Here is a 72089-nt window from a genome sequence, read left to right on the forward strand (position 1 = left end):
CCGAACCAGTATAAACCCCGTGTCTTTATGTGTTGTGAGTTCATCGAGTTCGTCCGCCAGATCTTAGCGAGCTAGAGCGTAGATCGGTAGGAGGGAGAGACTTCGCGCGCACCCCAGTGTTCGAACCTTAAGGGTTTGCCGGAACCCCACATCTGACATTTGGCGCGCCAGGTAGGGGTGCGCCGGGGCTTCTCTCCACCAACCAGCGCCCCGCACCCCGCACTACGCTCCCATGGCAGGTGCCCCGCCACCAACCTCTGCGGCCAGCACCAGCAGTAGGGAGTCTGGGTACCAAGCCCTAGCCCCTGCTCTACGACAAGTGCAGTGGCCGGCCAAGTTCAGGCCAGAGATGCTGCCGCGTTACAATGGCGCGGCAGACTCGGCGCTGTTCCTGCTAGCATACGAGGAGGCCGTCCTCGAAGCCGGAGGCGACGACAAGATCATGGCAAACTTGTTCCCCCTGGCGCTCGCCGGCGAGCCTCGCGCCTGGCTGCTCAACCTCCCGGGATCCACGGTGACGTCCTAGGGGGAACTCCGCGACCTCTTCACTGCGCGTTACGCGGCGCTGGCACACCACGCAGTCGCGGCACTTCTGGGTGGCTCCCAAGCACCTCCTTCAGATCGCCACGTCAAGCCTTTCTTCCGTCAGATCGGGGCAGCCTGCAAGCGCTCGGGGGCTCCCCCGGGTTGGGCTGTGCCGGAGGCCGACCTCACCTTCGACTCAGAAGACCACCCCGGCTCCACCGCCGACTCCGGGATGCTCCCGATGCTCTGCATGCCCACCATCTGCAATGTGGTCGTCACCAAGATCCTCATCAACGGCGGCGCCGGCCTCAACTTGCTCTCCGTGGAAGCCTTCAGCCTTCTTCATGTGCCGCTCGAACGGCTCGGCCTCAGCAAGCCCTTCACAGGAGTGGTGGTGGAGCTGCTCACCCTCTGGGGCAGATCCGCCTCCCTGTCACCTTTGGCACGCGAGACAACTATCGCACCGAGCTGGTGGACTTTGACATCGCCTGCATTGGTCTCCCATACAACGCCATCCTCGGGTACCCGGCTCTCGCTCAGTTCCTGGCGGCGACTCGCCCAGCCTACAACCTCATGAAGATGCCAGGGAGCAAGGGCGTCCTCACCATCAAGGGGGACACTAAGGAGGCCGTGAAGGCGCTCAGGCTCGCCTTCAAGACCGGGGCAGTGGCACAGCCAGCCGGTGTCGGTGCGCCCGAGGCCAAGGAGACTGTGCCCACCAAGAAGAGGCAGCTGCTCACCCAAGACAAGGCGGAGACCAAGCAGGTGCCGGTCAACGAGGACAGGTCTTCAGGAGCCACCTTCACCATAGGAACTGGCCTTGGCCCGAGACAAGAAGAAGCTCTAGTGAGGTTTTTGCGCGCGAACAAGGAGATATTCGCGTGGGAGCCCAATCAGCTGGTAGGGGTCCCGAGAGAGGTAATCCAGCATCATCTAAGGGTATGCCCCAACGTACGCCCCGTGAAGCAATGAGCGAGATGGCAGTCTACTGAGAAGCAGGCATTCATTGTCCAAGAGACACGCAGACTGGAGGCGGCAGGTACCATCCGAGAAGTTCGATACCCTGAATGGCTGGCGAATCCCGTCGTAGTACCGAAGAAAGGTGGGAAGTAACGGATGTGCGTCGACTTCACCAACCTCAACAAAGCCTGCCCCAAGATCCATTCCCCCTTCCGCGCATCGATCAAATCATTGACTCCACTGCCGAGTGCGATTTGTTATGTTTCCTGGATGCGTTCTCTGGATACCATCATATCAAGATGGCGGTGGAAGATGTGGAGAAGACGGCCTTCTTGACACCATGTGGGGTGTACTGCTACACCTGCATGCCTTTCGGCCTTCGCAACGCGGGCGCAACCTTTCAGCGGCTGATGCACATCGCCTTGGGGCGGCAGCTCGACAGGAACACAGAGGCCTACGTTGATGACATAGTGGTCAAATCTCGCGAGGCGAGGACGTTGATTCAAGACTTGGAAGAGACCTTTGAGAGTTTGCGCCGGGTGAACTTGAGGCTTAACCCGGAGAAGTGCGTGTTTGGCGTCCCCTCTGGCAAGCTGCTGGGGTTTCTCGTATCCCACAGAGGGATTGAGGCGAACCCAGAGAAGATCAAGGCCATCGAAGACATGAGCCCACCACAGACCCTCAAGGAGATGCAAAAGCTGGCAGGACGAGTGACCGCGTTAGGGCGTTTCATCTCTAAGCTAGGCGAGCGCGCCTTACCCTTCTTTAAGCTCATGAAGAAGAAAGGCCCCTTCGAGTGGACCCCGGAGGCCGATCGGGCCTTCCAAGACCTCAAGAAATACCTCACCAGCCTCCCAGTGATGGTGGCGCCATGGCCTCTCGAGCCTCTGATACTCTACCTCGCCGCCACCCCGTACTCCGCCGGTTCGAGAGGAGCGCAGAGACAAAGGTGTGCTGCGCCAAGCCAGAGCTGATGTAGCGCAGGGTCAGGAAGGCACACCAGAGCCATCAGTGGCGGAAGCTCAAGCTCGGTAGGGCAGCGTCGCGGAAACTCCTGAGGATGGTCAAGTCTCAGGAAACCCTCCACCTCAGAATGCGCCAAAATCTCCGCAAGACCTAAGCCTCAACAGTGTGCCAGCCCTCGTCGAGCACCCGGTATACCTTGTCAGCACCGTACTGCGAGACACAAGGGCACGCTACCCCATGCTGCAAAAGCTCCTGCTCGCACTCTTGATGGCCTCGCGCAAGCTGCGACACTACTTCCAGGGGCACCCCATCAAGGTCGTCTCATCTTACCCATTGGAGAGGGTACTCAGGAGCCCAAACTCGGCCGGAAGGGTCGCTGAATGGAACATCGAGCTGCAAGCATTCCAGCTGGAGTTCAGCACCACCAGGGTCATCAAGGGAGCCGCGCTCGCCGATTTTGTGGCAGAATGGACAGATGCCCAGGCTCTTCAGGAAGGAGAAGACCGGTCCACCTCCCCAGGAAGTGAGACACCAGACGGATGGGTCATGTATTTTGATGGCGCCTTTGCGCACCAGGGCGCGGGGGCTGGAGCAGTGCTTATCGCGCCCACTCAGGACAAGCTTTACTACGCCGTGCAAATCTGCTTCCAGCGTGGCGAGAAGGTCTCCAACAATATCGCAGAATATGAAGGCCTCATAGACGGCCTGAAGGCTGCGATGGCTCTGGGGGTGAGGCGCCTTACCGTCAAGGGCGACTCCCAGCTCCTCGTCAACTTCTCCAACAAAGTGTACGAACCAAAGGACGAGCACATGGAGGCCTACCTTGCAGAGGTGCGCAAGATGGAAAAGCAGTTCTCAGGCTTGGAGCTGCAGCACGTGCCCCGGGGCACCAACAAGGAAGCCGACGACATCGCCAAGAGAGCATCCAAGCGGCAACCGCAAAAGCCCGGCGTCTTCAAAGAGCGGCCCTTCAAGCCGTCAGCTACGCCACCTCTCTCAAGCACGACTCAGCCTCGGGAGGAGCTCCCACAGCCCCCGGCCACGGGAGCACCAGTTTGCGGCCCAACCTCAGGAGCTCGGCTACTCTTCGCACTCGAGCCCCAGGAGGAGTGCTGGACCAAGGAGTTTAAGGAGTACCTGATGCATGGGACACTGCCGGAGAAGGAAGAGGACGAGGAGTGCGTGGCCCGACAGGCCATGGCATACTGCATTCAAGACGGCGAGTTGTACAGGAAACGGCCGAACGATGTCACCCTGCGCTGCATCTCCAGCGATCAAGGGAGGGAGTTGTTGATTGACATACATGGCGGGGACTGTGGACATCACTCATCAGCGCGGACCCTCGTCGGCATGGCCTTCCGCAGCGGATTCTATTGGCCCACATCACTCAACGATGCAGCCGAGCTGGTGAAGTCCTGTGAAGCTTGCCAATTCCACGCCAAACAAATCCATCAGCCTGCTCAGAGCCTCCAAACCATCCCGCTCACATGGTCGTTCATGTTCTGGGGGCTAGACATCCTAGGCCCGTTCCCATGAGTGCCAGGGGGCTACCGTTATCTCTACATTGCCATCGACATGTTCACCAAGTGGGCGGAAGAGGAAGCCGTTCGAACCATTCCAGCCGGCTCTGCTGTCAAGTTCATCAAGGGCCTCGTGAGCCGCTTCGGGGTCCTCAACCGTATCATCACAGATAACGGCTTGCAGTTTACTAGTAATCTCTTTAAAACCTACTATGCTAACCTTGGAACGCAGATCTGCTACGCTTCAGTGGCTCACCCCAGGAGCAATGGTCAGGCTGAGCGCGCCAACGCTGAGGTCCTGAGGGGCCTCAAGACCAGGACCTTCAAGAAGAACCTGGAGGCCTACGGCAGGGGTTGGCATGACGAGCTCCAGTCCGTGTTGTGGTCCATCCGCACCACCGCTACCAAGCCAACGGGCGATACTCCGTTCTTCCTCGTCTACAGAGCTGAAGCAGTCCTCCCTCACAAGGTCAAGCATCGCTCCGCGCGGGTTCTGGCGTTCGACAAAACGCAGCAGGACGCCATGCGGGGGATGGATCTCATGCTGGGGGAGGAACGTCGACCGAAGCTGCATTAAGGGCGGCAAGGTACCAGCAAGCGCTGCGGCGTTACCACTGCCGCAACATTCGCTCCAGGACGCTCAAGACGGGTGACTTGGTCCTGAGGTGGGTCCTCTCCAGGGAAGGGTTGCACAAGCTTTCACCCATGTGGGAGGGCCCGTTCAGGGTCGTCCACATCTCCAGGCCCGGCGTCGTGCCCCTGGAGACGCAAGAAGGGACACCTATCCAAAACGCCTGGAACATCCAGCTCCTCCGGAAGTTCTACCCATGAAGCAAGGCTCAGAGCCTGTGAAGAAAGGCCCAGAGCCTGTGAAGAAGGCCCGGTGCATGTGAAGAATCGCCACCCGTGACACTCTCACGTAATAATGAGTTGGGGTTGTACACGCCCCGGAGTCTCAGGAGCGCCGGCCTCAGGCCCTGGGGCTCCCTCCCACGCCTAGTGGACAGCATTTAGCTCCGCGCTGGTGAGAAGACTTGAAGACTAGATTAGGTGCCGGACGTGGCTTTTCATTTGCTTTCCGTAGTTGGCTCGCTTCTCCTTAATCAAGTTTGCCTTTTGTGTTCCTTGCTGATTTAGTTCCTTCGCCTTTTACCGCGTTTTTTGGCTCTGGTTTGCTCATGATCTCTCTCTCGCATACCTCGCGAGGGGGCTAGGCAGGTGCCCTCGCGAGCATTTTTTCTCTCTGCCTTCTCACGAGTCACCCTCGTTCGAGCCTGAAAGCTAGAACATCTCTCCTAATCCGTGCCCCTCGGGTACCGCGATGCAAAGCGCCAAGTCAAGGTTTGGGTGAACGGCAAATCCCCTAGCGCACCCGCTAACAATTTTTTTGCAGTTTCTGAGCAAACGCAGGCACCTCATGAAGGAAAGGGCATCCCAAATGCACCAGGCAGGCATCTCGTGAAGGAAAGGGCGTCCCAAACGCACCAGGTTAAGTTATCTTTGCGCAAAATAACAACATGGCATGGGAATAACATGCACATTGCATTAACCAAGAACCACAGTTCGATATACGCCCCTCTAGGCCCATACTGGTTTCATTTTCTGATGCGGGAAAAAGGAAAAAAGCGAAACAAAGTGGCGTTTCAGCAATCCGCGGAGGCAGGCCCTTGGCGATGCCCCGAGCCTAGCCAGACCCCTCCTCGTGCTTCACGAAGGCGTGACGGTGAGATGACCCGCTGCCTCCTTCGAAGCGGGTGCAGTGGCGCGGCGGCTGGTTGTAGCCACCGCTGCTGGAGCTGTCACCAAAGGAAGTGCCGCCGTAGCTGTAAGAGACGCGGTCGCCGCCGAGGGCAGGCTCGCCCTCATCCTTGTCGCGACCGTCGCCAAGGCCGAGCACCTCCTCACCGTCGTTCGTCTTGGGGCAGCACCCGGCACGGCGACCATCTTCCCCGAACATCCTCACGTAGAGGGTCGACCCACCGTCATACCTGAAGTGGAGCGTGCACCGCCTGCCCAGGCCGCGCGCACGGGCGAACATCTGCCAGCCGCGGGCCAGGGCTATGTTGCCTGTGGAGGAAGTCTCGACCGCGACCCAGGAGGCCTTGCTGCAGCAACCATTCGTCTGCAACCAGAGCCCGCCTGGACTAGGGGCCGACAGTTCATCGACAAAGAAGCGCGGAAGCTGGAGCCAGTTGCCGGCCGGGTTCTCCGACCAAACAACGAACTCCGGCGACACCTCTGCTGAATGGAAGCGTGGGCGGGGAGGCCGCGCCACCATAGCGCGCCTCCCCTCGTCAGCTGGACCGCCATGGTTGGGACGGTCCCCTCCGCGTGCCGCGGCGCCACCTCGATGGTGGGCCACAGTGGGGGTCGCAGCGTGCTTGCGCGCACGGCCGCGACCATGCTTGGGCGTCGGGGAACCGGGGCCCTCGCGAGGGGCCTTCCCCTTCTCGGCGGCAGAGAACTTCCTTCGTGGCGCCATCGGAGGTGCTGTAAGCAATGAAGCAAAGAAGAAGCGAGCAAGCGAGGAAGAGATGGGCAATGGGGGCTCCGGCCCCTCCCCATTTATAGCAAGAGAAGTCCAACTGGCGTCTCCCACGATCGCAGGTAATAATGGTTTCCCTTGCATGTCGCAGGGACTTGTCAAGTCATGCAGTCGTCGAGGCAGCGTGGGGAAGCGGAGACGCCCACGTCCAATCAACTGCCATGCGTCAACCGAGGCCGCAAGCTTTTGGGGCCCGCAGTGTTCCAAACTTGACCCTTGGCTTCGCCGCGAAGCCAAGCCCGCGTGCACCTTGGGCCCGGGGGCTACTGTCGGCGTTCTGGGAACGGGGGCCCCCAGACCTGCCTGCCTGCGGCCCACGGCGTGGCTGAGCCAGCAGGACGAACGGCCCATCTTCGTCAACAAGGCACCCAAGACCCTCGCGAGGGTCCAAGCCTCGTGAGGCGGACGACGCAAGACCTCCTCTGGAGTTGCCGAGCCAGGCAGGCTCACGAGGAGCGGAGATATCAAGGCAGGGCAAAACCTCACGAGGCTCTCGTGACGTGAGCCATGACGATCAACACCAGGCGGACGCCAGCGCGCACAACGTCCTTGTTTCCTCTTTGGTGTAAGGGAGGCAAGCCCAGCCGTGGGGTACCGAGGCCTCAGGCAAAGGTTGCCATTTTGGTGCAACAAGACCAAGACCATGGACTGCAAGACGGAGGTCATCGTGGAGCCCAAGACGGCGTCACCCCAGAGCTTTTCGCAGGCGAAGACCACTTTTGTCAGGATAGCTTGTACTAGCTGCCCCCTTCGAATTAGCCCGCCATTGTTGGCTCCCTTCCCGCTCAATATTTGGGAAGAGGACCAGGGCCTCTATAAATAGGACTAGACACCATAGCAGGGGGGGCTCATCAGACCTAGAGGGACACACAAGTCCGAAAGCACAAGAACACCTCAACCTCAGGAGGTTGTTCTTCCCCTTGTACTATTCATCATCAGCCCAAGAGGCAATCCACCACCACCACACTGGAGTAGGGTATTACACCACAACGGTGGGCCGAACCAGTATAAACCCCGTGTCTTTATGTGTTGTGAGTTCGTCGAGTTCGTCCGCCAGATCTTAGCGAGCTAGAGCGTAGATCGGTAGGAGGGAGAGACTTTGCGCGCACCCCAGTGTTCGAACCTTAAGGGTTTGCCGGAACCCCACATTCGACAAAAGCGCATGAAGAAACTCCATGTTGATGGGCTTTTGGAATCACTTGATTATGAATCACTTGATGCTTGTGAACCATGCCTCATGGGCAAGATGACTAAGACTCCATTCTCCAGAACAATGGAGCGAGCAACTGACTTATTGGAAATAATACATACTGATGTACGCGGTCCGATGAGTGTTGAGGCTCGCGGCGGGTATCGTTATTTTCTGACCTTCACAGATGATTTGAGCAGATATGGATATATCTACTTGATGAAACATAAGTCTGAAACATTTGAAAATTTTAGGGAATTTCAGATTGAAGTGGAAAATCATCGTAACAAGAAAATAAAGTTTCTATGATCTGATCGTGGAGGTGAATATTTGAGTTATGTGTTTGGTCTTCATTTGAAACAATGTGGTTTAGTTTCACAACTCACGCCACCTGGAACACCGCGGCGTAATGGTGTGTCCGAATGTCGTAACCGTATTTTATTAGATATGGTGCGATCTACGATGTCTCTTACTGATTTACCGCTATCGTTTTGGGGTTATGCTTTAGAGACAGTTGCATTCACGTTAAATAGGGCACCATCTAAATCCATTGAGACAACACCATATGAACTATGGTTTTGCAAGAAACCTAAGCTGTCGTTTCTTAAAGTTTGGGGCTGCGATGCTTCAACCTGATAAACTCGAACCCAAATCGGAGAAATGTGTCTTCATAGGATACCCAAAGGAAATTGTTGGGTACACCTTCTATCACAGATCCGAAGGAAAGATATTCGTTGCTAAGGATGGATCCTTTCTAGAGAAGGAGTTTCTCTCGAAAGAAGTGAGTGGGAGGAAAGTAGAACTTGATGAGTTAATTGTACCTTCTCCCTTATCGGAAAGTAGTTCATCACAGAAATCAGTTCCAGTGATTCCTACACCAATCAGTGTGGAAGTTAATGATGATGATCATGAAACTTCTGATCAAGTTATTACTGAACCTCGTAGGTCAATCAGAGTATGATCCACACCAGAGTGGTACGGTAATCCTGTTCTGGAGGTCATCTTACTTGACCATGACGAACCTACGAACTATGAGGAAGACATGATGAGCCCAGATTCCGCAAAATGGCTTGAGGCCATGAAATCTGAGATGGGATCCATGTATGAGAACAAAGTGTGGACTTTGGTTGACTTGCCCGATGATCGGCAAGCAATAGAGAATAAATGGATCTTCAAGAAGAAGACTGACGCTGACGATAATGTTACTGTCTACAAAGCTCGACTTGTTGCGAAAGGTTTTCGACAAGTTCAAGGAGTTGACTACGATGAGACCTTTTCACCCGTAGCGATGCTTAAGTCTGTCCGAATCATGTTAGCAATTGCCGCATTTTATGATTATGAAATTTGGCAAATGGATGTCAAAATTGCATTCCTTAATGGATATTTAAAAAAAGTTGTATATGATGCAACTAGAAGGTTTTGTCAATCCAAAAGGTGCAAACAAAGTGTGCAAGCTCCAGCGATCCATTTCTGGACTGGTGCAAACCTCTCGGAGTTGGAATATACGCTTTGATAGTGTGATCAAAGCATATGGTTTTATACAGACTTTTGGAGAAGCATGTATTTACAAGAAAGTGAGTGGGAGCTCTGTAGCATTTCTAATATTATATGTGGATGACATATTATTGATTGGAAATAATATAGAATTTCTGGATAGCATAAAAGGATACTTGAATAAGAATTTTTCAATGAAAGACCTCGGTGAAGCTGCTTATATATTGGGCATCAAGATCTATAGAGATAGATCAAGACGCTTAATTGGACTTTCACAAAGCACATACCTTGATAAATTTTTGAAGAAGTTCAAAATGGATCAGTCAAAGAAAGGGTTCTTGCCTGTGTTGCAAGGTGTGAAGTTGAGTCAGACTCACTGCCCGACCACTTCAGAAGATAGAGAGAAAATGAAGGTGATTCCCTATGCCTCAGCCATAGGTTCTATCATGTATGCAATGCTGTGTACCAGACATGATGTGTGCCTTACTATAAGTTGAGCAGGGAGGTACCAAAGTAATTCAGGAGTGGATCACTCGACATCGGTCAAGAACATCCTAAAATACCTGAAAAGGACTAAGGATATGTTTCTCGTTTATGGAGATGACAAAGAGCTCGTCGTAAATGGTTACGTCGATGCAAGCTTTGACACTGATCCGGATGACTCCAAGTCATAAACCAGATACGTATTTATATTGAATGGTGAAGCTCTCAGTTGGTGCAGTTCCAAGTAGAGCGTCGTGACACGATGTACGTGTGAAGCAGAGTACATAGCTGTTTCGAAAACAGCAAATGAAGGAGTCTGGATGAAGGAGTTCATATCCGATCTAGATGTAATACCTAGTGCATCGGGTCCAATGAAAATCTTTTGTGACAATACTAGAGCAATTTCCTTGGCGAAGGAATTCAGATTTCACAAGAGAACCAAACACATCAAGAGACGCTTCAATTCCATCCGCGATCAAGTCAAGGAGGGAGACATAGAGATTTGCAAGATACATACGGATCTGAATGTTGCCGACCCGTTGACTAAGCCTCTCTCACGAGCAAAACATGATCAGCACCAAGACTCCATGGGTGTTAGAATCATTACTATGTAATCTAGATTATTGACTCTAGTGCAAGTGGGAGACTGAAGGAAATATGCCCTAGAGGCAATAATAACGTTGTTGTTTATATTTCCTTATATCATGGTAATTTTTTATTATTCATGCTAGAATTGTATTAACCGGAAACTTAGTACATGTGTGAATACATAGACAAATAGAGTGTCCCTAGTATGTCTCCACTTGACTAGCTCGTTAATCAAAGATGGTTAAGTTTCCTAACCGTAGACATGTGTTGTCATTTGATAAATGAGATCACATCATTAGAGAATGATGTGATGGAGAAGACACATCCGTTAGCTTAGCATAATGCTCGTTTAGTTTTATTGCTATTGCTTTCTTCATGACTTATACATGTTCTTCTGACTATGAGTTATGCAACTCCCGAGTACCGAAGGAACACCTTCTGTGCTATCAAACGTCACAACGTAACTGGGTGATTATAAAGATGCTCTACACGTGTCTCCGATGGTGTTTGTTGAGTTGGCATAGATTGAGATTAGGATTTGTCACTTCGTGTATCAGAGAGGTATCTATGGGCCCTCTCGGTAATGCACATCACTATGAGCCTTGCAAGCAATGTGACTAATGAGTTAGTCACAGGATGATGCATTAAGGAACGAGTAAAGAGACTTGCCGGTGACGAGACCGACGATCAAATTTCAGGCAAGTAACATACCGATGACAAAGGGTACAACGTATGTTGTTATGCGGTTTGACCGATAAAGATCTTTGTAGAATATGTAGGAGCCAATATGAGCATTCAGGTTCCGCTATTGGTTATTGACCGGAGATGTGTCTTGGTTATGTTGACATAGTTCTCGACCCCGTAGGGTCCGCACGCTTAACGTTCGATGACGATTTGTATTATGAGTTATGTGATTTGATGATCGAAGTTTGTTCGGAGTCTTCGATGAGATGTCGGACATGACGAGGAGTCTCGAAATGGCCAAGAGGTAAAGATTGATATATTGGAAGGTTATATTCAGACACCGGAATGGTTCCGAAGTGTTTCGGGTATTTACCGGAGTACCGGGAGGTTACCGAAACCCCCGACAAAGTAATGGGCCTTAATGGGCTTTAGTGGAAAGGAGAGAAGGGCCTCAAGGGGTGGCCGCCCCCCCCCCCCAAGGGCTGGTCCAAATTGGACTAGGAGGGGGTGGCGCCCCCCTCCTCCCTTCTCCCCTCTTCCTCCTTCCCGCCTTCTCCTAGTTGGAATAGGAAAGGGGGGCCGAATCCTACTTGGACAGGGAGTCCAAGTAGGACTCCCCCCCCTATGGCGCTCCCCCCTTGGGCCGGCCTCCTCTCCCCCCTCCTTTATATACGTGGAAGGGGGGCACCCCAAAGGCACACCAAGTCTCTTCTCTTAGTCGTGTGCGGTGCCCCCCTCCACAGTTACACACCTCGGTCATATCGTCATAGTGCTTAGGCGAAGCCCTGCGCCGGTAACTTCATCATCACTGTCAACACGCCGTCGTGCTGATGAAACTCTCCCTCGTCCTCAACTGGATCAAGAGCTCAAGGGACGTCATCGAGTTGAACGTGTGCTGAACGCGGAGGTGTCGTACGTTTGATGCTAGGATCGGTTGAATCGCGAAGACATTCGACTACATCAATTGCGTTACTAAACGCTTCCTCTTTCGGTCTACGAGGATGCGTGGACACACTCTCACCTCTCGTTGTTATGCATCCCCTAGATAGATCTTGCATGATCGTAGGAAAATTTTGAAATATTGTGTTCCCTGACAAAAATCCCTCACGAACATCATGATTGCATGTATAATTTACACAAGATGATCATCGAAGATGAGAGGGATTTGAACTTGAGTTTTATTATGATAATGTCAGTAGCCGTGTGAAGCCTGCCAGGGACGCAGATGAGATCACTGCATTTCTCGACACCTACCAGAAGATCGACAAGAGTGCTTCACACTACCAACTGCGTGATGAGTTTAGAGGACCTGCTCTGCTGGACGTCCTGCAGTACCGCCAAAAAATATAGGTGGCACATAAACGAAATTTGCGAGATAGGGCTTTGCGGGGTCTGCTAGAGATGCTCGCTAGAGATGCTCTAAACTAGGAGCGCGGATGGATCACCTTCACCCAGTCTGCTTACACCGACAAGCTGCTCGAAAGAGACGGCATGGCATGCTGCAATGCAACATACACGCCGTTGGATGCGCGTTGTCAGCTCAACAAGGACAACGAGCTAACGTTTGTGGACGCGACATTTTACTTCAGTGTCATGGAGAACCTTAGGTACATCGTCCACGGACACCCTAACATCGCATTCGCTGTAGGATTCTTGAGACAGTTCATGGAGGCACCGGCAAGTGATCATCTTGTGAGTGTAAGTACCTGCTTCGCTACATTGTGGCACACTGATACGAGATTGCCTCGAGAAGGGCATGGCGGCCATGGAGTCCATCAGAACGGAGGAACAGAAGGTGGACATTCTGACCAAGTCCCTCAGGCCATGTTCGGTTCCAAGAGTTGCACGACAAGGTGAGAATCGTTGACACAAAGCTCCTTTGACAAGGTTCACATGGAGAATGTTGCATTAAACCCTATCTAGGGGAGTTTGACAGAGCACAGGAGAAAAATCTTGCCATGACAGCCCAAATTCGCTAGCACGACATTGTTAGAATAAATCCGAGATCACTGTCGACCATTCGAGGGCCAAGCAATCGCACGAGCACGACACCAAGATTTATTAACGAGGTTCATCATCATGGCTACATTCTCGGGGTCTAACTACGGGCGCTCCTCCTCATGACACAACTATAATATTAGACCCTAACTGCCCGAGCGCCGGCACATGCCGCTAGTTCCCCCACATGTCTATGCTATTATGTTGACATAGATTATATCGTGTGTCTACCCTCACTATATATGATAGACCTGGGATACAAGTGTCCTATGAGGACACGACTTCATATCCTATCTAAACACAATACTACTCAGAGTCCAACTGTAACCTACCTTATACACAATATTCGACACAACTCTAACAAACTTCACCTTGGCGAATTCTCCACCACCTTGAATTCGTCCATGCGTCAAACTTCCATGTACATTGAACTTGAGCTTATCCCATAAGTACTGCTGCTACTCCAAAGACTCCAAGTGACTCCACCTGCAACTTGTAGACCCTCCTTTTCTTGAGCACAGTCAACACTCGAGTGAAATTAAGTTCCTTGTCACTCTAGTTTGTGCTCCCAACTTTCAGAGTATCCGTCCAACGCCATCACACACTGATCACTGACCTGCATGAAAATGAACAACTCACATATTGGGTGTCACATATAAAAGTTACTTGAACTCAACATCACCGCTCCTTTCTTGACCGCCTCTTGAAGAAATTTCACCATCGCTTGTAATCAACCCGAGTCAAATTCATAGTTGTTTCACCACATGTATGACCACCAGAGCCCTGGTCCGTCTTCATGTCCCGTGCATACCGCATGCCTCGCCTCTATTACCGCGTCGAGCCTCCGCTGTCCCGGTCGAGTCTCAAGGGTCGCAAATTCACACCACTCAACCCCCATTGCAGAGTACTATCGATCATCACCGACCGATGACGAGTTTCACGCTTCTATCAGACCACTGAGCTCCAGTCTGAACTGTGTGCCTCTCGCTTTTTCCCTGCTGAAATAGGCTTCGATTCTCTGGATCCTTACACCGAAGCCCCTCAATCCAATTTCACCTTCAACATGACTCCATGGTAGATGATCAGTCCACCCTCGCGCCCCGTCGACTTCAAGTTCTCATATGCGCACCATCTTGAATCAACCCTGCGTCATAGTCTTGTTGAAGCCGCACAAGCCCTCGGGCCTGCGCCCCGTGTTTCCATGCCCAAAAGTCGGTCACCATCAGCATCACGCTCCTATGTCGTTGTCACCGATCCCACCACCGTCTTCTGTTCCAACCGACATTCATGTCGATCCGTCAGACTGTCAAGTCCGACCCAGCCGACTTATACGACTGCATGACACGCTCAAGGCTCCCAAATCATTTTCCGCAAATTTTCATCCGTCACATGATAATTTCATCTTAGCTTGCATGACTTCTCGCAACACCTTCAAGCATACCTGCCGCGCCAACAATCTTTCACACATGGCTATCATAACCCAAGGTTTTCACTTTCTTTAAACTTCTTCACCTCAAATTTGATGGCCGATGACGTCATGATTCTTCATACAACTGACGCTGAAAAAAATTATCCGAGCTTTCCTCTCACGTGATGCCCAAGTACACAAGCTAATATGTACTACTAGCAAATTCCAACGAAAAACAACCTTGGTCTTCACGTGTGTAGCTCCATGGCACTCAACTCCCGATGCTAGTGCTGCGTGTCAATGTCTCCTGCTAAATCCGATGGATGCCAACGTGGTGGAATTTTTTTCATCGCCAAATTGATCTGTCCCCTGCCTTCGTCTGCGTCGTATACGAGGACCCCCGCTCCTCTTTTTGGTCCAAAACAAACCTTTCCAGCTTTTTTTTAACACAGACGTAAAGCGCTCACATACATGCGTATACATTCACCATTACAAATGCACATATGCACACCCTATTTTTATAAGCATCTTCAAAAGACTGAGCCGGTATATTATCTTAAAATTTATGAACACACCGTAGACACCTCGTCGTCGACGGAAACGTCTCCACCCATTGAATACGCATTACAGAAAATCCTAAAATAAATCCAAAAACAAATGCGGGCACCAGAATTTAAACACTGATGGACTGAGAATATCACAGTTCCTTTAACCATTCAATCACATGTTGGTTAGCTCAAATCTTTTCAGCTGTGAGTCCATCTGTGTATGCTCAAACCGCCGCTGCTATTGAGCGCTGCCCACGTATGGGCCACACGCGGCTAATCACCACGAACAAACAGGCCTCCACGCGCTAGCCGGCTGTACCGCCGCCACACGCTACTGTTGCTCGCATCTCGCCGAGTCAACACATGAACCGATGACCGATCGAACTCGCCCGATCTGCCGAATCGACCGCAGGACCTGCTGCTACAAGGCCGCAACTCACTGCAAGGCATCCAACCATGCGACTGCTTCTTCATTCTCTAGATCAATCAAACATCTACCCCGTAACCTAGCTCATGATACGATTTGTTAGAATAAATTCAAGATCATCGTTGATCATCCGAGAACCAAACAATCACACAACAAGGTTCACTATCATGCCTACATCCCCGGAGCCTGACTACGGACGCTCCTCCCAATGACATGGTTACAATACCGTACCCTGGCTGCCCGGCCACCGGCACACGCCATAATATTTGACACAACTCTAACACAGCCTTTTCCCATTTCGTTTTCTGGTAGTGATTTCTTTGCAAAGTCTGTTAGCTCATGGCTGGAAAAGGCGGTATGTGCACTCCCCTGCGACATTGTAGGATGCCTAGCAGCACCTTGGATCGTGGGATGGCATGGTTGGAGGTGGAGCAAGAGCTACGACGGTATGTGCACTCCCCTGCGACATTGTAGGATGCCTAGCAGCACCTTGGATCGTGGGATGGCATGGTTGGAGGTGGAGCAAGAGCTACGACATGATTTCCTTTTTGAACAGAAGAATAAAAGGGTGAAGAAGGAGCAGAAAAGCTGCGATGTTTACGCAACGAAAAATAAATTCAGTGTGTCTTGCTCCCTCTTTGTTTCTCTCGTTCGTTAGTTCAAGGTTCAGGGTGACACCAGATTCAGTGCATTGCATGTCATGCCAGGTGAAACCAGTGCCGTTGCAATTTGATCAACCAAAAATAAAAGTATATAGATGAACAATCAGGTCACAATTTGGCGGTGTGGGTTGGAGATCTGCAGTTGAATGCTACCGATGCTACACCGCGACTAGTTAATTGCTTACTTGCCACCAGCCGATCCGTCTTGGGGCCTGGAGTACGTAACGTAACGTGCGTGATCCCCCGCCCCCCGTGAAGTCAAACTCTTTCTCCCGGGCCCGGTCCTGAGATTTTGTGGGTCCGGGGCAAGTCAAAAATCCAGGGCCCCCAAAAAAAGGGACAATAATATATATATATATATATATATATATATATATATATATATATATATATATATATATATATATATAACCAATAAACACTTAAGTGCATTCAATTTTGGTATTTACGACTAATATTTTTTACATAGGGTTTGTCTAGGGCACATCTAGATGTACTATAGTTATTGCACATCTAAGTGAGACAATCAAGTATAAAAAGGAAAGGAAAAAAGCAAAAGAAAATTCCCACACAAATCTCCGCATAAGATCAATGACATAAGATTTAGATGTGCAATACTTATGGCACATCTAGATGTGCTTTAGCAAAACTGTTTTACATATTATCCTAAGTTTCTTCTAAAATTCTGCTGGCCATCCACGTCCTAGTGGTAAGGCCATGATTTGCATCATTGCATGGCAAGAAATCACTCATTCTTCTATTGAGGATAGACATATGCATGAAGAGGAAAAAAAACTCCTAATGTTAGACATCCATTGATCCCGTAAAACATCGAGAAAACCCAGCTACGCAGCACCGAACAAGGTTAAATGACAGTGAATAGATGATGAGGGCAGTGTAAATAATAGGGAAATAGTAAGATGATATACCTCAGAACAATCACATCGGCTGATAGGCGTTCATGATTACGCGCTCCACAACAACATGATGTGGACGGAAGCACTCGGCGATGTACTCCCAGCGCCTGCAAAGTGGATAACGGACGGGCTCGGCACTGTCAATCGCCATGGCCTGACGATGTGCGTGTGAGTCCTGCGTGGCCACGCCCAGCTACGACTCACACTCGCACGCCGCCGGCAGATAGTACTCCTATATGATGTTCGGGACCAGGTCGCCGGAGTATTCTCTAGTAGCGGGATCTGAAGTTCGGGGCCAAGAAAAAGGGAATAGGGAGTGAATTAGGGATCCGATCTCACATCTGACGAGTTACAATCGTGTTGATTGTACGACGTGATTGCGTGCGTACAATATGGGCTTTATTTCATTTCGGGAGATGGAAATAATGAATTACTGATTGCGTCCTTGTCTAGTTTTGCTAGGCTTTCATTTCACTTTTTGCGATGAGCCTAGGTTTTCCTTTATGGAGCCAATTTCGTCCTGGGAAAGATACGGGTCTATGGGCCACCTGCGTACAGCATGTCTGGGAGGGGGCCCCTAGATGTTGGGGGGCCGGGGCGGCCGCCCCCCCCTGCCCCCCCCCCCCCCCCCCCCCCCCCCCAGGGCCGGGCCTGCTTCCTCCTCCAGCGAGCGGCTCATGAGCCAAGTAAGCACTCGTGTTGCCTGCGGTGATGGAGACATGGCATGATGGCATTGGCAGCACTATGGTAGAGGGTAGGCGGCATCTTCTCCAATGAGCTAGCGTTTCGCCAACACATCACATGGAAGAAGCTGGTCCTGCTACAGCTCTGCAGTGGCATCTTCTTCTTCCTCCTCCTGCTCTTCCTCGAAGGAGCAGAAAAAAAATTGGACGGCGCATGAATGGAACATCTCGAGGTCGCAATGGGTGCTAGATGCTGTCAGCGCGGCAGCACAGCCCGGATGTGAGGTCAACTGCTCACCGGTCACAGCAATGCACGGGTGGTTTGCCGCCAATAATCCAGATTGAGATAGATACCAAATACTTGCAAGGCAGCAGGCAGGTGAAACATGCCAGTGACGCCGCACGAGGAGTGATGAGAAACCAGATAAACAGGTTCCGCGTTGGAGCCTGGAGAGGTGAAGCCAACCGTCCTTCGACTAGCAAAGGTACAGCTCACCGGCCTCATGATCTGGGTCTAAACGCCTGTGCAGACGAGCTTGCCCCCGATAACGGAGGCACGATTGCCTTGTAACTTGTAACCTCACTTAGAGAGATGCTGCCTGCTGCAGATGGCTGGGGACATTGAAGAAGCACAGCACTCCATCGTCGATGAGATTCTTCTTGTCTATAATGTCAGCGAAACCGTGGCATCTTCTCTATGCGATGATGTGTTCATGGTTGAGGCCCCAATGGCTCTTGTAGTGTTAGGGATGATGTCGCTGCACTCAGCGCCTATGTACTGAGTTGTTGGTGATCTTTGCTTTATATATTGTTAGACTGTATATGTATACGTAGACTTGTTCATATGTAGACTTGTGTATACACCTTGTACTTGTACCCTTTGGTACTTATATATAATGAGATAGCTGCACCCCCTTTAGGGTGTCGAGTAGTTGTCCAATATTCTCGTTTAACATGGTATCAGACTAGGGTTTTGTGTCTTCCGGTGCACCTCCTAGCGCCGCCGCCGCAATGGCATCATCCAACTCCGCCGCCGCCCCGGCCGCCTCCACCGCCGTCGCGTCGATCGCTCCCTCGTCGCCCTTCCTTGTGTCGCCCCCGCTCGCCACCACCTGGCGGCAGCCTCCGCCGCCCGGCAGACCCCCCGTGGGCCCTCTGGTCGAGCAGGGCGGGCAGGGCAATCTGCAGTCGCCGATCACCGCAAGCGGCGCTACTCCATCGACCATCGCTTTGGCGCCGCCGCCTTTTCGCGGCCCTGCACCGACTGCCTATGGGGTGGCTTCCCCTCAGCCCTACGGCGCCCCTCCTCCCTACGGCGCCTCTCAACCCTATGGCGCCCCTCAGCCTTATGGCCTCCCCCAGCCCTACGCCCCGTGGTACGGCGACCCTACAGCGCCGCGCCACCGCTGCCCCCTGCCTAGCCGGCGTCATCCTACGGGTCGGCGCTTTCGTCGTCTCAGGTGGCTCCGTCGCACCTGCAGCCCTATGGGGCGGCTTACGGTGCTGCGCCCGCCATGTCCTCGGGGGTCCTGCACGGTCCGGTCGATGCCCCGGCTGCCCCTGGCTATGAGGCATCCTTGGCGCTTGCTCCTCACGTTGATGATCCGATGATGGGCCTTCATGCGACACCGACACATGCTCCTGCGGGTTATGCTCCGGCGCCATCGCCGTTCTACTTCTCCCATCTCCTTCCGATGAAGCTTACGTCGGACAACTACTTGTCATGGCGGGCTCAGGTGCTACCCCTCCTCCGAAGTCGCTACTTGGAGGGCTATGTTGATGGCTCCATCCCCTGTCTGCCGCCGTATCATCCGGCTCATCATGTGTGGGTGGCTCAAGACCAGGCGATACTTTCTGCCATTCAGTCCTCGCCCACTCAGAGCGTATCGTCGCTTGTCATCTTCGCCGCGACATCTCGGGATGCTTGGTCTGCGCTTCACAGCAGCTTTGCCTCTCAATCTCAGGCGCGTGCTCACTCTATCCGCACTGAGTTGGGGGAGACCAAGCTTGATGGCCTCACTATCACGGAGTACTTCAACAAGATGTCCGGTCTTGCCGATACGTTGGCCTCAATTGGCCAGCCCCTTGGAGATGAAGATTTCACCACCCATGTGCTCAATGGCCTCGATGATGACTATGATAATCTCATTGAGAACGTCCATGGTCGCGAGGTGCCTATTCCGCCACGGGAACTGTATGTGCGTCTCCTGGGTCGCGAACAGCGCATCAAAGCACGTCGAACTGCTCCGAGTTTTGCCTCTGCTAATGCCGTGACCCGCGGCAAACCACAGAAGCCGTCGCTCCCTGCCAAGCCGACGGCTCCATCTCAGCAGACTTCGCGTGGCACCGCGCCTTCCATCATAGGCGGATCGCGGTCAGTGGCTTGCTGCCCTTGTTGCGGCGCTCAGCAGGCCTGCCAAATGTGTGGTATTGAGCGCCACATAGCTTCTCGCTGTCATCGCCGCTACAAGCAAGATTTCCTTGGCCTAGGCAACAATGGCAAAGGGAATGAAAAACAGGCGGCCGCTGCGGTAGTGAGTCATGAGCACGGACGCACTCCATCCTACTCGATTGATCCTACATGGTACATGGACATAGGAGCTACGAACCACCTCACCAACGACATGGGCAAGCTCTCCACTCAGGAGCCATATCGCGGCCATGATCAGGTGCACACCGCCAATGGAGCAGGTATGCGCATCTCCCATGTTGGTCAGGCATTCCTTCTTGCACACAATTCGCGAAAACTGCATCTTTCTAATGTTCTTCGTATTCCCACTGCTTCACGTAGTTTGTTGTCTGTTCCACAACTTACTCGTGATAATAATGTCCTTGCTGAGTTTCACCCTTTTCGTTTCTTTATCAAGGATCGGGACACGAGGGCCGTTCTGCTTAGCGGTCGTCTTCATCATGGCTTGTATGCACTTGACGTGCCGACCGCACCTCCTATGCAGTTTTCTCCTCAGACGTTCAGTGGTGTTCGTGTGTCACCTACACATTGGCATGCGCGCCTTGGTCATCCCGCTACTCCCATAGTTTGTCATGTGTTGCATCGTCATGAACTACCGATTGTGTCAAATAAATCTGCTGAAACTATTTGTGATGCCTGTCAGCAGGGCAAGAGTCATCAACTCCCATTTTCAGAGTCTAGTCGTGTTGTGAAACATCCTCTTGAACTTGTGTTTTCCGATGTATGGGGTCATGTCCAAACGCCTGTCAGTGGCCACAATTATTACGTCAGTTTCATTGATGCTTATAGTCGGTTTACTTGGCTTTATCTTATTAAGAAAAAATCTGATGTGTTGATGTTTTTATACAGTTTCAAGCACATGTTGAGCGTCTCCTTAACCAGAAAATTATCCATGTTCAAACCGACTGGGGGGAGGGGGTGAATATCACAACCTCAACTCGTTCTTTAACAAACTTGGGATTGCACATCGTGTGTCTTGTCCTCATAGACATCAGCAGAATGGGACTGCTGAATGTAAGCATTGTCATCTTGTCGAAACTGGCATTACTTTATTAGCTCATGCCTCCGTACCTTTTAGGTTCTGGAGTGATGCCTTCTCCACTGCCTGTTTTTTGATCAATAGGCTGCCCTCACGACTACTGAATATGAAAACTCCGCTTGAACTCTTGCTCAATGAAATCCCAGACTACACATTTCTCAAAGTCTTCGGGTGTGCATGTTGGCCTCATTTGCATCCATATGACAAACATAAGCTAGAGTTTCGGTCGAAAAAGTGTGTTTTTCTTGGGTATAGTTCCCTTCACAAAGGGTACAAATGCCTACATGTTCCCACCAATCGCGTCTACATTTCTCGTGACGTTGTATTTGATGAGAATGTGTTCCCCTTTCATGCACTTCCGAACACCTTTATCACTCCTATGCCAGCCGTTTCTTCTACCACACCTACGCCTGATCAATTTGTGAATATTGCACATGCTCCTGTGTTGCTTCCTAACCATGATGTAGGTGTTGGACGTGGTGCTCGTCTTGAGCTCCTTGAGGAACAGGCACCAACGCATGCTCTGAATCCGGAGGTTGATCGTGTGCATGGGGCATGCATACCGGGCAGTACCCAGCAACCCGCGGGAGCTGCACCCGTAGCCGCCTCGCGAGCATCGCCCCCGTCCTCGCCTGCCTTGCGGGCGTCGCCCGAGCCTGCTTCGCGGGTGGTTTCTCCTGGGCCGGTCGCTTCCTCTCCTGGCCCAGGGGCTGCCTCACACGCGCCGGCTTCAGCTCCCGATGGGTCAGCCTCGCCGGGCCCAACACTGCCTGCCTCTCCAGCGCCAGACGGCTCTGGTGTGAGCCTGGAGGACTCGGCCTCGCCTCTGTCGTCACCTGCATCAAGCCCGAAGCTGCAACCACAGCCTGCTGCTCTTCGACCTCGCACACGCAGCCAGACAGGTGTCTTTCAGCCAAAGATCCGAACCGATGGGACTGTAGCGTGGCTCGCCGCGTGCATGGCTCATGCTGCTGAGGATCCTACTGCTGAGCCTCGACATTTTCAGGCTGCACTAGGCATTCCTCACTGGTGTGCCGCGATGGAACAGGAGTTTCAGGCGTTGCTGAAGAACGACACCTGGCAGCTTGTTCCCCCCAGTATCTGGGGTCAATATCATTGATTCTAAGTGGGTGTTTAAAGTCAAGAGACATGCTGATGGCTCCATCGAGCGTTACAAAGCAAGGCTAGTGGCTAAGGGCTTCAAACAGAGGTGTGGTCTTGATTATGAAGACACGTTCAGTCTAGTTATCAAGCCCACTACCATTCGTTTGTTGCTGTCCCTTGCTGTTACTCGAGGATGGTTTCTCCGTCGACTTGATGTGCAGAATGCTTTCTTGCATGGAGTCCTGGAGGAGGAGGTTTATATGCGTCAGCCGCCAGGGTTTGTGGATCCTGCGCGTCCTCATCATCTCTGTCGTCTTTTTAAGGCACTCTATGGGCTTAAGCAGGCTCCCCGTGCCTGGCACGCATGTCTCGGCTCTGTTCTGAGGGCGCTTGGGTTTATTCCCTCCACTGCTAACACCTCGCTATTTCTTCTTCAGCGTCCTGAGGTTACGATGTATTTACTGGTCTACGTTGATGATATCATCCTCATCAGTTCCTCAGATGCTGCAGCAGATCATCTTGTGGCTGCGTTGAGTGGTGATTTTGCTGTCAAGGATCTAGGTGCTCTGCACTTCTTCCTTGGTCTGGAGGTGTCACGGTCTTCTATTGGGGTAACTCTTACTCAAAAGAAGTATTCTCTGGATTTGTTGCGTCGTGCTGGTATGCTGAAGTGTAAACCTGCCAGTACTCTGATGTCTGCCACTGATCGGTTGTTTGCTCTTGATGGAGACCCTCTCTCACCTGATGATGCCACTGAGTACCGCAGTCTTGTTGGAGGCCTGCAGTATCTTACTATCACCAGACCAGAAGTCTCTTATGCAGTCAATCGTGTCTGTCAGTTTCTCCATGCACCCAGGACATCTCATTGGTCAGCTGTGAAGCGTATCCTGCGTTATATCTGTCTCACTACGTCTTATGGTTTGCTCCTCCAACCGGCGCCGTCTTATGAGATCTCAGCCTTTTCAGATGCAGACTGGGCTGGTAGTCCTGATGACCGGCGATCCAAGGGGGGGGGTATGCAGTGTTTCTTGGTTCTAACTTGATCGCTTGGAATGCTCGCAAGCAGGCTACGGTGTCTCGCAGCAGTACGGAAGCCGAGTACAAAGCAGTTGCTGATGTGACGGCTGAGATAATTTGGGTTCAGTCTTTGTTGAGAGAGTTGAGAGTCCCTTCAGCTCATCCTCTAGTACTTTGGTGTGATAACGTTGGTGCTACATACTTGTCATCTAATCCGGTGTTTCATGCTCGGACGAAACACATCGAGGTTGACTATCACTTTGTTCGAGAGCGTGTTGCACAGAAGCTACTTAGCATCAAGTTCATCTCATCAAAGGATCAACTTGCTGACATCTTCACGAAGCCTCTTCCACTAGCACAGTTTGTAGGCTGCAGGCACAATCTTAACTTAGTTTGTACTTCAGGCCACAGTTAAGATTAAGGGAGGGTGTTAGACTGTATATGTATACGTAGACTTGTTCATACATAGACTTGTGTATACACCTTGTACTTGTACCCTTTGATATTTATATATACTGAGATAGCCGCACCCTCCTTAGGGTGTCGAGTAGTTGCCCAATATTCTCGTTTAACATATATAAAACGGGGCGAAAGCCTTTTTCGGTAAACCGTGGCATCTTCATCTTTCCGTATATATATAGGGAAAAGACATGGCCAAATTTCAACACCATTGCAACACAGACGTCTTTCTCTCCTCTCCCTCCATCCCCAGAGAAGAAAAGGAACTTCAGGCTCCCACTACAGCCATGGCATCCCACCTCAGATCTTCAAGTGCGCCTTCAAGCCCCTGCGCGGGCGAAACCAATGTCGAAAGACAACTTCAGAGCCTAAACACCTCCGTCTCCTCACCCTCTTCGACCATCGAGACAATGCTCGACGGGCTAAGGAGGCTTGGAGATATTTACGACTGCATTGACGAGCTCACAAGCTTACCCAGCAGCCAAGCTCTCATCTACAAGCCGCAGCAGAGGATTGTTGTGGAGCAAGAGCTCGAGCACTCCCTGGTGGTGTTGCTCGACCTCTGCGACGCGGTGCAAGTGAGCTTCTCCAAGCTCAAGGCAAGCGTACAGGACATGCAGTTGGTTACCAAAGAGAAGAGATGATGCGGCTGCTCTTCAGGCCAAGATCCAGTCTTGGTTCCGCCTGGCCAAGAAAGCGCAAAAGCAGTTCAAGAAGATGAGCAGAAAGTCTTCTCCGGCTGATGTCGAGAGCTGCAGAGTGGTCAGTCTGTTGGCTGACGCTAGGGACGTCGCTGTAACAATGCTTGAATCCTCTTTGGAACTCCTGTCGAAGCAAATTGCCGTGCCGAATTCCAGCAGGTGGTCTCTTGTGTCCAAGGCGTCCCAGAAGAAAAGTGTGGCGTGCAAGGAGGAGCAATTGCAGGTGCTGGAGTTGGACATTGTTGATCTTGAGGACAGAGTCGAGTCTTTGTTCAGGAGATTGATCCAAAGCAGAGTTTCTCTTCTGAATACTCTGAGCTTGTAGAGGAGATCATATACTGACTCTGATCCCCTGTGATCGGTATCCGCCTTTTGGAGGGCTTGCTGATCATCATCACAATTTTGTAATGTGTATACATGGGAGGAATTTGTACATAAACATACTCCATTGAGAAACAAAAACACGGCTTTTTGTCCATTTCCTCGTGTCGACAAGATTGTGTATTCATGGTTTGATACAATGACCTAAGTTTGGGGCGGATCATTCGAACGATTCTTCTTTGAGAGAACCAATATGATTTACTTACAAGATGATTATCATTATTGTTTACTATAGACGTAATAGGATCGATTGGTCAAGCTGATCTTTAAAATGATTAACTTTGAGATGGCCATCTTATTCAGATGCCATTTCTCATGCCACCAGAAACAAGCAAAAGATCCTAAGTGTCGGGATTATAAATATGGGGTAGGCCCAAGTATACGATGGCCCTCCAGAAGGCCATAGCCATCAAAGATACGGCCCAGAAAGACATGGGCCGAAGGACATCACCTTCGGCCGATAGGATTCGGAGCCCTAGTAGATATCAAGGACCAAAAGGATGACTCGTAATCTGGCTAAGTCCCTATATTCGGATTCTACACCCCCTGATGGACAAGAACCTAGCAGTCGGTCATGAAGATGACCGGAGCAGTCGGCTAGACCTACAGTCGGCGACTACCTATGATACCCTATCAACCACGATGTCTTAATGATAGCAGTTACCCAACGGTGGAATAATCTAGTTAAATACGGCAGTTACTAGCAGTAATAGCCAGGAAATAATCGGATACACCTGAAGCCATGAATAGCATTAATATCAGCCTATTATATACCCCCTCCTGGCACACTCTATATAAACCGGGAGGGGAGCACCGGGCTGAGGGTTGAGCATTCACATCTTGTGCCTTACGCCAAGAGCTAAGAGCACTACAAGAGTAGGGTATTACCACCACCAAAGAGGGCTCGAACATGTATAAACCCTTGCGCATACACTCATCTACACCGCTCGGCAGATACGATTGCCTCTACATTCATACCCCCATAATACTGTCAGGATTATATCCACGACACTGAGCAACAGATCTTGCTATCATAGCCAAAACATGCCAGCTCAACGTCGAAGAGGTTGAGTGTGTAAGCTGCATGAGTTGAGCATAAAAAAATACCAACTGAATTAACAGCTGTACAAAAACTAGATAGTAACACCTTGTCACCAATACGACTTGGCTACCAATCCACTATAATATTCTCTAAGCATGCAACTATGTAAAGATCCGCTGGTAGAGTGAACTAACCTGCTGGCTTTTGTAGGCAATTGTTGGAACATGATAATTCATTGGGAGGATAATTAGTGCACTCAGAAAAATTGAGCTACGCATGAGTGATCAAATTTGTAGGTTGTTGCTTCCAGTACATGGAATTAGCAAACTCCATTAAAATAGTTTAGAGCATGCAACAGAACGAGCTGTCATGCTGATTCTTGCTGCCAAAATCGGAACATAGCATTGTGATTCAGTAGTGGAAAATCAGACAGCACATGGATCATCTCAAGATTGCAATAGATGTGAAATGCTTGCAAGCGCGGCAGGCAGGCGAAACATGTCAGCGATGCCGCGCAAGAGGTGATCAGAAACCAGATAAACACGACGTAGCGGTGGAGCCTGGAGAGGTGAAGTCAACTGTTCTTCGACTACCAAAGGCACAGCTCGCCAATCTGGACCAACACACCTGTGCATATGAGTTTGCCCCCAATAATCAAGAAGCTTGGTTGGGAGACATAGGAAAAGCAGCATCCTGTAATGGAGATGGGTGGTATTTGTCACGGCAGCACGACACAGCGTTATCATTGAGATTCTTGCTGTCTAGAGGGTCATGCCAGGGCTTCTGCTTCTTTCTGTACATACCTGTATATATAGGGACAAGCCCATAGGCAGAACTCAACACCATCGCAGAGCAGCTTCTCTCATCTTCTATCTCCAGAGAGCAAACGAAAAGACTTCAGCTTCCAACACAATCATGGCACCCCACCTCAGGTCCACGAGTGTGCCTTCCAGCCCTCGCTCCGGCGAAACCGATGTCGACCAACAGCTGCATAGCCTAAACACAGCCACCGTCTCTCCCTTATCAACAATTGGGACAGTGTGTGTTGGGCTAAGGAGGCTTGGAGACATCTATGACTGCATCGATGAGCTCACATGCTTGCCTAGCAGCCAAATTCTCCTCTGCAAAACGCAGCAAAGGATTTCTGTGGAGCAAGAGCTCGAGCGCTCCCTTATCTTGCTTGACCTCTGCAATGTCGTGCAAGTCAGCTTTTCCGAGCTCAAGGCAAGCGTCCAAGACATGCAGTTGGTTATCAAGAGAGGAGATGATGCAGCTCTTCAGGTCAAGATCCAGTCTTGGTTTCACCAGATCAAGAAAGTGCAAAAAACGCTCAAGAAGAACACCAAGAAGTCTTCTTCGGCTGATCTGGAGAGCTGCAGAGTGGTCAGGTTGTTGACTGAAGCTAGAGAAGCCGCTGTCACAATGATTGGATCCTCAATGGAACTCCTGTCGAAGCAAATTGCACCACCGAATTCTAACAAGTGGGCTCTTGTGTCAAAGGCATTCCAGAAGAAAAGAGTTAATTGCGAAGAGGAGCAACTGCAGGTGCTGGAGTTGGACATCGTTGATCTTGAGAGTGGAGTTGAGACTTTGTTCAGGAGATTGATTCAGAGCAGAGTCTCTCTTCTAAATATTCTCAGTTTGTAGACTAGAGAGTATGTACCAACTCTGATCCCCTGTGATTGGCGTCCGCCTTTTAGAGGATTTGCTGATCACTAGAACAATTTTGCAACATGTGTACATGAAACACACTGTACATAAATATACTCAATTGAGGAACAGACACGGTTATTTATCAAATTCATATTTTATATTACAATTGCTTAAGTTTTGGATGGTTCACTCAAAAGATTCTATCCTGGGAAGAAAAGACCAAGTTACTTGGAAGATGCTTGTCATTATTGACTATTATAGTCTATAGAAGTGTTTTTCAGAAAACAGTTCAAGTGCAACTTAGTTGTTTGGTTTTCAAATAGTCATGTTGCATGTTTAAGAATGTTGTTGATACACTGATACACTCCTTGTGCAGTGGTTCTAAACCTATATAGAAATATGCCAGCTCCAGAACACAAAGTATAAACTTGTACATCTCATAAACTAATGTAAGATCGTTTAGATCACTAAACTAGTGATCTAAATGATCTTATATTAGTTTACAGAGGGAGTAATTAGCACACAGCTGGTTCTAACAGAAACATTATCTGTGTCAATAATTACCAGGCTACACCACATGTATCGCAAAGGAAAATGTCCAATTTAAAACCCCAGAGCCAATAAGTTACACTTTCAACTGGAGTCTCGCTGCAATAATCGGAATACAACAAGTGAGGTATTTGATTCTTACTGCAACAACTGGAACATGAATAAGTGAGGAACACACTTGAGGCTCCTAAATGCAGAAAAAATAGTGTCCGCCTCTGATACCTTCTTTCAATATCTTTCTGGGTCTGTTGTGACACATATCTGGGACAGAGACTTGACACAAACTCTACGAGATCAAATAGCAAGATTGGTGTTTACCATTGGAAACTTGCTTCCTGTTCATAGACATGCCTTCTCCAAAGGGCCAACATGATCAAACATGTTTCTTTCATTCTCATGTAGTTGTTTCTGGTTATTTGTCACCGAACAGATTACAAACATATTTACATTCCAGTATATTCTGAACTACCATTGGAAACTTGCTTCCTGTTCATAGACATGCCTTCTCCAAAGGGCCAACATGATCAAACATGTTTCTTTCATTCTCATGTAGTTGTTTCTGGTTATTTGTCACCGAACAGATTACAAACATATTTACATTCCAGTATATTCTGAACTACTGTTTTTTATTAGTTAACAGTCATGGTATAACTCATAGTTTGAGAACAATACGAGTTCACTATGAATTCAGGACTTTTAGACTGCTTTGCATAATTTTTAGATCGACCAAGTGTCGGGATTCTATACACATCGCCCTAATAAGATTGTGCCTTCTCATACACAACAAAATGAAAAATATACAAGAAAAATTGTAGTCACTCATCTGTGTCTTGGCGCACATATTTGCATCAGAAATATGTCATAATTTTGTTGAAATCCCTCTTTTTAAAAGTATATGTCACTTTGCTTGGACTGTGCCTTGAGACCCTTCAATTTCTTTAATATGTTGGAGAAATAATCTTGTAAATACTTCTCTAAGGTGAGGATATCCTTTGCCTCCACCCCAAGAAGCTGGTATGTCTCATTCATTGGAGCTGAGAAAACGGTGTCGCTGGAGAGCACCTGGATATAAAAATGTAAATTTATTGTTAGCCTTCACAGGCTTTGATATATATCTATATCTATACCACTATATAGTGTATGAATAACTTTGAATATTGGCTGTTTGATGAAGCCAATCCGGTGGTAGAGAGTTGGCAAATCCGAGCATTGTTGGCCATTGGATATCCTCTTCACTACACTATATTCTGACACGGGTACTATCTAGATGATTCCATGGCTAAGGTTAAGCACAATGCACTATATACACAAAACTAAAAACACAGACGTCTCTCTTTTGTTCTAGAAACTTCCAGACTTTCTGCTGACTCTTTTCTTCTAGATGAATTGTCATTCCTTTTCTCAAAGCACATGCATTTAACATTTATTTTAGATTCTTCCATATTTTAGTTGTCTCAAGGTTTTTTTTTTGGCTCTAAAAGAATTGCCATTCATTTTTACTTTATTTTATCTTTTCTTCAAGACTCTCATAGTACTTCCATAAATTTCATTTGAGTGGGATGCACTACAAGTACTAAATCTACATCTTATACTTGATGCATACGTGACTAAATTTACATGTTTACCTGTTGTAATGTGATATGCCAATATTTGATCGTACTTTGGTTATCTATAAGCCCCGACGTGCAATACACTTGTACCTTACTAGTATATTACCGTTACTGAATTACATGTGCAGTGCACAAAAAGGCCTAGACAAACCTCTGAAAATGCCAGCCTATCAGCCACATCGTTTGTCCACTGGAAGAACCGTGTTAATTGACGGGTAAATCTCAAGACTGCAACAGGGACAGTAGTTACATTGGCATCTTGCCCAGCCAGTCTCTCACATAATGTAATAACCTGGAGAAGGCAAAATAAATAGAATTAAAATAATAATGTACCAACTCCCATAAGCCATCATTTGGTACATTCTCAAAAGAAAAAGAAAATGCATGAATGACTATATTTGTACATTCCCTATGAAATAGGTCGTTATACTAACTACTTATTAATGACAAGTCAATAATAAATTTGGTTCAGCAGACCCTACTGAACATTATATATACTTCATTCACTAGAAAAAGCAATAGAGTTAATTACCTCCTGAGTTGTCCAAGCACGTGGTCCAGCAAATGTTAGGAGTTTTTTGCTGGCCTTCTCATTGCGCAAAGCAACAAATGTCAGGCGAGCGACGTCCTATAGTTGCACAGAGAAGGCACGTCAACAGAAAGCTACTTTGGAGAGAAACTGGTACATAGATATACACAGTTTCATTTTTCCAATGGAAAGGGAGAGAAGATAACCTGGGTATCCATGTATGCAATCCGAGTCGGAGCATCAGTTCCCCAAACTGACTTCTCTTCTAGTATAGGCACCGCATATTGCCCAATTAGGCCCTAAAACCAAAAAATAGATGGAAATTCATTTCTAGAAACAACCGGCAAACATGACTATGAAAAGATGTATGACATGAGCTTTCAACTATATGTCACCTCAGTGCTTTTAATTTTTACTACTTGTTTATGTCTATCATGAACTATGAGCAATACACAGGTAGTTTAGCCAGGAACTTGTTTAGCGCCTTTTGCAATCTAGCATCAGCATGAGTAGCAAAAGGAATTTCCTGGCCGAAACAGAAACCCAGGATAAGGATCGCATCTACCTGCATGAAACCGCACAATCGGATGATGGTGTAATCCAGACCTGTGTCCTGAATAAACCTCTCTGTACAATACTTGATCTCCATCAAGGGGACCTCAGGATGCTTGTCGCAGTTGTGAATGGAGTAGAAGACATACTTCTGAATCCCCATGGCCTTAGCGCACTGGATTAGAGCAACCTTTCCTTCCCAGTCTACCTAAATGGAACAACCATCAGCGTCCGAAACACAGAAGTCGTTTAATAATGACTCAAAGAAACACAAGACACAATACAATTCTCCACTGTATTTTGAGAGATTACATGCTGATGGCATTTACCGTTCGAATGGGCTCTTCCGGCCGCCCCGTGGCGCAATCAATGACCGTATGAACGCCAACAAGCGTAGCGGGTATCGTCTCTGGCTTGCTGAGGTCGGCCTAATTGAATCAGTCACACACACAGACGATCATGAGACAGAATCCGCAATGTGGTGCCCCTAAATTACCTATAGCGGGAAGAAGTGAAGAGTACGGTCGGTTGCGCAGTGCAAACCTACATTGACCACGGTGGCGCCCCAGTCCCGGAGGAAGTCGGCGGGCGCCGGGCGGGGCCTGACGAGGCACCTGACGTCGTAGCCCTCGTCCAGCGCCCTCCTGACCACCTGCCGTCCCAGGGTCCCCGTGGCGCCGACCACCAGCACGCTTGTCGGCCTGACGGGCGTCCCCTGCCCAATGCTCATGGGGGCCGCCGCCTGCGCGTTGCAGGTCACGACCAGCCTGCAGCGGGGCCCGACCGATGAGACGGCACGGGCTGGGTGCGGTCGCGGTCGCGCGCGGGAGGTTGTGCAGGAGAGGGCGGCGCGGCGGCCCGGGGAGGTGACCCGCGACGGCAGCGCGGCGGCGAGGCTGGTCGACGTCGCCATTTTCTGCGCGTTGGTTTTGGCGTGGCGTGGCGGAGGTGCCCGTGGTTTTGGGTTTGGGCTGGGAAGGGAACGGAGGAGTGGTGGAGAGTGGATGCGGAGCAGCCGATGCCCGTCGCGCCACGTCGTCGCGGCCATCCCGTCATCCGTCTCTGCCCCGTCACGTTCCGTTTCTTGCCCGCCACTTGTTGCCCAAATTCATTGCATGTGCGAGCCATTTTTTCCCGGTTGCTGCTGATTCCGAAGTGGTCGAGCTCCTAGCGTGTAGACAAACCATTTTCCTAACTCAAGAACTCAATGTCCAGAAGGTGATCATAGAAACTGACTCGCAGGCGGCGGCTACAAAAATTGTGTCTCTTCCAAAAGATCTCTCAGCTAATGGGAAACTAGTTGAAGAGATCAAAGGGCTGCTTCGGTCTTTTGATGATTTTAAAGTTGCTTGGGTGCGACAGTCAGCGAATAAGGTCACACATATCTTATCTAGAAATGGTTGCTGTATTGCCTTATGTAAAGGAAAAATTTTGTTTTTGCCACTCTAGATTTTGTCAATTTTTCTTATGCCACTCTAGATTTTGACATTTCAGTATTGCCACTCTTAGCTTTTGAAAAATATCACAATTGCCATTATGTGGCAATAGCAAATTAATTTTATTTCACTTTTGCCATCCTAGCTTTTGACAATGTATCACAATTGTCACTCTAATTTATGTAAAACTTGGCTCCATGTCCTCCCGAGTGTATTTGCTCAGAGGTAACAGTTGAGGGAGCTGTGAACTATGAATAAATTAGCAACATTTCCTTAAAAAAAAACTTGTTGCCCAAATTCCGCAAGGAATTTTTTTTGAGTAACAAAAGGAAAAAAATGAGTGCCCGTCTCTGGGTAGATGAGCAACTGCGGCCGCATGCGAAGGCTCCGGTGCATCTCGTCCAAACTAGAGGCGAAGAGCTCGTCGATCTCCGCCATCTGCTGCCAGATAAAGCGCTGGTTGGACTTCACATAAGCCTCATATTGGATGGATTCGAGGATGGCGGTCTGCTTCGCCATCTGCTGCCAGATAAAGCGCCCGTTGGACTTCACATAAGCCTCATATTGGATGGATTTGAGGATGGTGGTCTGCTCCGCCATCTCCAGCGCCTGGGCGACCTCAAACTTCGCCATCGCATCCTCTATGCCAACGCCCGCAACCAGTTGCTCCTCCTCTGGCCCTGCCGTGTCGTTCGCTTCCTAATCCTCTTCTTCCTCTTCCATGGGCTGGGGGTCCTTTAGGGAATGCAGTAATTTCAAAAAAATTCCTACGTACACGCAAGATCCATCTAGATGATGCATAGCAACGAGAGGGGAGAGTGTTGTCCACGTATCCTCGTAGACCGTAAGCGGAAGAGTTATGACAACGCGGTTGATGTAGTCGTACGTCTTCACGGTCCGACCGATCCTAGCACCGAAGGTACGACACCTCCGCGATCTGCACACGTTCAGCTCGGTGACGTCCCACGAACTCTAGATCCGGCTGAGTGTCGAGGGAGAGCTTTGTCAGCACACGGCGTGATGATGGTGATGATGAAGTTACCGACGCAGGGCTTCGCCTAAGCTCTACAACGATATGACCGAGGTGGAAATCTGTGGAGGGGGGCACCGCACACGGCTAAACAATCAACTTGTGTCTATGGGGTGGCCCCCTCCCCGTATATAAAGGAGTGGAGGAGGGGGAGGGTCGGCCCTCTCTATGGCGCGCCCTAGGGGGAGTCCTACTCCTACTGAAAGTAGGATCCCCCCTTTCGCTAGTTGGAGTAGGAGAGGAAGGAAGGAGGAAAGGGGGGACCCCCCCCTTCCCTAGTCCAATTCGGACCCAAGGGGGAGGGGGGCGCGGCCTACCCTAGCTTCCCCTCTCTCTTTCCACTAAGGCCCAATAAGGCCCATATACTCCCCGGGGGGTTCCGATAATGTGACGCCCCCGATTTGGCCGTACACTAATTATACACGCAAATGTGTATGACCAAGATCAGGGACTCGCGAGAAGATATCACAACACAACTCTAGACACAAATTAAAATAATACAAGCTTTATATTACAAGCCAGGGGCCTCGAAGGCTCGAATACATAAGCTCGAAAACACAAGAGTCAGCGGAAGCAATAATATCTGAGTACATACATAAGTTAAACAAGATTGCCTTAAGAAGGCTAGCACAAAAGTAGCAACGGTCAAAAAGCCAAGGCCTTCTGCGTGGGACCTCCTAACTACTCCTCGAAGTCGAACTCCATGTAGAATCATCCTCGGGATCCTCTGGCTCCTGGACTCCATCATATGATCGCAATAACCGAGAAAAGGGGAAAAAGAAGTAGCAAAGCAACCGTGAGTACTCATCCAAAGTACTGCTACCTCTTGAGCACTGCGTTGGTTTCCCCCGAAGAGGAAGGGATGATGCAACAAAGTAGCGTAAGTATTTCCCTCGGTTTTTGAGAACCAAGGTATCAATCCAGTAGGAGGCTACGTGTGAGTCCCTCGTACTTGCACAAAACAAATAAATCCTCGCAACCAACGCGAATAGGGGTTGTCAATCCCTACACGGCCACTTACGAGAGTGAGATCTGATAGATATGATAAGATAATATTTTTGGTATTTTTGTGATAAAGATGCAAAGTAAAATAAAGGCAAAGTAAAAAAGCAAAGGAAATAACTAAGTAATAGGAGATTAATATGATGAAGACAGACCCGGGGGCCATAGGTTTCACTAGTGGCTTCTCTCGAGAGCATAAGTATTCTGTTGACAGAATTGAGCATAGTTATGAGAATATCTAGGTATGATCATGTATATAGGCATCACGTCCGAGACAAGTAGACCGACTCCTGCCTGCATCTACTACTATTACTCTACTCATCGACCGCTATCCGGCATGCATCTAGAGTATTAAGTTAAAAATAGAGTAACGCCTTAAGCAAGATGACATGATGTAGAGGGATAAACTCATGCAATATGATGAAAACCCCATCTTGTTATCCTCGATGGCAACAATACAATACGTACCTTGCTGCCCCTACTGTCACTGGGAAAGGACACCGCAAGATTGAACCCAAAGCTAAGCACTTCTCCCATTGCAAGAAAGATCAATCTAGTAGGCCAAACCAAACTGATAATTCGAAGAGACTTGCAAAGATAACCAATCATACATAAAAGAATTCAGAGAAGATTCAAATATTGTTCATAGATAGACTTGATCATAAACCCACAATTCATCGGTCTCAACAAACACACCGCAAAAAGAAGATTACATCGAATAGTTCTCCACAAGAGAGGGGGAGAACATTGTATTGAGATCCAAAAAGAGAGAAGAGGCCATCTAGCTAATAACTATGGACCTGTAGGTCCGAGGTAAACTACTCACACTTCATCAGAGGGGCTATGATGTTGATGTAGAAGCCCTCCGTGATCGATGCCCCCTCCGGCAGAGCTCCGGAACAGGCCCCAAGATGGGATCTCGTGGATACAGAAAGTTGCGGCGGTGGAATTAGGTTTTTGGCTCCGTATCTAATCGTTTGGGGGTACGTAGGTATATATAGGAGGAAGGAGTACGTCGGTGGAGCAACAGGGGGCCCATGAGGGTGGAGGGCGCGCCTGGTGGGGGGGGGGTAGGCGCACCCCCTACCTCGTGGCCTCCTCTTTTGTGTCTTGACGTAGGGTCCAAGTCTCCTGGGTCTTGTTCGTTGAGAAAATCACGTTCCCGAAGGTTTCATTCCGTTTGGACTCCGTTTGATATTCCTTTTCTTCGAAACCCTAAAACAGGCAAAAAACAGCAATTCTGGGCTGGGCCTCCGGTTAATAGGTTAGTCCCAAAAATAATATAAAAGTGGATAATAAAGCCCAATAATGTCCAAAACAGTAGATAATATAGCATGGAGCAATCAAAAATTATAGATACGTTGGGGACGTATCAAGCATCCCCAAGGTTAATTCCTGCTCGTCCTCGAGTAGGTAAATGATAAAAACAGAATTTTTGATGCGGGGTGCTACTTGGCATAATTTTAATGTAATTCTTCTTAATTGTGGTATGAATATTCAGATCCGAAAGATTCAAGAAAAAAGTTCATATTGACATAAACATAATAATACTTTAAGCATACTAACTAAGCAATTATGTCTTCTCAAAATAACATGGTCAAAGAAAGTTCATCCCTACAAAATCATATAGTTTAGTCATGTTTCATTTTCGTCACACAAGAATGCTCTCATCATGCACAACCCCTATGACAAGCCAGGCAATTGTTTCATACTTTAGTAATCTCAAACCTATAAACTTTCACACAATATATGAGCGCGAGCCATGGACATAACACTATAGGTGGAATAGAATATAATGAGGGGGGTTATGTGGAGAAGACAAAAAAGGAGAAAGTCTCACATCAACAAGGGTAATCAATGGGCTATGGAGATGCACATTGATTGATGTTAATGCAAGGAGTAGGGATTGCCATGCAACGGATGCACTAGAGCTATAAATGTATGAAATCTCAACAAAAGAAACTAAGTGGGTGTGCATCCAACTTGCTTGCTCACGAAGAACTAGGGCACTTGAGGAGGCCCATTGTTGGAATATACAAGCCAAGTTCTATAATGAAAAATTCCCACTAGTATATGAAAATGACAAAACAAGAGACTCTCTATCATGAAGATTACGGTGCTACTTTGAAGCACAAGTGTGGCAAAGAATAGTAACATTGTCCCTTCTCTCTTTTTCTCTTATTTTTTTATTCCTCACTTGGGACAATGCTCTAAAAAATGATGATCATCACACTTCTATTTATTTACAACTCGATGATTACAACTCGATACTAGAACAAAAGATGACTCTATATGAATGCCTCTGGCGATGTACCGGGATATGCAATGGACCAAGAGTGACATATATGAAAGAATTATGAACTGTGGCTTTGCCACAAATACTATGTCAACTACATGATCATGCTAAGCAATATGACAATGATGAATGTGTCATGATAAACGGAATGGTGGAAAGTTGCATGGCAATATATCTCAGAATGGCTATGGAAATGCCATAATAGGTAGGTATGGTGGCTGTTTTGAGGAGGATATAAGGAGGTTTATGTGTGAAAGAGCATATCCTATCACGGGGTTTGGATGCACCGGCAAAGTTTGCACCAACTCTTGATGTGAGAAAGGGCAATGCACGGTACCGAAGAGGCTAGCAAGGATGGAAGGGTGAGAGTGCGTATAATCCATGGACTCAACATTAGTCATAAAGAACTCACATACTTATTGCAAAAATCTACAATTCATCAAAAACCTCGGCACTACGCACATGCTCCTAGGGGGATAGATTGGTAGGAAAAGACCATCGCTCGTCCCCGACCGCCACTCATAAGGAAGACAATCAAATAACACCCCATGTTTCAAATTTGTTACATAACGTTTACCATACGTGCATGCTATGGGACTTGCAAACTTCAACACAAGTATTTCTCAATTTCACAACTACTCAACTAGCACGACTTTGATATTATTACCTCCATATCTCAAAACAATCATCAAACATCAAACTTCTCTTAGTATTCAAAAACACTCATAAGAAAGTTTTACTAATCTTGAATACCTAGCATATCAGGATTTTAAGTAAATTACCATGCTATTTAAGACTCTCAAAAATAATCTAAGTGAAGCCTGAGAGATTAATAGTTTATATAAAACAAATCCACCACCGTGTTCTAAAAGATATAAGTGAAGTACTATAGCAAAACTATATAACTCAAAAGATATAAGCGAAGCACATAGAGTATTCTAACAAATTCCAAATCATGTATGGCTCTCTCAAAAGGTGTGTACAGCAAGGATAATTGTGCTAAACTAAAAAGCAAAGACTCAAATCATACAAGACGCTCCAAGAAAAACACATATCGTGTGGCGAATAAAAATATAGCTCCAAGTAAAGTTACCGATAGAAGTAGACAAAAGAGGGGATGCCTTCCGGGGCATCCCCAAGCTTTGGCTTTTAGGTGTCCTTAGATTATCTTGGGGTGCCATGGGCATACCCAAGCTTAGGCTCTTGCCACTCCTTGTTCCATAATCCATCAAATCTTTATCCAAAACTTGAAAACTTCACAACACAAAACTTAAAGTAGAAAATCTCGTGAGCTCCGTTAGCGAAAGAAAATAAAAGACCACTTCAAAGTACTGTAATGAACTCATTCTTTATTTATATTGGTGTTATACCTACTGTATTCCAACTTCTCTATGGTTTATAAACTATTTTACTAGCCATAGATTCATCAAAATAAGCAAACAACACATGAAAAATAGAATCTGTCAAAAACAGAACAGTCTTTAGTAATCTGTAGCTAGCGCAAGATCTGGAACCCCAAAAATTCTAAAATAAATTTCTGGACATGAGGAATTTATCTATTAATCATATGCAAAAAGAATTAACTAAATATCACTTTCCAAATAAAAATGGCAGCATTTCTCGTGAGCGCTAAAGTTTCTGTTTTTTACAGCAAGTTTAACAAGACTTTCCCCAAGTCTTCCCAACGGTTCTACTTGGCACAAACATTAATTAAAAACAAAAAACACAACCAAAACAGAGTCTAGATAAATTATTTATTACTAAACAAGAGCAAAAAGGAAGGAATAAAAATAAAATTGGGTTGCCTCCCAACAAGCGCTATCGTTTAACGCCCCTAGCTAGGCATAACAAGCAAGGATAGATCTAGGTATTGCCATCTTTGGTAGGCAATCCATAAGTGACTCTCATAATAGATTCATAAGGTAATTTAATTTTCTTTCTAGGAAAGTGTTCCATGCCTTTCCTTAATGGAAATTGGAATATAATATTTCCTTCCTTCATATCAATAATTGCACCAATCGTTCTAAGGAAAGGTGTACCAAGAATAATAGGACATGAAGGATTGCAATCTATGTCAAAAACAATAAAATCTACGGGTAAATAATTCCTATTTGCAACAATAAGAACATCATTAATTCTTCCCATAGGTTTCTTAATAGTGGAATCCGCAAGGTGCAAGTTTAGAGAGCAATCATCAAAATCACGGAAACCTAACAAATCACACAAAGTCTTTGGAATCATGGAAACACTAGCACCCAAATCACATAAAGCATAGCATTCATGATATTTAATTTTAATTTTAATAGTTGGTTCCCACTCATCATAAAGTTTTCTAGGGAAGAAACTTCCAATTCAATTTTTTCTTCATAAGATTGCATCAAGGCATTAACGATATGTTTAGTAAACGCTTTATTTTGACTATAAGCGTGAGTAGAATTTAGCACGGATTGCAACAAGGAAATACAATCAAAGAGAAATTTTCATAGTTAAATTCCTTGAAATCCATAATAGTGGGTTTAGCAACATCTAGGGTTTTAATTTCTTCAATCCCACTTTTATCAATTTTAGCATCAAGATCAAAAAATTCCGAATTCTTGGAACGCCTTCTAGGTAAAGGTGGATCATATTCAGTCCCATCATTATCAAGATTCATATTGCAAAACAAAGATTTAATAGGGGACACATCAATAACTTTTAGATCTTCATTTTTATTTTCATAGGAACTAGAAGAACACGCTCTTATAAAGGCATCTTTCTTAGCACGCATCCTAGCGGTTCTTTCTTTGCACTCATCAATGGAAATTCTCATGGCTTTGAGAGACTCATTGATATCATGCTTAGGTGGAATAGATCTAAGTTTCAAAGAATCAACATCAAGAGAATTCTATCAACGTTCCTAGCCAACTCATCAATCTTAAGCAATTTTTCTTCAATCAAAGCATTAAAATTCTTTTGCGAAGTAATAATTTTTAATATTAGATTCAAAATCAGAGGGCATCTTATTATAATTTCCATAAGAATTGTTGTAGGAATTACCATAATTATTAGAGGGATTACTAGGATAAGGCCTAGGGTTGAAATTTCCTCTATACGCGTTGTTACCAAAATTGTTCCTACCAACAAAATTCACATCCATAGATTCATTATTATTCTCAATCAAAGTAGACAAGGGCATATCATTAGGATCATAAGAAACACTCTTATTAGCAAATAATTTCATAAGTTCATCCATCTTTCCACTCAAAACATTAATTTCTTCTATAGCATGCACCTTTTTATTAGTAGATCGTTCAGTATGCCATTGAGAATAATTAAAAATAATATTATCTAGGAGTTTAGTAGCTTCTCCTAAAGTGATTTCCATAAAAGTGCCTCCCGCGGCCGAATCTAAAAGATTTCTAGAAGCAAAATTCAATCCGGCATAAAAATTTTGTATAATCATCCACAAATTTAAACCATGAGTAGGGCAATTACGTATCATTAGTTCCATTCTCTCCCAAGCTTGTGCAACATGTTCATGATCAAGTTGCTTAAAATTCATTATATCGTTTCTAAGAGAGATGATCTTAGCGGGAGGAAAATACTTAGAGATAAAAGCATCTTTGCACTTATTCCATGAATCAATACTATTTTTAGGCAAAGACGAAAACCAAGCTTTAGCACGATCTCTAAGCGAAAAAGGAAATAGCTTTAATTTAACAATATCATAATCCAAATCTTTCTTCTTTTGCATATCACACAAATCAACGAAGCTATTAAGATGGGTAGCGGCATCTTCACTAGGAAGGCCGGAAAACGAATCTTTCATGACAAGATTCAGCAAAGCAGTATTAATTTCACAAGATTCAACATCGGTAAGAGAAGCAATTGGAGTGCTAATAAAATCATTGTTGTTTGTATTGGTGAAGTCACACAATTTAGTATTATCTTGATCCATCGTGACATGCAAGCAAACTAACACACAAGCAAACAAAAAAACAAGGGGGCAAAAAGAGGCAAATAGAGAAAGAGAGGGAGGATAGAGAGAGAGGGCGAATAAAATGGCAAGGGTGAAGTGGGGGAGAGGAAAACGAGAGGCAAATGGCAAATAATGTAATGCGGAAGATAAGGGTATGTGATGGGTACTTGGTATGTTGACTTTTGCATGGACCTCCCCGGTAACAGCGCCAGAAATCCTTCTTGCTACCTCTTGAGCACTGCGTCGGTTTTCCCCGAAAAGGAAGGGATGATGCAGCAAAGTAGCGTAACTATTTCCCTCAGTTTTTGAGAACCAAGGTATCAATCTAGTAGGAGGCTACGCACGAGTCCCTCGTACCTGCACAAAACAAATAAATCCTCACAACCAACGCGAATAGGGGTTGTCAATCCCTACACGGCCACTTACGAGAGTGAGATATGATAGATATGATAAGATAATATTTTTGGTATTTTTGTGATAAAGATGCAAAGTAAAATAAAGGCAAAGTAAAAAGGCAAAGGAAATAACTAAGTAGTAGGAGATTAATATGATGAAGATAGACCCGGGGACCATAGGTTTCACTAGTGGCTTCTCTCGAGAGCATAAGTATTCTACGGTGGGTGAACAAATTACTGTGGAGCAATTGACAGAATTGAGCATAGTTAGGGTATTACACCACATCGGTGGCCCGAACCAGTATAAACCTTGTGTCTTTTGTGTTGCGAGTGCGTCGAGTTCGTCCGCGAGACCTTAGCGAGCTAGGGCGTAGATCGGTAGGAGGGAAAGAACTTCGCGCGCACCCCAGAGTTCGAACCTCAAGGGTTTGCCGGAACTCATGATCCGACATTTGGCGCACCAGGTAGGGGTGCGCCGTAGCACCCCTCCACCGGCCTGCGCTCCGCGCCACCGCACTTCGCCCTCATGGCAGGTGCCCCGCCACCGGCTCCAACGATCGGTGCTGACAACGGGGCTAGGGGGCTCCGAGCCCTGGCCCCCGCCCTGCGGCAGGTGCGATGGCCACCAAAGTTCAGGCCGGAGATGCTGCCGCGCTACGACGGCGCGGCGGACCCGTCTGCCTTCCTATTGGCATACGAGGAGGCCATCCTCGAGGCCGGGGGTGATAACCCACAAGTATAGGGGATCAATTGTAGCCTCTTTCAATAAGTAAGAGTGTCGAACCCAACGAGGAGCTAAAGGCAGAACAAATATTCCCTCAAGTTCTATCGACCACCGATACAACTCTATGCACGCTTGATGTTCGCTTTACCTGGAACAAGTATGAAACTAGAAGTACTTTGTAGGTGTTGTTGGATAGGTATGCAAGATAATAAAGAGCAAGTAAAAAGTAGGGGTTGTTTAGATAAAGACACAACTAAATTAGTTTTAGTAAAGAGCTTTTGTCAACAAGAAGGTTATTTGTCCCTAGGCAATCGATAACTAGACCGGTAATCATTATTGCAATTTTATTCAAGGGAGAGGCATAAGCTAACATACTTTCTCTACTTGGATCATATGCACTTATGATTGGAACTCTAGCAAGCACCCGCAACTACTAAAGATTCATTAAGGTAAAACCCAACCATAGCATTAAAGCATCAAGTCCCCTTTATCCCATACGCAAACAACCTACTGACTCGGGTCTGTGCTTCTATCACTCACGCCACCCACCATAAGCAAATCATAAGCATATTGCAAACCCTACAACAGGAATCCCTCGCGCTTGCACGACACGGAGAGCACCATAGGACAACACCAATAATAAAACATACAACTCAAACCAATCACGATCATCAAAAAGACATTAGGACAAAACAGATCTACTCAAACATCATAGGATAGCCATACATCATTGGGAAATAATATATAGCATTGAGCACCATGTTTAAGTAGAGATTACAACAGGTAAGAGAGAGGTTACACCGCTGCATAGAGGGGGGAAGAGTTGGTGATGATGGCAGTGAAGTTGTTGGTGAAGATTGCGGTGATGATGATGGCCACGGCGGCGTTCCGGCGCCACCGGAAGAGAATTGGAGAGGGGGCCCCTTCGTCTTCTTCTTCCTTGACTTCCTCCCTAGATGGGAGAAGGGTTTCCCCTTTGGTCATTGGCTCCCATGGCGTGGGAGGGGCAAGAGCCCCTCCGAGATTGGATCTATCTCTCTATCTCTCTCTCGTTCTGCGTTCTCTTCTGGCTCTGTTTCACCGTTTCGTATATATATGGAGATCCGTAACTCCGATTAGCCTGAAACCTTCGCCATGATTTTTTCCCGAATATTAGCTTTCTTACGGAAAAAGAAGAGCGTCAACCGCCATACGGCGGGCTCATGAGGGTAGGGGCGCGCCCTAAGGGGGGCGCCCCCTGCCTCGTGACCACCTCGGGCACTGGTTCGCGTTGATCTTCCTTCCGAATTTTCCATGTTTTCCAAAAATAAGCTCCGTCCGTTTTTATCCCTTTGGACTCCGTTTGATATGGATATTCTGCGAAACCAAAAACATGCAACAGACAGGAACTGGCACTGGGCACTGGATCAATATGTTAGTCCCAAAAATAATATAAAAAGTTGCCAAAAAGTATATGAAAGTTGAATAATATTGGCATGGAACAATCAAAAATTATAGATACGACGGAGACATATCAGCATCCCCAAGCTTAATTCCTTCTCGTCCTCGATTAGGTAAATGATAAAAAAGATAATTTTTGATGTGGAATGCTACCTAGCATAATCTTGATCATATGTCTAATCATGGCATGAATATTAAGACACGAGTGATTCAAAGCAATAATCTATCCTTTGACATAAAAACAATAATACTTCAAGCATACCAACCAAGCAATTATGTCTTATTGAAATAACATAGCCAGAGAGAGCTCATCCCTACAAAATCATATAGTCTGGCTATGCTCCATCTTCACCACACAAAGCATTCACATCATGCACAACCCCGATGACAAGCCAAGCAATTGTTTCATACTTTTGACATTCTCAAACCTTTTCAACTTTCACGCAATACATGAGCGTGAGCCATGGACATAGCACTATAGGTGGAATAGAATATGATGATGGGGGTTATGTGGAGAAGACAAAAAGGATAAGATAGTCTCACATCAACTAGGCGTATCAACGGGCTATGGAGATGCCCATCAATAGATATCAATGTGAGTGAGTAGGGATTGCCATGCAACGGATGCACTAGAGCTATAAGTATATGAAAGCTCTAATTGAAACTAAGTGGGTGTGCATCCAACTTGCTTGCTCATGAAGACCTCGGGCATTTGAGGAAGCCCATCGTTGGAATATACAAGCCAATTTCTATAATTAAAATTCCCACTAGTATATGAAAGTGATAACTCAAGAGACTCTCTATATGAAGAACATGGTGCTACTTTGAAGCACAAGTGTGGTAAAAGGATAGTAACATTGCCCCTTCTCTCTTTTTCTCTCATTTTTTTCTTTTTTTGGGCCTTCTCTTTTTTTCGTCCAGAGTCTCATCTGGACTTGTGGGGGAATCATAGTCTCCATCATCCCTTCCTCACTGGGGGAATGTCCTAATAATGATGATCATCACACTTTTATTTACTTACAACTCGATATCTAGAACAAAGATATGACTGTATATGAATGCCTCCGGCGGTGTACCGGGATGTGCAATGATCTAGCATAGCAATGACATCAAAAAACGGACAAGCCATGAAAACATCATGCTAGCTATCTTACGATCATGCAAAGCAATATGACAATGAATGCTCAAGTCATGTATATGATGATGATGAAAGTTGCATGGCAATATATCTCAGAATGGCTATGGAAATGCCATGATAGGAAGGTATGGTGGCTTTTTTGAGGAAGGTATATGGTGGGTTTATGATACCGGCGAAAGTTGCGCGGTACTAGAGAGGCTAGCAATGATGGAAGGGTGAGAGTGCGTATAATCCATGGACTCAACATTAGTCATAAAGAACTCACATACTTATTGCAAAAATCTATTAGTCATCGAAACAAAGTACTACGCGCATGCTCCTAGGGGGATAGATTGGTAGGAAAAGACCATCGCTCGTCCCCGACCGCCACTCATAAGGAAGACAATCAATAAACACCTCATGCTCCGACTTCGTTACATAACGGTTCACCATACGTGCATGCTACGGGACTTGCAAACCTCAACACAAGTATTTCTCAATTTCACAATTACTCGACTAGCATGACTCTAATATCACCATCTTTATATCGCAAAACTATTGCAAGGAATCAAACATATCATATTCAGCGATCTACAAGTTTATGTAGGATTTTATGACTAACCATGTGAATGACCAGTTCCTGTCATCTCTCTAAATAGATATAAGTGAAGCAAGAGAGTTTAATTCTTTCTACAAAAGATATGCCCGTGTTCTAACAAATATAAGTGAAGCAAAAGAGCATTCTACAAATGGCGGTTGTCTAAGTGAAGAGAAACAGGCAATCCAAACTTCAAATGATATAAGTGAAGCACATGAAGCATTCTATAAAGCCATACTCAAAAGATATAAGTGAAGTGCAATGAGCATTCTATAAATCAACCAAGGACTATCTCATACCAGCATGGTGCATAAAAAGAAAATTAAAAACCTAAATGCAAAAGACGCTCCAAGACTTGCACATATCGCATGAATGAAACGAATCCAAAAACAATCCGATATTTGTTGAAGAAAGAGGGGATGCCTCCCAAGCATCCCCAAGCTTAGACGCTTGAGTCTCCTTGAACATTTACTTGGGGTGCCTCGGGCATCCCCAAGCTTGAGCTCTTGCCTCTCTTCCTTCTTCTCACATCGAGACCTTCTCAATCATCGAACACTTCATCCACACAAAACTTCAACAGAAAACTCGATAAGATCCGTTAGTATAATAAAGCAAATCACTACTCTAAGTACTGTTGCAAACCAATTCATATTTTGTTTTTGCATTGTGTCTAATGTAATATAAATTTTTCATGGCTTAATCCACTGATATAAATTGATAGTTTCATCAAAACAAGCAAACTATGCATCAAAAACAGAATCTGTCTAAAACAGAACAGTCTGTAATAATCTGAACATTCACCATACTTCTGATACTTGAAAAATTCTACCAAAATTAGGAAAAATAAAAAATTTGTATAGGAAGACAGTGCAAAAATAATCAGAACCATTTGACGTTCCAGCTAAAAATGTAAAATCGCGCACTACAGCCAAAGTTTCTGTCCTGCACCGTACAAACCATCAAGCAAATGTAAACATCCTAAAGGCAAACCTTGGCACATTATTTTTGTAATACAATGGAATTGTACAAAGGGGATAATTATTTTTGTTGAGAAGTTTCTGAAATCAAGATTCACAAAGTTGCCGTGAGCATGAACAAAGTTCAAGGCTAGCTCCCACTTCAACAATGCTTGTCTTTCTCACTTTCACTTTTCTTTTTGAAAAAGTTTTGGGTTCCCCTCTTTATTTTGTTGTTTTTGAACTATATGAAAGCACTCAACAGAAATAAATGACTCTCTAAAACTTCCGGGTTGTCTCCCTGACAGCGCTTTCTTTAAAGCCATTAAGCTAGGCATATAGTGCTCAAGTAGTGAATCCACCCGGATCCCAAGGTATATCAAAGCCAATTTTAATTAACAATGATTTGTAATTTAGTAGTGAGCACAAAGCAACATATATCAAGCAATGACGAAGTCTAACTCTCTTCCTATGCATCGGCATGTCATAAAAGAACAATTCATGCGCACCTAGTAAAGGCCAATGCATAGTATAAACAGTTTCTTGCAATTTTATCATGTTGGAAACATAGAGAGGTGGAGATATAGTTCCTCTCTCATAATAATTGCAAGTAGGAGCAGCAAGCACATGCATATTATATTCATTAAAATCATCATGTGCAACGATAAAAGGCAACCCATCAATATAATCCTTAATAAGTGCAAACTTCTCCGATATAGTGTAGTTGGAGAATTCAAAAAGATAATAGGACTATCATGCGTGGGTGCAATAGCAACAATTTCATGTTTAACATAAGGAACTATAGCAAGTTCATCTCCATAAGCATAATTCATATTGGCATCTTGGCCACAAGCACAGCAAGCATCATCAAAAAGGGATATTTCAAGAGAATCAACGGGATCATAACAGTCATCATAGAAATCATCCTTCGGTAAGCACGAAGGGGAATTAAACAATGTATGAGTTGAAGAGTTACTCTCATTAGAAGGTGGGCACGGGTGATCAATCCGCTCTTCCTCCTTTTGTTCTTCGCTCTCCTCATCATCTTTTTCATCCAATGAGCTCACAGTTTCATCAATTTCTTCTTCCATAGCTTCCTGCAAAATATTAGTCTCTTCTTGGGCAGCGGAGTAGTCCTCAATATATAGTTTAACATAAGCATTAGAAGCATAATTATCATAGCAATATTTAAGTATGGCAAAATTTTCAGATTTGTGAAAAGTAGCATCATATGTTTCAATCAAAGAAGCAATTTCGTAAGCACCCTTAAAAGCAACACATTCTTCAATTTGTTGAATATCATAGTAACTATAAACACCTTTAGCATAAGAAGATAAGATTCCATTATCAATAAACTCACATTGGTAGGGAAGGTGTTTCTTAGGGTTTTCAGAACAACAAGTAACATCATATATTTCACATAAATTCCAAGCATAGCATTGCAAACGATTAATTTGATGATGTAAAAGTTTCCCTTTTTCAGATATGTGGTGTCGCACATAACAAGCATGCTCATCTAAAGATTTGCCCTCAACTAAGCTAGTTGGGGTTTCAGCACGAGCACATAGGGATCGAAGATGATCCAAGTAATAAGCTTCAGCAGTGTGATAGATTTTGATTGGTTCTTCAACCATTGATTCAGTAGGTACAACTATTTTTTTGGTATTTTGCGTTTCCTACCCATAATTAAAGATAGGAAACAACTAAGAACAGCAAATAAAAATTACTCAGTGATAAAGCAAACAAGCACACATGAGAATATTCACCCCACGCTATTGCTCCCCGGCAACGGCGCCAGAAAAAGGTTTTGATAACCCACAAGTATAGGGGATCAACTGTAGCCTCTTTCGATAAGTAAGAGTGTCGAACCCAACGAGGAGCTAAAGGCAGAACAAATATTCCCTCAAGTTCTATCGACCACCGATACAACTCTTCGCACGCTTGATGTTCGCTTTACCTAGAACAAGTATGAAACTAGAAGTACTTTGTAGGTGTTGTTGGATAGGTATGCAAGATAATAAAGAGCAAGTAAAAAGTAGGGGCTGTTTAGATAAAGACACAACTAAATTAGTTTTAGTAAAGAGCTTTTGTCAACAAGAAGGTTATTTGTCCCTAGGCAATCGATAACTGGACCGGTAATCATTATTGCAATTTTATTCGAGGGAGAGGCATAAGCTAACATACTTTCTCTACTTGGATCATATGCACTTATGATTGGAACTCTAGCAAGCATCCGCAACTACTAAAGATTCATTAAGGTAAAACCCAACCATAGCATTAAAGCATCAAGTCCCCTTTATCCCATACGCAAACAACCTACTGACTTGGGTTTGTGCTTCTGCCACTCACGCCACCCACCATAAGCAAATCATAAGCATATTGCAAACCCTACAACGGGAATCCCTCACGCTTGTGCGACACGGAGAGCACCATAGGACAGGACCAATAATAAAACATACAACTCAAACCAATCACGATCATCAAATAGCCATTAGGACAAAACAGATCTACTCAAACATCATAGGATAGCCAACATCATTGGGAAATAATATATAGCGTTGAGCACCATGTTTAAGTAGAGATTACAGCGGCTAAGAGAGAGATTACACCGCTGCATGGAGGAGGGGAAGAGTTGGTGATGATGGCGGTGAAGTTGTTGGTGAAGATTGTGGTGATGATGATGGCCACGGCGGCGTTCCGGCGCCACCGGAAGAGAAGGGGAGAGGGGGCCCTTCGTCTTCTTCTTCCTTGACCTCCTCCCTAGATGGGAGAAGGGTTTTCCCTCTGGTCCTTGGCTCCCATAGCGTGGGACGGGCGAGAGCCCCTCCGAGATTGGATCTATCTCTCTGTCTCTCTCTGGTTCTGCGTTCTCTTCTGGCTCTGTTTCACCGTTTCGTATATATATGGAGATCCGTAACTCCGATTGGCCTGAAACCTTCGCCGTGATTTTTCTCTCCGAATATTAGCTTTCTTGCGGCAAAAGAAGAGCGACAACCGCCTTACGGTGGGCTCACGAGGGTAGGGGGCAGGCCCTAGGGGGGCGCCCTAAGGGGGGGGGGGCGCCCCCCTGCCTCGTGACCACCTCGGGCACTGGTTCGCGTTGATCTTCCTTCCGAATTTTCCATATTTTCCAAAAATAAGCTCCATCCGTTGTTATCCCGTTTGGACTCCGTTTGATATGGATATTCTGTGAAACCAAAAACATGCAACAGACAGGAACTGGCACTGGGCACTGGATCAATATGTTAGTCCCAAAAATAATATAAAAAGTTGCCAAAAAGTATATGAAAGTTGAATAATATTGGCATGGAACAATCAAAAATTATAGATACGACAGAGATGTATCAGGGGGCGACGACAAGGTCATGGCCAACTGGCTCCCCATGGCCCTTGCCGGCGAGCCACGCGCCTGACTGCTCAACCTCCCCGGATCCACGGTGGCATCCTGGGGGGAACTCCGCGACCTCTTCACTGCTTGCTACGCGGTACCGGCGCAACACGCAGTTGCGGCCCTACTAGGCGGCTCTCAAGCACCGCCTTCAGATCGCCACGTCAAGCCGTTCCTCCGCCAGATTGGTGCCGCTTCCAAGTGCCCGGGGGCTCCACCAGGCTGGGCTACGCCAAAGGCCGACCTCACCTTCGGCTCAGAGGACCACCCTGACTCCACCGCCGGCTCGGGCATGCTCCCAATGCTCTGCACGCCCACCATCTGCAACGTGGCTGTTACCAAGACCCTCATCGATGGCGGTGCCGGCCTCAATTTGCTCTCCGTGGAAGCCTTCAGCCTTCTTCACGTGCCACTCGAGCGGCTCAGCCTCAGCAAGCCTTTCTCAGGAGTTGGTGGTGGCACTACCTGCTCTCTGGGACAGATCCACCTTCCCGCAACCTTCGGCATGCGCGACAACTACAACACCGAGCTGGTCGACTTCCACATCACCGCATCGGCCTTCCATACAACGCCATTCTTGGGTACCCGGCTCTGGCCCAGTTCATGGCAGTGACTCATCCGGCCTACAACCTCATGAAGATGCCTAGGAGCAAGGGTGTCCTCACTGTCAAAGGGGACGCCAAGGAGGCTCAGGCGGCGCTCAGGCTTTCCCTCAAAACCGCCGCGGCGGCGCAGCCTGCTGACGCGGGCACCTCCGAGCCCAAGGGAGCCGTACCGACCAAGAAGAAGCAGTTGTTCACACAAGACAAGGCAGAAACTAAGCAGGTGCCAGTCAATGAGGATGGGTCCTTAGGAGCCACCTTTACCATAGGTGCCAGCCTCGATCAAGGTCAAGAGGGAGCATTGGTGAAGTTCTTGCGCGCAAACAAGGATATATTCGCGTGGGAGCCCAATCAGCTGGTAGGAGTTCCGAGGGAAGTGATTCAACATCACTTAAGGGTATGCCCCAATGTACGCCCCGTGAAGCAGCGGGCGAGATGGCAGTCCACTGAGAAGCAGGCCATCATCGTCCAAGATACCCGCAAGCTGGAGGTGGCGGGCGCCATTCGCGAGGTTCGATATCCCGAATGGCTGGCGAACCCCGTCGTAGTACCAAAGAAAGGCGGGAAGGAACGGATGTGCATTGACTTCACCAACCTTAACAAGGCCTGCCCCCAAGATCCGTTCCCGCTCCCGCGCATCGATCAGATCATTGACTCCACTGCCGAGTGCGACCTGTTGTGCTTCCTGGATGCTTTCTCGGGATATCACCAGATCAAGATGGCGGTAGAAGATGTGGAGAAGACAGCCTTCCTGACCCCGTGTGGGGTGTACTGCTACACCTGCTTGCCTTTTGGATTGCGCAACGCGTGCGCAACCTTTCAGCGACTGATGCACATTGCCTTAGGATGGCAGCTCGGGAGAAACACAGAGGCCTACGTCGATGACATTGTGGTGAAGTCTCGGGAGGCGAGGACCTTGATTCAAGACCTGGAGGAGACCTTCGTGAGCCCACGCCAAGTGAACTTGCGGCTTAACCTGGAGAAGTGCGTGTTTGGCGTCCCTTCTGGCAAGCTGCTGGGCTTCCTCGTGTCCCACAGAGGGATCGAGGCGAATCCAGAGAAGATCAAGGCCAACGAGGACATGAGCCCGCCGCAGACCCTTAGGGAGATGGAGAAGCTGGCTGGCCGGGTAACTGCATTGGGACACTTCATCTCCAAGCTAGGGGAACGCGCCCTACCCTTCTTCAAGCTGATGACGAAGAAGGGCCCATTCGAGTGGACCTAGGAGGCCGACCGAGCCTTTCAAGACCTCAAGAGATACCTGACCAGCCCTCCGGTGATGGTGGCGCCGCGGCCCCTCGAGCCCCTAGTACTCTACCTCGCCGCTACCCCGTACTCCGCCAGCGCAGCACTGGTGGCGGTTCGGGAGGAGCACCAGACCAAGGGCGCGCTGCGCCGGGCTACAACTGAGGCAATGCAAGATCAGGAAGGCACCGCAAGAGCCGTGGCAGCGTCGACAAAAGACCAAGCTCAACAGGACGTCACCGCCAAAATTCCCGTGAATAATCAGGCGTCAGGAGCCCCGTCACCTCACCAAGCATCTCAACTTCCACAAGATGCGAGCCCGAACACCACACCAGCCCTCGTCGAACACCCGGTGTATTTCGTCAGCACCGTGTTGCGAGGTGCGAGGGCACGATATCCCATGCCTCAGAAGCTTCTGCTCGCACTCTTGGTGGCCTCGCGCAAGCTACGACACTACTTCCAGGGGCACCCCATCAAGGTTGTCTCAGCCTACCCATTAGAGAGAGTGCTCAGGAGCCCCAACTCTACTGGAAGGGTCGCCGAGTGGAATATCGAGCTGCAAGCATTCCAGTTAGAGTTTAGCACTACCAGGATCATCAAGGGAGCCGCGCTCGCTGATTTTGTAGCGGAATGGACGGACGACCCGACACTTGAAGTAGGCGAAGACCGGTCCACCTCGCCAGGAAGTGAGGCACCAGGTGGTTGGGTCCTGTACTTCGATGGTGTCTTCGCGCACCAGGGCGCGGGGGCTGGAGCTGTACTCATCACGCCCAGTTAGGATAAGCTCTACTACGCCGTGCAGCTCTGCTTTCAGTAGGGCGAGAAGGTCTCCAACAACATCGCGGAATACGAAGGCCTCATAGCTGGCCTGAAGGCCGCGACAGCTCTGGGGGTGAAGCGCCTTACCGTTAGAGGCGACTCGCAGCTCCTCGTCAACTTCTCCAACAAAGTATACGAGCCGAAGGACGAGCATATGGAGGCGTACCTCACGGAGGTGCGCAAGATGGAGAAGCAGTTCTTGGGCCTGAAGCTGCAACACGTACCCTGGAGCATCAACAAGAAAGCCGACGACATCGCCAAGAGAGCATCCAACCGGCAGCCGCAAGAGCCCGGTGTGACGCCCCGAGTCAAATGCGCCAGGTGTCTTCCAGTTATTCGCCGATGTTGCCATGTCTTTTTGTTTGCCTGTTGCATCTTGCCATGTCATCATGTGCATTGCATCATCATGTTTTCAAAACTTGCATCCGTCCAAGTCTCCCCGTCCTCTCCGTTGTTCGTTCTGAGCCCAACCACACCCGCACGTGCCCACGGCATATCCGAAATATTATTTTATAAGTGGTCAGAAAATGTTCTCGGAATGGGTTGAAAGTTGACATGCGGTGTTGTTATATTGTTAGTAGGTCGCCTGCCAAGTTTCATCGCATTCGGAGTCCGTTTGACGCCCCAACATTAAACTATAGTGACAATATAGTCGGTCAAATCATGGGACGTTTTCGGTCTCCGGAAACAGTCGCCGGGCCTCTCTCTCTTCTCTTCTCTCAACTCGAGCCCTTCTGCAAAGCCCACAAGTTCCAACCTAACCTCTCTCGTCAGCCCGCGGCTCTCCTCGCACGCACGTCCGAAAGCTCCCCCAAACCCAACCCGAACAGTCGTCACCGTTGGGTCCGGATCATCCCCAAACGTCTATAAAACATCACCGTTTCCTTAGTTGGTCTCCCTAGCCTATTCATCTCCAACCGTCCGATTTTGATCGGATGATCCAAGATACCCCCTATCTATATTCTGGTATATATAGCAGTCCACCCCTAAACCACGCCATACCTAATCTAGCTAACCCTAAAACCTAGGAGGTTTGTCCCTCCCCGCCGCCGCTCCTCTTCCACCTCGGGATCTCCTCCCGGTCCAAATTCTCTCCACCAAGTCCTCCTCGGGATCCCTCCCGGACCAACCAGCAGCCTCGTCAGATCCCAGCGCCTCTCCGATGGCCTCCTCTCTGCCGCACCAGGCCAGTGTGCCGCTTGCCGTACCTTCTTCTCCTTCCTCCTGCAATCTCCCTTTTCCCTCTAGTCTCTAACCTCTTGGATCTCTCTTTTTTTCCTCGACAGGAGTCGCCGCAGCCGCTGTCATTCCTGGCCTCCTCCCATGTTCAGCCGCAGCAGGATCCCAGGGCCTCCACCAGCTCACCACCGCAAGATCCACCATGATCCGGAGCCACCAGGACCCCGTCGCCACGCCTACTGCCGCCTGCATCGAGCGAGGGAACGAGCTCCTCCTCGGCAAGCCGCGTCGTCCTCTTGACCCCGACCTCTGCGCGCCGGCCTCAAGCTCGACCTCGCCTCATCGCCCGACGACCGGCGCCGCTGCCGTCGACCACCACCAAGAGGGCACCACGCCATGGCTGCGCCTCGCTGAAATTTGAAGCTCTGTAGCCGCCATGCCCGACGCCTCCCAGGGAGCTCCTTGCATCCTTCCGTCCCTACCGCCGTCCCCGGTGTCGTCAACCACCGCCTCGTCATCGGTATTCGCCGCTCTGCTGCCTGCGAGCCCACGCCCCACACACACGCTCGAACCTCCTCTGTTTCCCGCTCGCCCGCACGTGACCGCATCGACCTCCCCTGCTCCGTTCGTCGCTCTCTGCCAGATTCGGCGATTCCCTGCACCCCGGCCTCATCCTTGGCTCCAGGTCACCGCGCCACCCCACCGGAGTCCTCCAGCGCCGGCGACATCTGCCTCCCCGCGCCCCTGCTGTCGCCACTGCTCTGCTCCCTGTTGAGCAGAGGAGGAGCGCTTCGATCGACCGCTTGGGCCAGAACCACGTCAGGCCCAGCCAGCGCCCACCGTCCTGCCTCTTCCACCGACTAGGCTTGGCCCATGGTGAGAAAGCTCCAGAGCCCCTTTGTTTTTCTTCTTGGGCCTGCTCCAGTTTTAGTTTCGGCCTGTGCAGGTTTTTTCCCAGATCTGCGAATTTATCTTTTATCCAGTGTTTTACGGTTTTATAGAAAAACCCTCCAACATCATGCATATAATAAGTTTTCAACTATGCATCGAAACCCAATAAACTTTATATGTAACATGCTTAGAATTTTGTCTAGTTTCATAATTTGCAACTTTCAATTCATGTTTAATATGGTCAAACCGTTGTTTGCATTAATTTGCTCTTATGCCATGGTAAAATGATTTATTTCATAACTAAATAATCGTAGCTCCAAACTTAACAAACTTTATATGTAAATGGGGTAGAAAATGCCTAGTTTAACATGGTGGCTTTACTTTGCATGTTTAACAACTCTAAAATTGTGTTTAGGGCAGAACAGTACCAAATCTAATATATGCTCATGAGGATTTTTCCAGATTTGTTGCTTGTTGTTTCGGCCTCATTTAAACTTGCCTAGATAGGTAGTTTTCATTTGCTTCACCCCTTGCCATGCGAAGAACATTTAATATTGTTGGGTACATAAACGAGATCGAACTAAATAATCAAATGTGGTGTTCCGGCAATATGCAACTCGTTGCATATTGAGCTCCACTTAATTTGTAGGATTGCTTGTGTACTTTGCCATGCCATGCCTAATTAAACCAGACATGCATCATACGTGGTTGTGCATCATGCCATGTTTATGTGATGGTTGTTTACCATGTTGTTTGCTTCTTTCCGGTGTTGCTTCTTCGGGTTAGTTCCGACAACGTCGCGTTTGTGAGGATCCGTTCGACTACGTCCGTTTGTCTTCTTCATGGACTCGTTCTTCTTCCTTGCGAGGTCTCAGGCAAGATGACCATACCCTCGAAATCACTTCTATCTTTCCTTGCTAGTTGCTCGCTCTATTGCTATGTCGCGATACCTAGCACTTGCTTTATCATGCCTCCCATATTGCCATGTCAAGCCTCTAACCCACCTTTCCTAGCAAACCGTTGTTTGGCTATGTTACCGCTTTGCTCAGCCCCTCTCATAGCGTTGCTAGTTGCAGGTGAAGATGAAGTTTGTTCCATGTTGGAACATGGATATGTTGGGATATCACAATATCTCTTATTTAATTTAATGCATGTATATACTTGGTTAAGGGTGGAAGGCTCAGCCTTATGCCTGGTGTTTTGTTCCACTCTTGCCACCCTAGTTTCCGTCATACCGGTGTTATGTTCCTTGATTTTGCGTTCCTTAGACGGTTGGGTGTTATGGGGACCCCTTGATAGTTCGCTTTGAATACAACTCCTCCAGCAAGGCCCAACCTTGGTTTTACCATTTGCCTCACCACCGCCTACTTTTCCCTTGGGAGTCACGCTCCCAAGGGTCATCTTTATTTTAACCCCCCCGGGCCAGTGCTTCTCTAAGTGTTGGTCCAAACTGGGCGATTTCTGGCGCCCCCTGGGCAACCAGGGTCTATGCCAACCCGACGTCTTGCCCATCCGGTGTGCCCTGAGAACGAGATACGTGCGACTCCTATCGGGATTTGTCGGCACATCGGGTGGCTTTGCTGGTCTTGTTTTACCATTGTCAAAATGTCTTGTAACCGGGATTCCGAGTCTGATCGGGTCTTCTTGGGAGAAAGAATATCCTTTGTTGACCGTGAGAGCTTGTGATGGGCTAAGTTGGGACACCCCTGCAGGGTTTTGAACTTTCGAAAGCCGTGCCCGCGGTTATGGCCAGATGGGAATTTGTTAATATCCGGTTGTACAGAACTTGACACTTAACTTTAACTAAAACGCATCAACCGCGTGTGTAGCCGTGATGGTCTCTTTTCGGCGGAGTCCGGGAAGTGAACATGGTTCTTGTGTTATGCTTGAACGTAAGTAGCTTCAAGATCACTTCTTGATCATGATAGTTTATCGACCGTGCTTTGCTTCTCTTCTCGCTCTCATCTACGTAAGTTAGCCACCATATATGCTAGTGCTTGCTGCAGATCCACCTCACTACCTTTTCCTATCCATAAGCTTAAATAGTCTGGATCACAAGGGTGTGAGATTGCTGAGTCCTCGTGACTCACAGATTACTTCCAAACAGTTGCAGGTGCCGATGATAATAGTGCAGTTGACGCAACCCAGCTCAAGTGGGAGCTCGATGAAGATCGTGTTCGTTGTGTTGTTTCATTTCCAGATGATCAGTAGTGGAGCCCAGTCGGGACGATCAGGGATCTAGCATTTGGGTTTGTCTTCTTTTATATTTGGTTCCGTAGTTGGACCTTGATTGTATTCTGGATGATGTATGTTTAACTTGTATTTGTGTGAAGTGGTGATTGTAAGCCAACTCTTTATCCCTTTATTATTCAGTACATGGGATTGTGTGAAGATTACCCCTCTTGCGACAAACCCACCATGCGGCTATGCCTCTAAGTCGTGCCCCCACACGTGGGAGATATAGCCGCATTGTGGGTGTTACAAGTTGGTATTCAGAGCCTTCCCCGACTTAGGAGCCCCCTACTTGATCGAATCGCTGGCGTTGTTGAGTCTAGAAGAGAATGTTTTTAGTCTTATAGGATTATATATATCGGAGAGTAGGATTCTTTTTACTCCTCAGTCCCTTCATCGCTCCGGTGAGGCTTCCTAACGTAGAGTTTTGACCCTTCTCTCCTCAAATTTCACTAAAAAAAATTAGGATCACGCGGGTATCTTGGAATCATTCCGATGGTTTTGTGACGAGAACATTGTTCTTGGTGCCTCCTGACATTTAGGGGTTGTGGCGGTGTCCTAGGGAGTTGAGCTCCGAGGTGTTGTCGTCACAATTTTATCGTTGGAGTTCTGGAATACCCAAGTTTCGCCGACATCGAAAATCTCTTTTATGCAGTTGTTGGTGAGATAACCTCGACGCCACCCAGTACTGGGGCAGGAGTTCAGGAGTATTGCCATAACTCGTATAACGGATGCTTTTCGAAGGTTGAGGTAAACGATTTCCAAAGGTTTCTTGGTTATGTGTTGAAGGATGGATACAGCTGGATGTAGGATTTGCTAGTTTTGGGTGAGATATTATGCTTCCCCTGTATCCCTAACACCTGATTGCATAACCAGAAAGTTTTGGGAGTTTATAAGTGGGAATTCAAGTAGCTCTTAGGATATCTTTCCGATAGATGCATGATATGAGATTGGGGTTTGACGTCTAGTGGTCCGCCTATCCACAGTTTGTTTTACAGTGGTCTCGTTGTGTCTTAAAGAGTCCTTGGCTATGCTGACTCGGGGACGCTTCGTACGTCATGTGCACTGCCTTGTACATGATGGTGCTGTACGATCGAACCCGTGTGGTCCCCACCATGAAAACTTCAGACGAAATCTCTATCATATGTTTGTTTTCGGCTTATTTTCCAAGCCAATTCTTGTTTTGTTTTGGTTTGTGGTATTCGAGTTGCTTCAATGTCAAGTGTTGATTCCATACCTTTCCTAAGCGGTATTCTCATATTTCTGTGTGAATACTAATCCTTCATGATAATCGAGATTGTCATGTCAATCCTTTTCAACCGGTGCGATTCTCTTCAAGATGATCCCATCATTCTCCCCATCCACAAGATCAATTCTAAGTCTTCTCAACAATGTTTGTTTCATCCGTCCCCAAGTTGCCTTTGTTTTCCCGCCCTCCCACCCTTTTCCTTCAAGGAATCAGATTTCTAAATCAACTATCCATTTTATTCATGTGAAGTCTCTTCATCCTTTTCTTTCAAGTTTCGATCCGGTGATTTATCGTGGAGATTCTAACGGAGCTTCAAGTTCATCATTCGTCATTCTTTTTCTTCTCTGGTGGATTCAATTCAAGCTTTGTCGATCATATCATTTCCTTAGTTGAAATGCTTTCTGATGCCGGTGCACCTATTGATCATCCACTTCTCGCCATTCATTTGTTTTGGAGTGCTGAAGATATCTCAGAAGATTCAAGTTTCCATTCTCAATTAGCTCAAGTTCTTTTGAGGATGTTAGCTCATTCAAGCCATTTAATTTCAACCGATGCAATCTCTCTTCAAAACCTTTTCAACGGTGTTTCTTTTGATTGGGCCCTAACCCACATGTCTTTTCCCAGGATCTTACCTGACTCTTCTAATTTTCCGGAGTTATTCTCAAATTCATTGCAAAGTTTGACGTAAGAATGAATTATCATCAGTCATATGTATTTCTCCAAGATCTTTCAAATTTTTTTCATCGTTGGTTCAACCTTTCTAATTTTCATCCCGAAATATCTCAACAATTCATGGTGGTCTTTCTCATCGTCATTATCTGCATTTGAAGACCGAAGAAGAGTTCCTCTTAAATTCTTACTTGTTCTTCCAAAGATGCGAAGTTCAAGCTTGATGCCATCCTCTCATAATTGTTTTCGATTGTGAGAATGCTTTTCATCCATCCAGAGCAATTAAGGAGTCTTTTCAGTTTGATTCTACGGAGCCCATCATCTCAGAATTATTCATTCCAGCCTTCAACTCTCGTTCTCCAAATCTTACATGTGCATCATTCAAATATTAATTCCCTCAAGTATCTTCATTCGTTTTCCAATTCTTCCCGATGTATTGTGCCTGTGCTATGTTCTTTTTTTAATTCTTACGGTGGTTTGTTCAAGATTCCTCTTCCTGTGTTCTCATATCAATTAATTCGTTGTTTCCAAACCCGACAGGTGATTCGTTGAAGACTTTTCTCAAGTTTTGCGCCATATCTATCTTAATCTTTTCTACGAGAATAAGTAGTTTGCCAAATCCGTTCCTTGTCATCAATTTAAATTGGTGAAGGATAAGCATAATGTAATTCTTATTCTTGTTTCATCGAGTGAATTCAATTCTTTATTCCGAAGGTTCATCAAAATTCTTGGTTTCTAGTGTTTCATCTTTTCTTTTCCGGAGTTCCAAGTTCTCTTGGTTATATCATCGCTAAGCTCCATCTAATCATCGCAAGGCTTCACCTTGTGTTTTCAACTTCTCTTTCTTTTCACCATTCTTTTATTACCGGAGTTCTTCGAGAGTTTCTTCATGGTGGTTCATCAAATATTTAATTCATTCTCGAAGTGTTCTTCAAGATTTCCTTGGAGGATCTCAAGTATTCTTCATCTTGCATTTCAAAGTTCCATCCTTTCTACCTTATCTTGTCAGGTGGTGTTATGTCATTCTTGACAATTTCCCTTCGTGTTTCATGATTCGCAAGTTGTTAAGAATGAGATATTTAAACCCACCAATCTCTTCATTGGAGTTATCTTGAGTGATATTTCACTTAAAGCCTATCTTAAGGATGGTTTCTATTATGGTGCTTATCAATGACCCAAGTTCTTCATTTATCCTCCCGGTGAAATAAGTTCTCGACTCCTTGTTGATATCAATCCAATCTATTGTTTTTCGTTAGTGACAGAATTTCACCTCAAGATTTTGAGATGTTTTCCATAAGGACACAACAAGCTTATCCTTTCGTGGTTGTTAGTCCAACAACTCCGTTCTAGCATCTCGTGTAAGCGTGCTCTTTTAAGATCTTGTTTTCCTCCATTCAGTAAATTCATTTCTTTCATTTCTTCCGGAGGCATTGTGATGTTGCACCCTTTGACCCATCATCCCATTTGTTGTCAAAGATCATGTTCTTTCGTTTTGCTTATCCATTCAACCGGAGTGTCGTGTTTTCATTCAAGTTCTCTCATCTTATCAAGTTTTGTCTCCCTTCTCAACCCGAGTGCTCTCTGAGATCTTTCTTACCCCTTGTTCCATTCTTTCAATAGTTCCGGAGGCAGTATGTTGTTGATGTCATCTAGTTTCCTCTCATCTTGTCAAAATCTTCTTGTACTCCTTCCATTTTCAGTCGGGGTGCTGCCCAAATTATATCATTCTTTTTCCTTCTCTATCTTGTTTTAACCGGAGTGTTTTCGACTTTGTTTATCTTTGTTGGCTTCTTTCTTTCAAGTTGTTCAACCTTTCAAGGTTCTTTGGTTTCACTCGTTTGTCAAAGAAGCAACTTAGTTTTACCTCTCCTCTTTCTCTTCCATTTCTCTCTGGTGCCATCCTAGATCTCGGGACGAGATCCTCTCATAGTGGTGGAGTGTTGTGACGCCCTGAGTCTGATGCGCCAGGTGTCTTCCAGTTATACGCCGACGTTGCCATGTCTTTTCTTTGCGTGTTGCATCTTGCCATGTCATCATGTGCATTGCATCATCATGTTTTCAAAACTTGCATCCGTCTAGGTCTCCCCATCCTCTCCGTTGTCTGTTCTCAGCCCAACCACACTCGCATGCGCCCGCGGCATGTCCGAAATATTATTTTATAAGTGGCTGGAAAATGTTCTCGGAATGGGTTGAAAGTTGGCATGCGGTGTTGTTATGTTGTTAGTAGGTCGCCTGCCAAGTTTCATGGCATTCGAAGTCCATTTGATGCCCCAACGTTAAACTATAGCGACAATATAGTCGGTCAAATCATGGGACGTTTTCGGTCTCCAGAAACAGTCGCCGGGCCTCTCTCTCTTCTCTTCTCTCAGCTCGAGCCCTTCTGCAGAGGACACAAGTTCCAACCTAACCTCTCTCATCAGCCCGCGGCTCTCCTCGCGCGCACGTCCAAAAACTCCCCCGAACCCAACCCGGACAGTCGTCACCGTTGGGTCCGGATCATCCCCTAACATCGATAAAACATCACCGTTTCCGTAGTTGGAATCCCTAGAATATTCATCTCCGACCATCCGATTTTGATCGAATGATCCAAGATACTCCCTCCTATCTATATTCCGGTATATATAGCAGTTCACCCCTAAACCACCCCATACCTAATCTAGCTAACCCTAAAACCTAGGAGGTTTGTCCCTCCCCGCCGCCGCTCCTCTTCCACCTCGGGATCTCCTCCCGGTCCAAATTCTCTCCACCAAGTCCTCCTCGGGATCCCTCCCGGACCAACCAGCAGCCTCGTCAGATCCCAGTGCCTCTCCGATGGCCTCCTCTCTGCCGCACCAGGCCAGTGCGCCGCTCGCCCTACCTTCTTATCCTTCCTCCTGCAATCTCCCTTTTCCCTCTGGTCTCTAACCTCTCGGATCTCTCTTTTTTTCCTCCATAGGAGTCGCCGCAGGCGCTGTCGTTCCTGGCCTCCTCCCATGTTCATCCGCAGCAGCACCCGAGGGCCTCCACCAGCTCACCGCCGCAAGATCCACCATGATCCGGAGCCACCAGGACCCTGTCGCCACGCCTACCGCCGCCTGCATCGAGCGAGGGAACGAGCTCCTCCTCGGCCAGCCGCGTCGTCCTCTTGACCCCGACCTCTGTGAGCCGGCCTCAAGCTCGACCTCGCATCATCGCCCGACGACCGGCGCCGCTGCCGTCGACCACTACCAAGAGGGCACCACGCCATGGCTGCACCTCACTAAAATTTGAAGCTCTGTAGCCGCCATGCCCGACGCCTCCCAGGGAGCTCCTTGCAGCCTTCCGTCCCTGCCGCCGTCCCCGGCGTCGTCAACCGCCGCCTCGTCGCCGGTATTCGTCACTCCGTTGCCTGCGATCCCGCGCCCCCCGCGCACGCTCGAACCTCCTATGTTTCCCGCTCGCCCGCACGTGACTGCATCGACCTCCCCTGGTCCATTCGTCGCTCTTTGCCAGATTCGGCGATTCCCTGCACCCCGGCCTCGTCCTTGGCTCCAGGTCATCGCGCCACCCCACCGGAGTCCTCCAGCGCCGGGGACATCTGCCTCCCCGCGCCCCTGCTGTCGCCACTGCTCTGCTCCCTGTTGAGCAGAGGAGGAGCGCTTCGATCGACCGCTTGGGCCAGAACCACGTCAGGCCCAACCAGCGCCCGCCGTCCTGCCTCTTCCACCGACTAGGCTTGGCCCATGGTGAGAAAGCTCCAGAGCCCCTTTGTTTTTCTTCTTGGGCCTGCTCTAGTCTTAGTTTCGGCCTGTGTAGGTTTTTTCCCAGATCTGCGAATTTATCTTTTATCCAGTGTTTTACGGTTTTACAGAAAAACCCTCCAACATCATGCATATAATAAGTTTTCAACCGTGCATCGAAACCCAATAAACTTTATATGTAAAATGCTTAGAATTTTGTCTAGTTTCATAATTTGCAACTTTCAATTCATGTTTAATATGGTCAAACTGCTGTTTGCATTAATTTGCTCTTATGCCATGGTAAAATGATTTATTTCATAACTAAATAACCGCAGCTCCAAACTTAACAAACTTTATATGTAAATGGGGTAGAAAATGCCTAGTTTAACATGGTGGCTTTACTTTGCATGTTTAACAACTCTAAAATTGTGTTTAGGGCAGAACAGTACCAAATCTAATATATAGTCATGAGGATTTTTCCGGATTTGTTGCTTGTTGTTTCGGCCTTATTTAAACTTGCCTAGATAGGTAGTTTTCATTTGCTTCACCCCTTGCCATGCTAAGAACATTTAATATTGTTGGGTACATAAACAAGATCGAACTAAATAATCAAATGTGGTGTTCCGGCAATATGCAACTCGTTGCATATTGAGCTCCACTTAATTTGTAGGATTGCTTGTGCACTTTGCCATGCCATGCCTAATTAAACTGGACATGCATCATACTTGGTTGTGCATCATGCCATGTTTATGTGATGGTTGTTTACCATGTTGTTTGCTTCTTTCCGGTGTTGCTTCTTCGGGTTAGTTCCGATAACGTCGCGTTTGTGAGGATCCGTTCGATTACGTCTGTTTGTCTTCTTCATGGACTCATTCTTCTTCCTTGCGGGATCTCAGGCAAGATGACCATACCCTCGAAATCACTTCTATCTTTGCTTGCTAGTTGCTCGCTCTATTGCTATGCCGCAATACCTAGCACTTGCTTTATCATGCCTCCCATATTGCCATGTCAAGCCTCTAACCCACCTTTCCTAGCAAACCGTTGTTTGGCTATGTTACCGCTTTGCTCAGCCCCTCTCATAGTGTTGCTAGTTGTAGGTGAAGTTGAAGTTTGTTCCATGTTGGAACATGGATATGTTGGGATATCACAATATATCTTATTTAATTTAATGCATCTATATACTTGGTTAAGGGTGGAAGGCTCGGCCTTATGGATGGTGTTTTGTTCCACTCTTGCCGCCCTAGTTTCCGTCATACCGGTGTTATGTTCCTTGATTTTGCGTTCCTTAGACGGTTGGGTGTTATGGGGACCCCTTGACAGTTCGCTTTGAATACAACTCCTCCAGCAAGGCCCAACCTTGGTTTTACCATTTGCCTCACCACCACCTACTTTTCCCTTGGGAGTCACGCTCCCGAGGGTCATCTTTATTTTAACCCCCCCGGGCCAGTGCTTCTCTAAGTGTTGGTCCAAACTGGGCGATGTCCAGTGCCCCCTGGGCAACCAGGGTCTATGCCAACCCGATGTCTTGCCCATCCGGTGTGCCCTGAGAATGAGATACGTGCGACTCCTATCGGGATTTGTCGGCACATCGGGTGGCTTTGCTGGTCTTGTTTTACCATTGTCGAAATGTCTTGTAACCGGGATTCCGAGTCTGATCGGGTCTTCCTAGGAGAAGGAATAACCTTCGTTGACCATGAGAGCTTGTGATGGGCTAAGTTGGGACACCCCTGCAGGGTTTTGAACTTTCGAAATCCGTGCCCGCAGTTATGGGTAGATGGGAATTTGTTAATATCCGGTTGTAGAGATGTTGACACTTAACTTTAACTAAAATGCATCAACCGCGTGTGTAGCCGTGATGGTCTCTTTTCGGCGGAGTCCGGGAAGTGAACACGATTCTTGTGTTATGCTTGAACGTAAGTAGCTTCAGGATCACTTCTTGTTCATGATAGTTTATCGACCGTGCTTTGCTTCTCTTCTCGCTCTCATTTGCGTAAGTTAGCCAGCATATATGCTAGTGCTTGCTGCAGATCCACCTCACTACCTTTTCCTATCCATAAGCTTAAATAGTCTTGATCGCGAGGGTGTGAGATTGCTGAGTCCTCGTGACTCACAAATTACTTCCAAACAGTTCCAGGTGCCGATGATACCAGTGCAGTTGACGCAACCCAACTCAAGTGGGAGGTCGATGAAGATCGTGTTCGTTGTGTTGTTTCGTTTCCAGATGATCAGTAGTGGAGCCTAGTCGGGACGATCGGGGATCTAGCATTTGGGGTTGTCTTCTTTTATTTGTGGTTCTGTAGTCGGACCTTGATTGTATTCTGGATGATGTATGTTTAACTTGTATTTGTGTGAAGTGGCGATTGTAAGCCAACTCTTTATCCCTTTCTTATTCAGTACATGGGATTGTGTGAAGATTACCCCTCTTGCGACAAACCTACCATGCGGCTATGCCTCTAAGTCGTGCCCCGACACGTGGGAGATATAGCCGCATTGTGGGTGTTACACCCGGTGTCTTTGAGGAACGACTCTTCAAGCCATCGGCGACACTGCCACCTTCAAGCACTGCTCAGCCTCGGGAGGAGCTCCCACAACCTCCTGCCTCAGGAGCCCCGGCCTGCGGCCTGAGCTCAAGAGCTCGCTTGCTCTTGGCGCTCGAACCTCAGGAGGGATGCTGGAGCAAGGAATTCAAAGAATATCTGATGCAAGGGGCGCTGCCAGAGAAGGAGGAAGATGCAGAGCGTGTGGTTCGGCAAGCCACGGTGTACTGCATCCAGGATGGTGAGTTGTACAGGAAACGGCCAAACGACGTTTCCCTGCGCTGCATTTCCAGGGAACAGGGGAAGGATCTGCTAATTGACATACACGATGGGGACTGTGGGCACCGGTCATCATCACGGACCCTCGTCGGCAAGGTATTCCGCAGTGGGTTCTACTCGCCCACTGCGCTCAACACTACAACTGAGCTGGTGAAGTCTTGTGAAGCCTGCCAGTTCCACGCCAAGCAAATTCATCAGCCGGCTCAAGGCCTCCAGACCATTCCGCTCACGTGGCCGTTCGCGGTCTGGGGGCTGGACATCTTGGGCCCGTTCCCTCGAGCGCCTGGGGGCTACCGTTACATCTACGTTGCCATCGACAAGTTCACCAAGTGGGCGGAAGTGGAAGCTATCCGTACCATCCCAGCTGGCTCCGCTATCAAGTTCATCAAGGGCCTCGTGAGCCGCTTCAGGGTCCCCAACCGCATCATCATAGATAACGGCTCGCAGTTCACTAGTAACCTTTTCAAAACCTACTGTGCTAACCTTGGAACACAGATCTGCTACGCTTCGGTGGCGCACCCTAGGAGCAATGGTCAGGCCGAACGCGCCAATGCGGATGTCCTGAGAGGCCTCAAGACCAGGACCTTCAAGAAGAAGCTCGAGGCCTATGGCAGGGGCTGGCACAATGAGCTCCAGTCCGTGCTATGGTCTATCCGCACCACTGCCACCAAACCAACGGGCGAGACCCCATTCTTCCTTGTCTATGGAGCTGAAGTAGTCCTTCCTCACGAGGTTAGGCATCGCTCCACACAGGTCCCGGTGTTCGATGAAACGCATCAGGACGCCACGCGGGGGATGGACCTCGTGCTGGGGGAGGAACATCCTCGCGAAGCTGCACTGAGGGCGGCAAGGTACCAATAGGAGCTGCGGCGATACCACTGCTGCAACATCCGCTCCAGGACACTCGAGGTGGGCGACCTCGTCCTGAGGCGGGTCCTCTCCAGGGAAGGGCTGCACAAGCTTTCGCCCGTGTGGGAGGGCCCGTTCAGGGTCGTCCATGTCTCCAGGCCTGGCGCCATGCGCTTGGAGATGCAGGACGGGATACCTATCCAGAACGCATGGAACATCTAGCACCTCCGGAGGTTCTACCCATGAAGCAAGGCCTAGAACATGTGAAGAAAGGCCCAGAGCCTGTGAAGAAGGCCCGATGCCTTTGAAGAATCACTGCCCGTGACACTCTCACGTAATAATGATTGGGGCTTTACATGCCCCGGAGTCTCAGGAGCGCCGACCTCACGCCCTGGGGCTCCCTCCCACGCCTAGTGGCAGCACTTAGCTCCGCGCTGGTGAGAAGACTTGAAGACTAGATTAGGTGCCAGACGAGGCTTTTCATTTGCTTTCCGTAGATGTCTTGCTTTTCCTTAATCGAAGTTTGCCTTTGGTGTTCCTTGCTGATTCGATTCCCTTGCCTCTTACCGCATTTTCTGGCTCTGGTTCGCTCGTGTTCTCTCTCTCTCTCTCTCTCTCTCTCTCTCTCTCGCATACCTTGCAAGGGGGCTAGGCAGGTGCCCTCGCGAGTGTTTTTCTTCTCTCTGCCTCCTCACGAGCCATCCTCATTCAAGCCCGAAAGCTGGCACATCTCTCCTAATCCGTGCCCCACGGGTACCGCGATACAAGGCGTCGGGTCAAGGCTTGAGTGAACGGCAAATCTGCTGGCAAAACTCCCTAACGAATTTTTTCGCAGTTCCTAAGGAATGAAAACCACAAGGTCAAGATGGACACGAGGAAGTAAACTCCTCGTGAGGAGGAGGGCGCCCCGAATGCACCAGGCTAAGTTATCTTTGCGCAAAATAGCCGCACAAGCACTGAAACAACAAGCGTAGCATAATGGATAATAAGTTATGATTCGATACACGCCCTTCCGGGCCCATGCTGACTTCATTCTAATACAGGAAGGGAAAGGGGAACATAACAAAAGCGGCGCTCGCCCCTGCAGCAGCTGACGGGGGCAGGGCCTTGGCAACGTCCCGGGTCTAGTCGGACCCCTCCTCGCGCTTCACCGGGGCGCGGCAACGAGATGACCCGCTACAACCTTCGAAGCGGGTGCGGCAACATGGCGGCTGATCAAGGCCGCCACTACTGGAACTGTCTCCGAGGGAGGAGCCACCATAGCCAGACGAGGCGCGGCCGGTGGGCTCGTCCTCCTCCTCGTCCCGACCATCGCCGAGGCCGAGAACCTCCTCGCCATCGTTCACCTCGGGGAAACATCTGGCGCGGCGGTCGTCTTCCCCAAACACCCTCACGAAGAGGGTCGCGTCGCCGTCGAACTTGAAGTGGAGGGTGCACCGCCTACCCAGGCCGCGCGCACGGGCAAACATCTGCCAACTGTGGGCCAGAGCTATGTTGCCCGCGACGAAGATCTCGACCGCGAACCAAGAAGCTCGGCTGCAGCAACCGTCTGCATGCAGCCAGAGCCCACCTGGACCGGAGGCCGGCAACTCGTCGCCAAAGAAGTGGGGAAGCTGGAGCCAGCTGCCGGTCGGATCCTCCGACCAGACAACGAACTCCGGCAGCACCTCTGATGCATGGAACCGCGGTCTGGGAGGTCGCGCAACCACGGCGCATCTCCTCGGTTCCTCGGGAGGGTCGCGGTATGCTTGCGGAGACGGCCACGTCCTCGCTTGGGCGCCGAGGAGCCGGGTCCCTCCCGAGGGGCCTTTCCCTTCTCCACGGCGGAGAACCTCTTCGGCGGCGCCATTGCTGTTAGCGGCGGAGCAAGGAGGAAGAAGCAAGTGAACCAAGAAGAGATGGGCGACGGGGGCTCCGTCCCCCTCCCCATTTATAGTGGAAGAAGGCCAATCGACGCCTCCCACGATCACAGGTAATGATGATTTTCCTTGCATGTCGCAGGGAGTTGTCAAATCAAGCAATTGCCGAGTGTGACGCCCCTGATTCAATCGTACACTAATGATACACGCAAACGTGTACGATCAAGATCAGGGACTCACGGGAAGATATCACTGTTGGGGAACGTAGCAGAATTTTAAAATTTTCTACGCATCACCAAGATCTATCTATGGAGTCATCTAGCAACGAGGGAGAGAGGAGTGCATCTACATACCCTTGTAGATCACGAGCAGAAGCGTTCAAGAGAACGGGGTTGATGGAGTCGTACTCGTCGTGATCCAAATCACCGAAGATCCTAGCGCCGAACGGACGGCACCTCCGCGTTCAACACATGTACGGAGCGAGGACGTCTCCCGCGCTTTGATCCAGCAAGGAGGAGGGAGAGGTTGAGGAAGAGGGCTCCAACAGCAGCACAATGGCGTGGTGGTGGTGAAGCTGCAGTACTCCGGCAGGGCTTCGCCAAGCTCTTACGGAGGAGGAGAGGTGTTGGGGAGGGGAGCGGCTGCGCCTTGGATGTTGTCTGCAGCCCTCCCCTTGCCCCTCTATTTATAGGGGAAGGAGGAAGGGGGCCGGCCCCCTCTAGATGAGATCTAGAGGGGGGGGCAAGGGGAGGGGGCTTGCCCCCCAAGCAAGGGGGCGCCCCCTTTAGGGTTTCCCCCCCCAACCCTAGGCGCATGGGCCCAAGGGGGGGATGCGGCCAGCCCATGTAGGGCTGGTTCCCTTTCCTCTACAGCCCATTAGGCCCTCCGAGAGAGGTGGCCCCTCCCGGTGGACCCCCGGAAACCCTCCGGTGGCCCCGGTACAATACCGATATGCCCCCGAACCTTTCCGGTGATCGTATGACAACTTCCTACATATAAATCTTCACCTCCGGACCATTCCAGAATTCCTCGTGACATCCGGGATCTCATTCGGGACTCCAAAAAACATTCGGTAATCACATACAAGTCTTCCTAACAACCCTAGCGTCACCGAACCTTAAGTGTGTAGACCCTACGGGTTCGGGAGACATGCAGACATGACCGAGACGACTATCCGGTCAATAACCAACAACGGGATCTGGATACCCATGTTGGCTCCCACATGCTCCTCGATGATCTCATCGGATGAACCACAATGTCGAGGATTCAATCAATCCATATACAATTCCCCATTGTCAATCGGTATGTTACTTGCCCGAGACTCGATCGTCGGTATCCCAATACCTTGTTCAGCCTCGTTACCGGCAAGTCACTTTACTCGTACCGTAATGCATGATCCCGTGATCAACCACTTGATCACATTGAGCTCATTATGATGATGCATTACCGAGTGGGCCCAGAGATACCTCTCCGTCATACAGAGTGACAAATCCCAGTCTCGATTCGTGCCAACCCAACAGACACTTTCAGAGATACCTGTAATGTACCTTTATAGTCACCCAGTTACGTTGTGACGTTTGGCACACCCAAGGCACTCCTATGGTATCCGGGAGTTGCACAATCTCATGGTCTAAGGAAATGATACTTGACATTCAGAAAAGCTACAGCAAACGAACTACACGATCTTTGAGCTATGCTTAGGATTGGGTCTTGTCCATCACATCATTCTCCTAATGATGTGATCCCGTTATCAATGACATCCAATGTCCATAGTTAGGAAACCATGACTATCTTTTGATCAACGAGCTAGTCAACTAGAGGCTCACTAGGGACGTGTTGTGGTCTATGTATTCACATGTATTACGATTTTCGGATAACACAATTATAGCATGAACAATAGACAATTATCATGAACAAAGAAATATAATAATAACCATTTTATTATTGCCTCTAGGGCATATTTCCAACAGTCTCCCACTTGCACTAGAGTCAATATTCTAGTTACATTGTGATGAATCGAACACCCATGTAGTTCTGGTGTTGATCATGTTTTTATCTTGGGAGAGGTTTAGTCAACGGATCTGCCACATTCTGGTCCGTATGTACTTTACAAAACTCTATGTCTCCATTTTGAACACTTTCATGAATGGAGTTGAAGCGACGCTTGATATGCCTGGTCTTCCTGTGAAACCTGGGCTCCTTGGCAAGGGCAATAGCTCTAGTGTTGTCACAGAAGAGAGTCATCGGGCCTGACGCATTGGGTATGACTCCTAGGTCGGTAATGAACTCCTTCAGCCAGACTGCTTCTTGTGCTGCCTCCGAGGCTGCCATGTACTCCGCTTCACATGTAGATCCCGCCACAACGCTTTGCTTGCAACTGCACCAGCTTACTGCCCCACCATTCAAAATATACACGTATCCGGTTTGTGACTTAGAGTCATCCAGATCTGTGTCGAAGCTAGCATCAACGTAACCCTTTACGACGAGCTCTTCATCACCTCCATAAACGAGAAACATTTCCTTAGTCCTTTTAAGGTACTTCAGGATATTCTTGACCGATGTTCAGTGTTCCATGCCGGGATTACTCTGGTACCTTCCTACCAAACTTACGGCAAGGTTTACATCAGGTCTGGTACACAGCATAGCATACATGATAGACCCTATGGCCGAGGCATATGGGACGACACTCATCTTTTCTCTATCTTCTGCCGTGGTCGGGCATTGAGCCGTGCTCAATCTCGTACCTTGAATACAGGCAAGAACCCCTTCTTTGACTGATCCATTTTGAACTTCTTCAATATCTTGTCAAGGTACGTACTCTGTGAAAGACCAATGAGGCGTCTCGATCTATCTCTATAGATCTTGATGCCTAATATATAAGCAGCTTCTCCAAGGTCCTTCATTGAAAAACACTTGTTCAAGTAGGCCTTTATTCTTTCCAAGAATTCTATATCATTTCCCATCAACAGTATGTCATCCACATACAATATGAGAAATGTTACAGAGCTCCCACTCACTTTCTTGTAAATGCAGGCTTCTCCATAAGTCTGCATAAACCCAAACGCTTTGATCATCTCATCAAAACGAATGTTCCAACTCCGAGATGCTTGCACCAGCCCATAAATCGAGCGTTGGAGCTTGCACACCTTGTCAGCATTCTTAGGATCGACAAAACCTTCCGCCTGCATCATATACAATTCTTCCTTAAGTAAACCATTAAGGAATGCCGTTTTGACGTCCATTTGCCATATCGCATAATCATAGAATGCGGCAATTGCTAACATGATTCGGACAGACTTCAGCTTCGCTACGGGTGAGAAAGTCTCATCGTAGTCAACCCCTTGAACTTGTCGATAACCCTTAGCGACAAGCCGAGCTTTATAGATGGTCACATTACCATCTGCATCTGTCTTCTTCTTAAAGATCCATTTATTTTCTATGGCTCGCCGATCAACGGGCAAGTCAGTCAAAGTCCATACTTCGTTTTCATACATGGATCCTATCTCGGATTTCATGGCTTCCAGCCATTTGTTGGAATCCGGGCCCGCCATCGCTTCTTCATAGTTCGAAGGTTCACCGTTGTCTAACAACATGATTTCCAAGATAGGGTTGCCGTACCACTCTGGTGTGGAACGTGTGCTTGTGGACCTACGAAGTTCGATAGCAATTTGATCTGAAGTTTCATGATCATCATCATCAACTTCCTCTCTAGTCGGTGTAGGCACCTCAGGAACATTTTCTTGAGCTGCGCCACTTACCGGTTCAAGAGGTAATACTTCATCAAGTTCTACCTTCCTCCCACTTATTTCTTTCGAGAGAAACTCTTTCTCTAGAAAGGACCCATTCTTGGCAACAAAGATCTTGCCTTCGGATCTGAGGTAGAAGGTATACCCAACAATTTCTTTAGGGTATCCTATGAAGACGCATTTTTTTGACTTGGGTTCGAGCTTTTCAGGTTGAAGTTTCTTGACATAAGCATCGCATCCCCAAACTTTTAGAAACGACAACTTAGGTTTCTTCCCAAACCATAATTCATACGGTGTCGTCTCAACGGATTTTGACGGAGCCCTATTTAAAGTGAATGCGGCAGTCTCTAAAGCATAGCCCCAAAATGACAGCGGTAAATCGGTAAGAGACATCATAGATCACACCATATCTAATAGAGTGCGATTACGATGTTCGGACACAACATTACACTGAGGTGTTCCAGGCGCGTGAGTTGTGAAACTATTCCACATTTTCTTAAGTGTGTACCAAATTCGTGACTCAAGTATTCTCCCCCACGATCTGATCGCAAGAACTTGATTTTCCTGTCACGTTGATTCTCAACCTCACTCTGAAATTCCTTGAACTTTTCAAAGGTCTCAGACTTGTGTTTCATTAAGTAGACATACCCATATCTACTCAAGTCATCATTGAGGGTGAGAACATAACGATAGCCACCGCGAGCCTCAACACTCATTGGACCGCACACATCAGTATGTATGATTTCCAATAAGTTGGTTGCTCGCTCCATTGTTCCTGAGAACGGAGTCTTGGTCATTTTACCCATGAGGCATGGTTCGCACGTGTCAAATGATTCGTAATCAAGAGACTCTAAAAGTCCATCTGCATGGAGCTTCTTCATGCGTTTGACACCTATGTGACCAAGGCGGCAGTGCCACAAGTATGTGGGACTATCATTATCAACCTTACATCTTTTGGTATTCACACTATGAATATGTGTAACATTACGCTCGAGATTCATTAAGAATAAACCATTCACCATCGGAGCATGACCATAAAACATATCTCTCATATAAATAGAACAACCATTATTCTGGGATTTAAATGAGTAGCCATCACGAATTAAACGAGATCCTGATACAATGTTCATGCTCAAAGCTGGAACTAAATAACAATTATTGAGGTTTAAAACTAATCCCGTAAGTAAATGTA

General features: G+C 47.8%; 2 protein-coding genes and 1 pseudogene across 2 annotated transcripts; 2 read left to right on the forward strand and 1 right to left on the reverse strand.

The window, feature by feature from the left end:
• Nucleotides 1-23886: 23886 nt before the first annotated feature.
• Nucleotides 23887-24715, forward strand: LOC123147597 (uncharacterized; annotated as a pseudogene).
• A 1952-nt stretch (nucleotides 24716-26667) lies between these two features.
• Nucleotides 26668-27457, forward strand: LOC123152615 (uncharacterized). Its single transcript, XM_044572117.1, has one exon. The coding sequence runs from the start codon at nucleotides 26726-26728 to the stop codon at nucleotides 27455-27457; it is 732 nt and encodes a 243-aa protein (XP_044428052.1). The 5' UTR covers nucleotides 26668-26725.
• Nucleotides 27458-28619: 1162 nt separating this feature from the next.
• Nucleotides 28620-31785, reverse strand: LOC123152614 (protein HIGH CHLOROPHYLL FLUORESCENCE PHENOTYPE 244, chloroplastic). Its single transcript, XM_044572116.1, has 7 exons — nucleotides 31251-31785; nucleotides 31033-31131; nucleotides 30717-30911; nucleotides 30358-30450; nucleotides 30155-30250; nucleotides 29774-29914; nucleotides 28620-29074 (listed from the first exon to the last, which is right to left on the reverse strand). The coding sequence occupies exons 1-7, from the start codon at nucleotides 31749-31751 to the stop codon at nucleotides 28898-28900; spliced, it is 1302 nt and encodes a 433-aa protein (XP_044428051.1). The 5' UTR covers nucleotides 31752-31785; the 3' UTR covers nucleotides 28620-28897.
• Between the last annotated feature and the right edge of the window lie 40304 nt (nucleotides 31786-72089).

This window comes from Triticum aestivum, chromosome 7A (genome assembly GCF_018294505.1).
Source record: "Triticum aestivum cultivar Chinese Spring chromosome 7A, IWGSC CS RefSeq v2.1, whole genome shotgun sequence".
Classification (NCBI taxonomy): domain Eukaryota; kingdom Viridiplantae; phylum Streptophyta; class Magnoliopsida; order Poales; family Poaceae; genus Triticum; species Triticum aestivum.

What these genes read in the sequence shown, in the direction of transcription:
- LOC123152615 (XM_044572117.1), top strand. Translation starts at nt 26,726, where the DNA reads ATGGCACCCCACCTCAGGTCCACGAGTGTGCCTTCCAGCCCTCGCTCC.
- LOC123152614 (XM_044572116.1), bottom strand. Translation starts at nt 31,751, where the DNA reads ATGGCCGCGACGACGTGGCGCGACGGGCATCGGCTGCTCCGCATCCAC. An exon ending in GATTGTGCGGTTTCATGCAG is followed by an intron (nt 30,451 to 30,716) that starts GTAGATGCGATC and finishes TTTTGGTTTTAG; the next exon opens with GGCCTAATTGGGCAATATGC. An exon ending in TTGCATACATGGATACCCAG is followed by an intron (nt 30,251 to 30,357) that starts GTTATCTTCTCT and finishes GTGCAACTATAG; the next exon opens with GACGTCGCTCGCCTGACATT.